The sequence below is a fragment of the Phyllobates terribilis genome, unplaced genomic scaffold (genome assembly GCF_046119375.1).
Source record: "Phyllobates terribilis strain yellow unplaced genomic scaffold, ASM4611937v1 Scaffold_13__5_contigs__length_258822181, whole genome shotgun sequence".
Taxonomy (NCBI): domain Eukaryota; kingdom Metazoa; phylum Chordata; class Amphibia; order Anura; family Dendrobatidae; genus Phyllobates; species Phyllobates terribilis.
Window position 1 is genome coordinate 154,841,353 of NW_027362773.1, and position 71,324 is coordinate 154,912,676.

General features: G+C 48.5%; 3 protein-coding genes across 3 annotated transcripts in view; all 3 read left to right on the forward strand.

Moving 5' to 3' along the window:
• Positions 1 to 628: 628 nt before the first annotated feature.
• On the forward strand, positions 629 to 13,588 carry FBXO3 (F-box protein 3). Its single transcript, XM_073658786.1, has 11 exons — positions 629 to 800; positions 2,843 to 2,932; positions 3,720 to 3,883; positions 4,321 to 4,435; positions 4,514 to 4,718; positions 5,289 to 5,334; positions 5,948 to 6,032; positions 6,815 to 6,937; positions 7,622 to 7,737; positions 8,715 to 8,905; positions 11,906 to 13,588. Exons 1-11 carry the CDS (start codon positions 664 to 666, stop codon positions 12,029 to 12,031), a joined length of 1,398 nt encoding a protein of 465 aa, XP_073514887.1. The 5' UTR covers positions 629 to 663; the 3' UTR covers positions 12,032 to 13,588.
• A 5,683-nt stretch (positions 13,589 to 19,271) lies between these two features.
• Positions 19,272 to 44,000, forward strand: LOC141174613 (uncharacterized). The gene is made up of 8 exons (XM_073659549.1): positions 19,272 to 19,776; positions 22,092 to 22,230; positions 23,326 to 23,462; positions 26,668 to 26,806; positions 27,344 to 27,453; positions 29,937 to 29,969; positions 42,221 to 42,299; positions 42,585 to 44,000. Exons 1-8 carry the CDS (start codon positions 19,701 to 19,703, stop codon positions 42,820 to 42,822), a joined length of 951 nt encoding a protein of 316 aa, XP_073515650.1. The 5' UTR covers positions 19,272 to 19,700; the 3' UTR covers positions 42,823 to 44,000.
• A 27,135-nt stretch (positions 44,001 to 71,135) lies between these two features.
• Positions 71,136 to 71,324, forward strand: part of LOC141174119 (CD59 glycoprotein-like) — a 17,772-nt gene continuing 17,583 nt past the window's right edge. Inside the window, exon 1 of the mRNA XM_073658788.1 lies at positions 71,136 to 71,324. This exon is cut by the window's right edge and continues 24 nt beyond it. Within this exon, the coding sequence (XP_073514889.1) occupies positions 71,258 to 71,324 (67 nt within the window). The 5' untranslated portion in view covers positions 71,136 to 71,257.

The window sequence follows — 71,324 nt, forward strand, 5'->3', positions numbered from 1 at the left end:
TTACCAGTCATTGTTATTCGGCCTCTGATGATAATGAACCTGCTGAACACTCTTCCTCAGAGCACAGCACAGAGTCTACATTAGCCTCAGTGGCCGGTGTGAAAACTGATTACTGGACTTTTTCTTTTTATTATACCACAAACATCCATTGGAGGGGTTAAACAGCAGTGATGGTCGCCCCTTCATACACTGCACCGAGGAATACCGGCAGGTGATGGCGCTGACAGCGGCGGAGTGACGGCAGAAAAGCGGAGAATCCCCGGCGCCGTCTCCTCCGCATTATCAAGCTCTCCTGGGTTGGGGCGTGTCCCTGTAGTGTAGGGGCGTGTCTAGTAATCATAAGGGGCGGGGATTAATCTGACAGTAGGATTACAAATGATGGGGCGTGGCCTTACTTGGTAAAGTCGTGGTCTGACATTGAAAAGGGGCGGAGTTACGTGTCGCCCTTCTCGTTTGGACTCGTGGGGAGGCGGGGTCACAGCTTGCAGTGGGCGGTCTCTATCAGGAGGAGGCGTGGCAGATGTTCATTTGTTGCATTTCACCTTATAGAAATCCAGGATGGGGTTTTCAAGGAGGCGTGGTCTGTCAATGACAGGGCGGAGCTTTCGCGCGCCTAATGCAGGATAGGGCGTGGTCTCGTGTTTACGTGGGCGGTGTCTGTCAATGGGAAGGGGAGGAGTCACGCCTGCTCAGCTGGTCGGCTCCAAGATGGCGGGGAGCACGGAGCTGAGTCTGGCGGAGCTGCCGTCCGACCCGCTGCTTCTGATCCTGTCGTACCTGGACTTCCGGGACCTGCTGAGGTATCTGTGGCGGCTGCTCCGCCGTGCGTCATCACTGACCGGACAGCGAATCCCTAAGGACGGCGGAGATCCCTGCACTTATTGCTGTGGATTTATTAATGTCGCCATGACGACGCCTTGTCCGTCACTGTATGCAGGGGGGTTCGCGTCTTTCCGTCACTGTATACGGGGGGCTCTCATATGTCCGTCACTGTATGCAGGGGGGCTCGCGTCTGTCCGTCACCGTGTACGCGGGGGGCTCTCATATGTCCGTCACTGTATGCAGGGGGGCTCGCGTCTGTCCGTCACCGTGTACGCGGGGGGCTCTCATATGTCCGTCACTGTATGCAGGGGGGCTCGCGTCTGTCCGTCACCGTGTACGCGGGGGGGGGCTCTCATATGTCCGTCACTGTATGCAGGGGGGCTCGCGTCTGTCCGTCACCGTGTACGCGGGGGGGGGCTCTCATATGTCTGTCACTGTATGCAGGGGGGCTCTCGTCTGTCCGTCACCGCGTACGCGGGGGGGGCTCTCGTCTGTCCGTCACGGCGTACGCGGGGGGGGGCTCGCATCTGTCCGTCAGTGTGTACGGGGGGGGGGCTCGTGTCTGTCCGTCAGTGTGTATGGGGGGGGGGCTCGCGTCTGTCCGTCACCGTGTACGCGGGGGGGGGGCTCGCGTCTGTCCGTCACCGTGTACGCGGGGGGGGGGCTCTCGTCTGTCCGTCACCGTGTACGCGGGGGGGGGCTCTTGTCTGTCCGTCACCGTGTACGCGGGGGGGGGCTCTTGTCTGTCCGTCACCGTGTACGCGGGGGGGGGGGGCTCTTGTCTGTCCGTCACCGTGTACGCGGGGGGGGGCTCTCGTCTGTCCGTCACCGTGTACGCGGGGGGGGGGGGGCTCTCGTCTGTCCGTCACCGTGTACGCGGGGGGGGGGGGCTCTCCTCTGTCCGTCACCGTGTACGCGGGGGGGCTCTCATCTGTCGTCACCGTGTACGGGGGGGGCAGCTCGCGTCTGTCCGTCAGTGTGTACGGGGGGGCTCGCGTCTGTCTGTCACCGTGTATGCGGGGGGGGGGCTCTCGTCTGTTCGTCACCGTGTACGCGGGGGGGGGGCTCTCGTCTGTTCGTCACCGTGTACGCGGGGGGGGGGGCTCTCGTCTGTCCGTCACCGTGTACGCGGGGGGGGGGGGCTCTCGTCTGTCCGTCACCGTGTACGGGGGGGGGGGGGGCAGCTCGCGTCTGTCCGTCAGTGTGTACGGGGGGGGGGCTCGCGTCTGTCTGGTTGGTGCTGCGGGATAATGATCGGAATGACAGCAACTCGTCCGTGGACAAAACGGGGTACGTGGGGGCAGTTTTATCATGACTGTGTGCACTTCACAAGTTGTTTATCTGCGGAACCACATACTACACCTCAGCTGCTGCGGCGCGTCGCGATAACCCTGCTCTGCCATCTTGTTGCAGATTTAATGCCCAGCTTGCAAAGAATAAAAGCTGTGAATTTTCCTATCGCAACTCCCCTCCCCCTACATGTCCAGGGCCTGACCATTTGATTCCGGACGTTGCCTGTGCACCTGGGTGGCGCTATTCTGGTAGATGGAGGCTCGCTCTCCCTCCTGATCTTTGCCTCTCGCTGTCGTTCTGCATCGTCTGTATTTGCACATGGAGCCGAGAGATAAGCCACCGTTATCAGAGCGGTCCCCCGCAGGGATCGGTATCTCTTGGGGACAGATCCTTGGAGCTGTAAACAGCCCCCCCCCCCTCCATTTGTCGGGCTCTTCGGTGGTTCCTGACGCTGTGGTATTATTGGGGGTGACGGTGCCCCCTCTCTGGGCTGACGTAGGGAGCCCCTCTGTGTTACCACCACCTATACGCCATGGTTAATATTGACTGTGGCACCTAGGGGGTTAAAACAGGAGGGGTTGGAGCAGATTGCAGGAGGCAGTGACCACCTGATCATGATGGATCTCTCCATTAATAATCTGATTGGGGTCCCTCCTTATTAACCCTGCGACTGCCGTTGGGTTTCCCCGTAATCATTTCCTATTTTTTTTTTTATATATTCTTACAGCTGCAGCCTCCTGAACAGAAGATTTAACCAACTGTGCAACCACGATCCCCTGTGGAAATGGCCGTGTCGGAGGTACTGGCTGGTGTCAGAGTAAGTGGGCACAGCAGCGGTTTTAAGGATTTGGGGGTTCAGCAAAAGGAGTCCACAGCGGACGACGTAAATCCTCAGGGAGATCCAGCGGCAAAATCCACCCGGAGTTACATGCAGATGTGTCACATATATGCCGCGGATTTAACGCCACGACATATCGGGTTCTGTTTTGCAGCTTTTTTTTTTATTTTTTTAAAGGGGTTGTCCACCTATGGGTCATAAATTTTTATATTTTTTTTATGCATGGATGTGGGTCTTAAAATAATTTTTGTAATTCGATTGCATTAAAGATTTGGCTTTTACAGGTTCTTTATTTCTCTTGACCTTAAACTTTGATGAAAGGAGCTCAGGAAAAGAAAAGTTTCAAACTCTCCTCTCAGACATCAGCAGGCGCTCACTGATGGATTCTCAGTTGACTCATTCTGCAGTGAGCAATAGACAAAGCAACATAGAGGCTGTTGCAGGGAAAATGAACAAAATGTTTAAAATAATGCAACTTCAAAAATCTTTTTTTTTTTCGCCACAAGTACATGCATTTAAATAAAAGAAGTCTCCCTTTAATGGCCGCATGGTGATCGCTAGTTCTCTGTACATCCATTAGTAAGAAAAGTGCTTTTAGCTGCTGTCCGTTGAGCGTGGCTGCTCCTTGTGCGAACGCAGCCCTAAAGGGGTTTACGAAATTGGGGGTGTTTTATTAAACTTTCCTGTTGCAGCTTTTATTTTATGAAGCGCCTCTGAAAAATTCAGATTATATTGATGTCCAATAAAGTCTAGTTTCTTCTTCCAGGGACAAGAAGGCGCAGAAGAACTGCAGCTGGAAGGCAACTTTTTTGGAATATTATAATGATTTGGGACGATATATGCATCATTACGCCAAGCTGAAGGCGGCCTGGGACACCCTGAAGGCCTATCTGGGAGAACACTGCCCCAGAATGATCAATTCCCTGAAAGGTATCGTATACAGGAGAAGTATTTGTTATATTATACCTCCCAGAGCTGCATTCATACTTCTGCTGGTCACTGCACACATGCACTGTGCTGAGGATGTTGCCGACTGTTGGGTACAAGCCCGATGCGCTCACTACATCCTGACAATGCAGCGCAGCAGAAAATGCTCCTTCCAGACTGATGTCATACTGCAGAATCGTGAATGCAGCTCTGGATTGGAGCAAATGGTAAAACAGGCTAGAAGCCAAGACAATCGGGCATTTAAGATAATCAATAGTCTGCACGGTTTGGGTTTTGTGACTGTTGCAGCCACGTTATATTGCTTCTATTTATGAGTGATGTTTGCACGGTCATTTTTGCAATGTTTGACGCTGTGACTAAATGTCACCTGAGCCTGATTCCGTTTCCCACGGCCTCCGCTCCCATCGTCTTCCTCGCAGACGGCGTGCAGGAGGAGGATCTTGACACCATCGAGGAAAGAATCGGCTCCAGACTTCCTGACGATTATCGCTGTTCTCTGCGGATTCACAACGGGCAGAAGCTCGTGGTACCCGGGTAAGAGCCGGCACCCGATGGCGCAGCTGCTGCTTTACTTCTTGCTGTCGTACGTCTCTTACCGTCATCTCCCCGCAGCTTGATGGGCAGCATGGCCTTATCCAACCACTACCGGTCTGAGGACTTGTTGGACGTAGACACGGCGGCGGGCGGCTACCAGCGCAGGATCGGCCTCAATCAGTGCCTTCCCATCACCTTCTGCATCCACACCGGCCTCAGTCAGTACTTGTCTCTGGCCGACACGGAGGGCAGGTGTCGCAATGAGATCTTCTATCAGTGTCCGGTAAGAGACTACAAGTCCCAGCTATGCCGCTATACCACTCCTGCCATATGTAACAACCTGCTGATGGTTTCCCTTTGGGGTTCATTCTTACTGCGTCCTACAATTTTGAGATCCATAAGCAATTCCCTATTATACTACCATTTGCGCAACTGACACGTCCATAGTACGGTGTGATCTCTGATTGCTCCAGCGTGTAAGTGGTTAATTCTAGGGTGTACAGACCATTGCATAACTGCCTATAGCGGGGGCACTGATTAATGATTGGCTGCCCCCTTTATTTCCCTATGGTCAGCCCCCTGTTTCCCCCTAAGGGAAATCAGAACCACTGATTTTTATGGGTGTTTATTTTTATTAAAAGGGGTCCCCGCAGCCCCCGTCTCCACTAATGGCTCATCAGGTGGTGGACGACAGCTCATTATCGGGGTCCGCAGTATACAGGACCAAGTTGTGTACCCTTTTAAATGAAGACCTTTTACATAATACAGGGCTGCCATCAATGTTCCGGGTTTTATTCCTTACCATGATATTTATTAGGACGCTTGTAATGAAAGATGTGAAATTCTGTTTTAGGACCAGACGACACATAATCCCGCAGCCCTGGACATGTTTATTACAGGTAGGATCTGCGACGGCCAGAAAAGGCCTTTAAATCCCATAAAAATATATATATATTAAAGGGGTTGTGCACTATTGGACTACCCCTTCTGAATATGCCCAATAAAATGTTTTAAAAAAATAAAAAAGAAAATTACCTTCTGGACCGGCCATGCTCCTGCAATGTGACCAGCAGCGATCCTATGACTTCCATTTGACACTGAATTGTGGAGGCTGCAGACAATCAGTGGCTGGTTGGTTGCAGCGCTCATGTGACATAAGCAATGTCACAAGATCGCCAGAGGTCACAGCACGACTAGCAGTCTCAGTCCAGGAGGATGTGGGGATATTCAATTTGTCTAATGGTAGATAACCCCTGGACCTGCTGATTTGGATCCGAGCATTGATTATGGGGATCTCTCAATGACATGTTGGCGAGAGAAAAGTCAGCAGGTGTGTTTCTTCTCCCTTGATCCTTTTGTTCCCAGGGGAGATGAATCACCACTGGAGACTGACTGCGATTTACTCCCTCATTGGGACGCTGCACGCTCCGCAGAAATGATCCCGCATGTGTGCGGAGGGGTCGGCATGAACCCTGTGATTTCGCGTTCTCACATCTGTTTCCTCTGCCGCAGGTACCTCTTTCACCCAGTGGTTTACGTCGTATGTGAATCATGTCGTCTCGAAGGACTATCCCATCATCCGGGACCAGATTTTCAGGTAACGCGGACTGAGTCCGTCACTATTGCGGGTCTTGTCTGGTTTCACTGTGTACCTAAGATTTTTCCTATATATAAATGTCAATCTCTCCGTTTGCTGTCGGTGAATAAATGCATTCTTTAAATCCAGATCATGTCCAGCTGACACAAGTGTGACCATACATGAAGCCTGTGGTCATTTTTTTTTTTTTTCCTCTACGGGCACCTTTTTTACAAAAACTGTGACGGCCGCTGTGAATACAGGCAGCGTTACACTTGATGCCGGTGCTAGGCTGGATGCGATTTATGACTTTTCAGCCCCCAAAAAAGGTGTCCATCCATTGACAGCAAGCCTGGAATACCAACAATGGTGCAGAATTAACATACAAAATTTTTAGAAAAGTTGCAGAACTATTTACTATTGTGATTGAGCTTTTTCCATACATGGATAGTCCAAACATTTGCTGCGGTCTGGAAATTGCATTGGTTCATTAAGCGAGGGACCATCCGGGTGGCGCTAGACTTAGACTTTAGAATATATCGTCGTTATTGCATGCTGGCGCGGCTGTGACTTAAGCAGAGCCGTACACATAATCCGTCCATTCCTCCTCTCGGACACAGTTGTCTCGCCTAGTAATTTGGGAGTCCAGGACCCCTGTTTAAAATAGAAAGGGGGTTGCAAAAAAATAGAACTACCGATCTATATACATGTGTGGAACATTACGTGGGTGTGGTGTAATCACGGCTGTCTATTATAGACTTCTGCCCTCTTAGTTTTACCTATTCCCCCGTTTTCGCTGCCAGGTACGAGCGGGAAAACGACTGCGTGGCCACTACTGACGACATCACCATATCCGTCTCCACGTCCTTCCTGCCTGAGCTCAGCTCCATCCACCCTCCACACTACTTCTTCACCTACAGAATACGGTGAGTACACAGAGCCGGTCTGTATATGGATGGTATATAGCCATTTTAACTCCTTAATGACCTATGACTGATAAAGGAGCGCAGTTTGCTCCACACAGGGCAGGTGCTTGCTGTGCTATACAGCTAGCACCTGCCTCTAACAGCAGCGACCAGAACTAGCTCCAATCGTTGCTATTTCAGTCCTGTCGATCACCTACGGCGGCATTTAAATGGTAAGAAAGGACGCAGGCGACCATTCATATTTGCCTGCAATACAAGTTCATTACCATAGCACCCCAGGGACCTGACAAAGGCCCCCCGTCACAGCTATCTTGGCGCTCGTAAGGTGGGGGTCATGGGAGATGGTTATTTGTACTGAAGAATTGCAGTATAATAGTATGAATGATCGCAGGGTCAAGTCTCCTGACAAGGACTAAAAAAAATGTAATTAAAAAATGGCCCAGAGCAAATTAAAAACAAAGTTCAGAATTTTTTTTTTAAAGCAGTAAGATAAAAGGAATCAAACTGTATAAATGTATTATCTCCGGTTATTGTTACCATGCAATAAACATAAAAATGCAATAACAAAAAAACGTAGTTGCTTGGGTCTTATCTGCACGGTGCAGCAAGACGTTTAAAAGGAAGTGATGGCGCATCTCGGGTGACTTTTATCTTTTTCTTTTTGTTGCTCCTTTTATTTCCCAGGATGGAGATGGCCAAGAATGCATTGCCAGAGAAAGCGTGCCAGCTGGATAGCCGCTACTGGAGAATCACTGATGCCAAAGGGAATGTGGAGGAGGTGCAGGGACCGGGCGTGGTGGGTGAGTGACGGTCATAGATGGATCCTACAGAGGATGCATCTGTTAGGGGGATGCTGGTCATGGACTCATAGGGGCTGTCCGGGCACAGGTATCATACAGGTGGGAGTCTGGCACCCCGTCCAGTCTGGAGTTTTCTCTTGCAGCGTAGTTTCTTGTTCTTTTTGAAAAGTGTTCAAGGTGTATAAATCCGGCAGACGCCAGAGTAAACGACCAGATCGGAGGGGTAAGACTCCCGCCGCCCCATCAATCTGAACAGGTCATCAATACTTGTGCCAGGACAACCCCTTTTAATCAGATTTTATGTGTATAACTTGTCTTAATGCAGAAACTGAGAAGCCATTGGGTTGTTGTATTTTCTAGTATCGTTTTATCTTAATTGACGCAGGTAAGTTGCACCATAATTAGGACCTCTCTACTGCCCCCCCGCCAATTGCTAAATTTAAAGGGATGCTCCCATCTCGGTAAGTATCGGCTGATTTCTGAGACCCTCTACAATCCCGAGAATGATGAGGCGGAGACTCTGATAGTTTTGGGGCTTCCAGACACTTGGGAACATACTGGTCTACAGGGAAACCTGAACACAGCACTGCCATATTTCTCAATATTGGAGGTCGGACCCCCAGCAATCCATAAGTGCACCCACGCTGCTCCGCTGAGAGTTGTGCTCCATCAGCTCACTTTTCTGAGACTTGAGCCTTGATATCAAACTCTACATTGACTTCATTGAGCTCTGGTGGAGGAGAAAAATGCAAAGCTCCACCATGACAAGCCTCCAAACTGTCAGATGATATCTGGGACACTACAGCGCTCTACACCATGTAGTTGCCGATCTCGGTACTGCTGCTCTAATCTGCAGTACTGAAAACAGCAACTACAGTGTACAAAGCTGTGCTGATCAGGGGGCTCAGACCCCCAATGACATATTGATGACCTTATCCTAAGGACTTCCTTAGCAAGTCTTCATTTTATTCTTTCAGGTGATTACCCCCAACTGAGGCCGGGGCGCGGATACGAGTACACTAGCTGCACGACTTTCTCTACAACCTCAGGGTATATGGAGGGGACGTATACATTTCACCGTATGGACAACAGAGGCGAGGTCTTTAATGTCACCATCCCCCGCTTTCACATGAAATGTCCTACATTTCGAGTGTCTACCATTTCTACAGTAAGTAGCAGCGAGACTGCAGATCATGCACCAATAAAGGCAAACGCCCCCTACTGTCTGTCTGGAGTTTGTGCCCCGGGAACAGTCTTATGTGGAACAGATGAGGGTCTTCCCCAAACTGTTCCCACAAAGCTGAAGCTACAATTGTCCACAATGTTTTGAACTGAAGATTAAGATTTCCCATCACTGGAGCTGAGGGTCCGCGGCCCCCCCCCCCTGATAACAGCCCATAGCGTCATCCTCCTCCACAATCTGTACAGCGGCACAATGCAGTCAGGGGGTAACATCCTCCTGGAATCACCAAACCCAGACTCCTCCATCAGACGCAGATAGAGAAGTGCGATCCATCACTGCACAGAACACGTCTCCTCCAGAGTCCAGTGGTGGCGGCTTTACACCACTCCATCCGACTCTCTGCATTGTGCTTGGTGATATACGGCTGCAGGCAGCTGCTCGGCCATGAAGCTCCCGGCGGGGGCGCAGTGCTTGTCCTAATATCAGAGGAGAAGTAGAAAATGAGGCCACTGGAAAACTGTCTAAATACAATTGTGTATTGGAATCCAGTCTCCAGCATGAAATCCAAAAAGATAATTTGTCAGTTCTTCAGTACAAAAAGTGAAACTCATTATATAGTCATTCCACACAGAGAGATCTATTATATAGAGTCATTACACACAGAGGGATCTATTATATAGAGTCATTACACGCAGAGGGATCTATTATATAGAGTCATTACACGCAGAGGGATCTATTATATAGAGTCATTACACACAGAGGGATCTATTATATAGAGTCATTACAGACAGAGCGATCTATTATATAGAGTCATTACACACAGAGGGATCTATTATATAGAGTCATAACACACAGAGGGATCTATTATATAGAGTCATTACACACAGAGGGGTCTATTTCACATGTTTATTTCTGTTAATGTTGATGATTATGGCTTACAGCCAATGAAAACACAAAAGTTATTATCACAGTAAATTAGAATACTTATAAAAACCGCTTGAAAAATTATTTTAAAATCTGAAATGTCTGTTCAGTAAATGCCTCAATACTTGGTCGGGCTCCTTGTGCATCAATTACTGCATCAATGCAGCAATGTGGCATGGAGGGATCAGCCTGTGGCACTGCTGAGGTGTTATGGAAGCCCAGGTGGCTTTGATAGCCGCCTTCAGCTCGTCTGCATTGTTGGGTCTGGGGTCTCTCATCTTCCTCTTGACAATACCCCATAGACTCTCTATAATAGATCCTCTATGGGGTTAAGGTCAGGCGAGTTTGCTGCCAACCAAGTACAGTGATACTGTTGTGTGTAAACCAGGTATTGGTACTTTTGACAGTGTGGACAGGGGCCAAGTCCGGCTGGAGAATGACATTTCCATCTCCATAAAGCTTGTCGACAGAGGGAAGCATGAAGTGCTGTAAAATGTCCTGGTAGATGGCTGCGCTGACTTTAGTCTTGATAAAACACAGTGGACCTACACCAGCAGATGACATGGCCCCCCAAACCATCACTGATTGTGGAGACTTCACAGTAGACCTCCAGCAGCTTGGATTGTGGCCTCTCCACTCTTCCTCCAGACTCTGGGATCTTGTGGAGCGTCAATGATTGCCTTCTGGACATCTGTCAAGTCAGCAGTCTTCCCCATGATTGTGGAGCCTACTGAAACAGACTAAGGGACCTTTTTAAACGCTTAGGAAGCCTTTGCTCGTGTTTTTTGTTAATCTAATTTACTGAGATAATGACTTTAGTGTTTTCATTGGCTGTAAGCCATAATCAGCATTAACAGAAATAAACACTTGAAATAGATCCCTCTGTGTGTAATGACTCTATATAATAGATCCCTCTGTGTGTAATGACTCTATATAATAGATCCCTCTGTGTGTAATGACTCTATATAATAGATCCCTCTGTGTGTAATGACTCTATATAATAGATCCCTCTGTGTGTAATGACTCTATATAATAGATCCCTCTGTGTGTAATGACTCTATATAATAGATCCCTCTGTGTGTAATGACTCTATATAATAGATCCCTCTGTGTGTAATGACTCTATATAATAGATCCCTCTGTGTGTAATGACTCTATATAATAGATCCCTCTGTGTGTAATGACTCTATATAATAGATCCCTCTGTGTGTAATGACTCTATATAATAGATCCCTCTGTGTGTAATGACTCTATATAATAGATCCCTCTGTGTGTAATGACTCTATATAATAGATCCCTCTGTGTGTAATGACTCTATATAATAGATCCCTCTGTGTGTAATGGCTCTATATAATAGATCCCTCTGTGTGTAATGACTCTATATAATAGATCCCTCTGTGTGTAATGACTCTATATAATAGATCACTCTGTGTGTAATGGCTCTATATAATAGATCCCTCTGTGTGTAATGACTCTATATAATAGATCCCTCTGTGTGTAATAACTCTATATAATAGATCGCTCTGTGTGTGATGACTCTATATAATAGATCCCTCTGTGTGTAACGACTCTATATAATAGATCCCTGTGTGTAATGACTCTATATAATAGATCCCTGTGTGTAATGACTCTATATAATAGATCCCTCTGTGTGTAATGACTCTATATAATAGATCCCTCTGTGTGTAATGACTCTATAATATATATGTTTCACTTTTTGTATTGAAGAACTGAAATAAATTAGCTTTTTGATGATATTCTAATTTAGCGAGAAGCACCTGTACCTCCGGGATGAGGGGAACCTGGGGAGGGTGGTGTGACAACAAGGTTGGCTGTTATACGTTGGTGGGGGAAAGAGGGGAATGGGGCCAGACGAGAAACCGGAATTCGATGATTAAAATGAGTTTCTCAGGAGTTTCCTCACGTTTAGTGTGAACAGACCCCTGAAATTCACTCTCTGCCTCCTTAGTGTTTAACCATTTGTGGTGCACTGTAGATGAGTTTCTGCTCTTCTCCTGATGGGGGCAGCACCTGACGAGTGTTTTGTGTTTCTCTTGTGCAGGAGGAGAGCTGCAATGATTGTTTTCTACATGACGACGACTCCACAGACACAGATGATTACGAGGAGAGAAGGCGAGTACTGAACATGCCCCATCCTCCGGCCCGGTGCACCCGTTACAACACCTGAGAGGCGCCGACTACCTGCAGCCGGTGGAGCCGTCCGGCCGGGATCCTGTTTTGTTCCTTTCTTTTCCTCTGCTTGCGGCGTCTCTACTCTCTGATGTCCCGTTTGCGTATTCTCTCGTGTCATTTACTACGGAGGGAGATCGGTGCGGACATCACAAGACTTCATCGCTCGGCTGAGTCCTGGTCTGGGGGTCCCGGCTGCGGACCCTCCATTATTTTTCTAATTTATGTACAAATCTTATTCTAACAACAGAGCTGCGGATATTCAGCTGCAAGAGACAAAGCAATGAACATTTTCGCTTTTCTAAGACTTTTAATTTTGGGGGATTTATCTTGTGCGCAGAACGCTTGGCGATGAAGATGATGATCGGACATACATTTTATATATATATGCATCAGGTGGTTTCATGCAGACCTTGCCAATAATCTTTAAGGAGATGTCCATCAAAGGCAACCCCCCATTCAAATGTAGCCAGAGATCTGCTGGTATTGCCAGGGAAATCTGCCAGCATCTACACGGTGGGATACCACAATAGTGAGACCCCCCCCACTGTGAATGTATCCTGTGGTGGTCCTGAGCATGCAAACACTATAATCTATAGGTTCTTCAAAATGCCCATTCACTAAAAGTTTAACCAGGATTAAAAAAAATAACATGGCTGTCTTTTGCCACAGACGGCACCACCCCTCTCTGCAGGTTGTACGCGGTATTGCAGCTTAGCTCCATTCTCTTCAATAGAGCCGGGCTGTAGACGGGTGAATGGTACTGTTTGTGGAAGACGGCACCATCTTCTTTTTTTTTTTTTTTCTTTTTTTTTTTTTTTATTCTGGACAACCCCTTTAATTAAATATGTTTGTGGGGCAGCTGGGTGACTACTTTTTCTATAAACTTGGGAAAACAGAAATGCAGCAGTATTTAAAATCCTGCACCGCGGGGAAATTTAATCTGCAGATTTTCTGCTTCGAGGAATCTGATGTGAATCAGCCCCACTTGGACTTATCCTTAATTCTTAGGGAAAAGTCGCCCGGCCATATAACTAGGAGGAAGATCGCAACGCAGTGCTCTCCTCAGCCGGCCAGTCCAGGCATTGAGATTTTCGTCCAAGTTATACGACAGTCTGACTCTTTCCATATAGTATCAGCTTTTTATGCAAACAGCGCCACCCCTGTTTAAAGGTTGCTTCTTGGTATTGCACCCTTCCGTATTCGCGTAATTGGGGCAGGGGTGACCGAGGGTGGCGCTGTTTCTGGAAGAAGGCAGCCATGTTTTTCTAATCCTCTACAGTCTATCAGCTGTTTGAGCTTTTGCAATGAGCCCACGGTGTCTGCCGTCGCTGGTGTGCGAAGACCTGACTGCAGCGCAAACACTTTCCTCCCTATTGTTGGTAATCATGTCTTGGATCAGTTCGTGCAGCTTCCGTCAGGTCAGACCCGCTTACAGAAACGCTTTTGGGTTTGTTTTTCCTCTTCTGCATAATTTATATAATTTTACTTTTATGATACGTACGGCATAAGAATTTTTGGTAAATGAAAAAAATAAACTTTTGGGGTTATGAAATGTGGTGTCAGTGTGAACTGTGCTGAGGGTCTAATGGGGACAGTGAAATGTTTCCTAAAAGATGCTTAAGTGTCATCGCCCATACGTTGCAATGGTTCAGGGTCACCGGCGGAAGCTTCTGTCTTCTGCTCCTTATACAATGTGCGGCCGGGGTCTATCGCTCATGCTCAATTGTTTCCGTCTACAGACAGATCACTCGGTCTCCATTGTGGTCTATAGAACGGATCCTATTACAAAGTTGTGCTGGTTGATCCCGGCGCTGCAAAGATTGTCATTCTGCCTTATACAGCTACGTCAGGAGCCACTTTCACCCTGGCGGCACAAGACTGCTGCCGATATGAACTGTCAGTCATGCAGGAGCGGCCGCTTGGGATAGTTAGGAATAACTCTTAAAACAAATGTGAAGATGCAGAATTTAGTGTGCGCTTAGTGTGCGCTTAGTGTGCGCTTAGTGTGCGCTTAGTGTGCGCTTAGTGTGCGCTTAGTGACTGGGGCTGGGCTGAATCCAATGCAGCCAGAGATCGCTGAGAGAACAGTCGTGGATGAATCTCGTGATCGCTGCCACATGCATCCAATGGATCCAGATACTGTGGATATCAAGTGATTACATAGCCTATATATGGGTTTGTTGTTTTATTTTTTTTAAAAGCGGCTCTCTAGTTTAGAAAACAATACTTTGCAAAATGAGTTAAAGGGATTGTCTGCAGATGGACAACTATTGTCACCCCCACGTAAAAAAAAAAAAGAAAAATGAACTGTCCCCTTGGACCATTTTTAGTGATGTTGGTGCCATCTCTAGTTGTGTGACATAACAATGAGTAGCTGCTGATGGGCTGCAGCGGTCACATGACAAAATGTCACATGACCACTGGGAGAAGTAATGCCATTCCAGAAGATGAATGTGTTTTTTTTTTTTTTTTTTTTATTAAACAGGGAGCTGTATAATTTAAGGAGGAGTTGTCTATAAATCTTTTTAATAGAAGGGAAACAATATAATCCATTAAAGGGTTTGTGACATGTTCTGTCTGCAGGAGCGCCTGCCTCCTCTCCCCCCACCCCCCCTTCTGCAGGAGCACCCACCTCCTCTCCCCCCACCCCCCCTTCTGCAGGAGCACCCGCCTCCTCTCCCCCCACCCCCCCTTCTGCAGGAGCACCTGGTTCCCCCCTGTCCTGCAGGAGCACCCAGCTCCCCATCTGCGGGAGCGTCCGGCTCTCCCCCGTCTGCAGGAGCGCCCGGGCGATATCAGAACTGCTCTATAGAAAGCTTGTAAGCATTGTGCTCCTTGCCTAGGAGACCTGCCACCGCTGATCGTCTGCAGCCCTCCTCACTGTCACTCACTATGCGAGATGAAGTCTGGATTGCACAAGGCCTGGCCTCAGCTTACTGAGTGTGTGCTCACCCCAAATGTTCTTACCCCTCTATCCTGGTGCAATGTAATCTGACACGTTCTGCTGCTGCTGCTGCATCGGGCACAATGTGGTAGAGCAAAGGCTTCATCATGGAAATATAACACCGCGTTACCCTTCAGGCTGAATTCACACGCGCCTTTTTCATTGCAGTCGGGCACTGAAGTCAACTGGAAATTGCTACATGGCTCCAAACACTAAAAATGTCTTTCCTTTGCATTTTTATGCTCAATTCCAGCTTTTTCTATACTAAAGAAAAATAATTGCTCCAATTTTTCAATAATCAGAGCAGATAGCATATGTCAGTGCAGACACCGACAGAGCAAAAAAAATGCGGATTTGCACATGTGAACGTGGCCTTAGGAGCCTCTATTCAGCCCACTGGGCTTTGATCAATTTTCCCAACGTCACGCTGCCCACTGTACAAATTTTGCTCATGTGTACTGCCGCTCGCCTCCCCGGGCATCCGCAGTGAAGGTGGGTTCACGTCTGCGCATGCTTAGAAAGCTGCAGTGAGGGACAGGCTTCCCACCATGAACTAAACAAGTGGTGGTCCTCCATACGTAAGGTTAGTACATTGCACAGCGTGACATTGGGAAAAGTTCAACCCATCAATCAGACCCCAGTGGGCTTGATTTAGATGATCAGCAGCGCCTCCCATTTGACTGAAAAACGGTGTCAAGGATAACAGCAGGGGGAGTCGCGCAGATCCCGTCACTGCCACCAGTTTGTCAGGGGGCGCAACTCTGCTGCCTCCAATCGGCAGGACAATTAGGGAATTGAGTGACGGACGAGGCCACGGCTGCTTCCACTACTAGGCCGGTTATTAGGTAACTCACAGTGAGCGTATGGTATATACACCTCCAGTTCCAATGCATGGAATATATACAGGTGCTTCTCACTAAATTAGAATATCATCAAAAAGTTAATTTATTTCAGTTCTTCAATACAAAAAGTGAATCTCCTATATTATATGAAGTCATTACAGACAGTGATCTATTTCAAGTGTTTATTTCTGTTAACGTTGATGATTATGGCTTACAGTCAATGAAAACACAAATGTCATTATCTCAGTAAATTAGAATACTTTATAACAGCTTGAAAAATTATTTTAAAATCTGAAATGTGGTCTTAGTGAAATGTATGGTCAGTAAATGCCCTCAATACTTGGTCGGGGCTCCTTGTGCATCAATTACTGCATCAATGCGGCAATGTGGCATGGAGGGATCAGCCTGTGGCATGGAGGGATCAGCCTGTGGCACTGCTGAGGTGTTATGGAAGCCCCGGTGGCTTTGATAGCAGCCTTCAGCTCGTCTGCATTGTTGGGTCTGGGGTCTCTCATCTTCCTCTTGACAATACCCCATAGATTCTCTATAATAGATTCTCTATGGGGTTAAGGTCAGGCGAGTTTGCTGACAATCAAGCACAGTGATACTGTTGTGTGTAAACCAGGTATTGGTACTTTTGACAGTGTGGACAGGGGCCAAGTCCGGCTGGAGAATGACATTTCCATCTCCATAAAGCTTGTCGGCAGAGGGAAGCATGAAGTGCTGTAACATGTCCTGGTAGATGGCGGCGCTGACTTTGGTCTTGATAAAGCACAGTGGACCTCCACCAGCAGATGACATGGCCCCCCAAACCATCACTGATTGTGGAGACTTCACACTAGACCTCCAGCAGCTTGGATTGTGGCCTCTCCACTCTTTCTCCAGACTTTGGCACCTTGATTTCCAAATGAAATGCAAAATTTACTTTGCATTTACTTAGTGTGTCAATGACTGCCTTCTGGACATCTGTCAAGTCAGCAGTCTTCCCCATGATTGTGGAGCCTACTGAAACAGACTAAGGGACCTTTGTAAACACGTAGGAAGCCTTTGCAGGTGTTTTTTATTAGTTATTCAAATTTGCTGTGATAATGACTTTTATGTTTTTATTGGCTGTAAGCCATAATCATCAACATTACCAGAAATAAACACTTGAAATAGATCACTCTTTGTGTAATGACTCTATATAATATGAGTTTCACTTTTTGTAGTGAAGAACTGAAATAAATTAACTTTTTGATGATATTCTAATTTAGTGAGAAGCACTCCACAATAACTAAAGGAACCACTACTAGCTGCCACCACCAATCGTTTATACGGGCCGATTGGGCATCTGTTACAGATAGCCTATGGCTTTAGGGGTGCAGTTTACAGAGCAAAAGGAACATGGCTATTAAATTTCATATATTTTATCCGGAAAAGTAAGCAGTGTTTATAAAAATATATAAATATTATAGAAAATGGGAACAAAACAATCCGGTATACACAATTACATACAATAAAAAGGGATAACAAAAGAAAAAGTACTAAACCTGTGTCATGGAAATGGCTCAGAGCTTAGCAGAGGGAGGTATCCCTTAGGAAAACAGACAGAACTACAGCAAGCTTTACCTTCCAGGACCGACAAAATACAAAAACCCAAATTCTTCTTTTTATTAGATCAAGGTTACGCCTATATACCTCCCCTTGGTGAGCTAATATGGGGGCTGGTCATGGGATGTGCTGGGACTTTTAGAAGATTATGAGATCCCCAACTTTCAGGCTATCTTTGCCCCTGGAGGTCCCAGGTGGTAGATATTGATGTCATGTTTCCTCCAGCGATTTTACCTTTCTATAGAAACATGGCATGGATAGCATCATCCATCAGATCCAATATTAAGTTAGAGGGGTTAGAATGGCCCTACGATGATGTGAGTGAATGCATTATGTTTGTTCCTTCGCTACAATGCTGAAAATATATCTCCCAGAAATATTGGATTGATGCAAACCTCAATATTCATACTGACCACTGGCTGCAAACAGTCTAGGGACCAGTGGTTTGAACTTGCCTTGGAAGTGTACCTCTCTGCCTCTGTTTAAAGGAGTCCTGGGTTTAGGGTCTGGTTCTCAGAGCAGATCTCCCATTGTAATTACCTGGTCACTGCAGGAGGTCCCTGCTTCAACGGATGTTGAAGTGTCCGCTCTTTCTCACTTCTCCTGTTATAATTAGTTTCTTACTTCCCCAGGTATAATTAATCCCATATTTAATATGTCCCCACGCCGGAGAAGTCTTTATGGATTTTAATATTTTTCTATGAGAACCGGTAATTAGCAAAGGAGGCAGGAACCCAATAAAATGTGGGGGGGTTTTTTTGCGGAGGGGGGGGATTAAGCATTGCCCTATGGTGGTTTAGGGGCCAAGGTAGAGTGCTACCTATGCCACAGATGATTGGGGTTGTCACATTTCCATCATGGCAGGAATAGAGCTGCCTAGTATTCTCATCGTGAAACGCCAGAAGCCGTCAAAAAGTGATGGAAACTTGTCTACTGTCAAAATGCTGGGAGTTGTAGTTCAAAACAACTGAACAGCCAGAGATGGAAGAGCACGGCTTTACATGACGATGTCGCTGGAGGCTAGATCTAGAAACTACAGAACTTGTTCCACCAGATTCCAGATGTCTGATGGAAGCCCGTCCTCCAGGGCCGCGCCGAATCTGGGTGTTGGTGGGACACGTTACAGAATGTGACCTCTGCCCGGGTGTCTAACCACCGTGTGCGTCAGGAGGAAGGCTTCACACAAGCACCCGGTACAACACGACTGAACCTTAAATACCTTATGGCTGATGAATCCATGTCTTCAGATATACAAGTGTTACATAATCCATCCATATACAGTAAAATGACTGCGGTGAAACCATGCAATTTATTTTTTTTTTTTGTAAAAATCCAAGTTTTTTTTCTCTGAAATTGCAAAAATTGCAGCAAAAGAAGGTAAAAAAAAATTCCGCCCTGGTGCTCCGTTCCCGATCTCCTGCAGCATAGATGAACTTACCGCTGCCAAGAAGTGGCAGAGCCGCGCATTTCGTGCTTTGCGTTACATTTGAGTTGGCGTGCCCCGCATCTTACGCCCGCAGCTCTTGTGGATTTTTCACAGCATTTCTTTAAAGTCTCGCGCTTTGCTGGCGCTGTAAAACGCAGCGGATTTTCCATAATGAATGGGCAGCGGAAAATCCGTTGTGCATGATCACCGTAGAGAGAAGTGATCTTGCGGTGCCTGAAATCACTGGGGATGGGATCTTCTGGCAAGGGGGGAGATGGGCGGCTCTTTTTTTGCAATAGACTGCAATTTTTTCATTTTAAAGAGACATGCATCATTTTTTGGAACAATACATCAGTATGTAAGTGTGCGATTTCCCTACAGCGCTTCCGCTGGAGAAATGAGACATTACACTGTGCCTATTCACATCAGTAGGTTGTCTGTAGTATAGGACAGGTTGTCTCCTCCAGGGTGAGAGACGCTCTTTGTAATTACTCCATCCAATGGATGAGGTCTGAGAAGCGAGGGCCAGACTAGGGTGTATTTAAGGGGGTTTTCTAAACGAAACAACCCCTTTAAACTGATCTCAGGGTCCAGCTGCTGTGTAAGGGTGTAGGGTATAATCCAGTGATATTATCTTAGATAGCTGCAGTCACAAATCCCACTTGGTGACTTATCAGGTACAGAATGACGCTGATGACACAGCTGCAGGTGCGTTCTCACGTCACAGCCCTGTATTCAGCCCTGGGGATGTGGGCCGGTTTGTGTCAGACAAGATTTGGCTCCAGATCCTCCGTGTAGTGTCAGAAGAAGCACGATCCCTCCAGACAGCAGATCTCCGGGACGAGGAGTGGAGACTGTCAACATGATTCACCAAACCTTACACCTCTGCCTTCTCATCTCCGTCATCGGAATCTCATCTGCTGCAGACCCCATACAAGGTGAGCCGATTGCCCATGTCTTGTCCGTAGCCCTCTGTCTTGAACATTCCTGCTGTCTTCTACCCTATTTAGGCAACTGTGTCTGTAACCGAGGGACTATGCTATGTTGGGTGCAGAGGTAACAATCAAGCAAGAGGGGTCCCAAAAGCCCCTCTATTATCTTGGGTGCAGAGGTAACAATTAAACCAGAGGGGACCCAAAAGCCCTTCTATTATCTTGGGTGCAGAGGTAACAAACCAGAGGGGACCCAAAAGCCCTTCTACTAGCTTGGGTGCAGAGATAACAATTAAAGCAGAGGGGACCCAAAAGCTCCTCTACTAGCTTGGGTGCAGAGATAACAAACCAGAGGGACCCAAAAGTCCCTCTACTAGCTTGGGTGCAGAGGTAACAATTAAACCAGAGATGACCCAAAAGTCCCTCTACTAGCTTGGGTGCAGAGGTAACAATTAAACCAGAGGGGACCCAAAAGTCCTTCTACTAGCTTGGTTGCAGAGGTAACAATTAAACCAGAGGGAACCCAAAAGTCCCTCTACCAGCTTGGGTGCAGAGGTAACAAACCAGAGGAGACCCAAAAGTCCCTCTACTAGCTTGGGTGCAGAGGTAACAATTAAACCAGAGGGGACCCAAAAGCCCCTCTATTAGCTTGGGTGCAGAGGCAACAATTAAACCAGAGAGGACCCAAAAGTCCCTCTACTAGCTTGGGTGCAGAGGTAACAATTAAACCAGAGGGGACCCAAAAGTCCTTCTACTAGCTTGGGTGCAGAGGTAACAATTAAACCAGAGGGAACCCAAAAGTCCCTCTACCAGCTTGGGTGCAGAGGTAACAAACCAGAGGGGACCCAAAAGTCCCTCTACTAGCTTGGGTGCAGAGGTAACAATTAAACCAGAGGGGACCCAAAAGCCCCTCTATTAGCTTGGGTGCAGAGGTAACAATTAAACCAGAGGAGACCCAAATGTCCCTCTACTAGCTTGGGTGCAGAGCACTGGTGGACACAGTCAGGAGAGGGCCCCTGGGCACGAACAGAATATGGGCCCTTTGCAGCCTAATAGCCCATCATAATGCACAATTTGAACTGCTTTGGAGATGGGAATGGGTCCCCTTACCTTTTGGGCCCCTGTGCGACCACACAGGTTGCACTAATGATATGTCCGCCCCTGGTGCAGAGGTAACAATTAAACCAGAGGGGACTCAAAAGCCCCTCTACTAGCACTTAAAAAAAATACAGTGTTGTAAGGCACATGGCGGGTGCGGCCCCTGTTATAAATTTTCCATTAGAGCCCAAGGGCATTTGCTTATATTTTTGCAATTTACAAAAACCCTGCCTTCTCTGCCCCACTAATAATACTGCAACCCCACTCAGGATCAGCAAGCTACAAGCCCTTAAAGGGTAACTTTGTAAAGGCGTGCTCCTGTGTTTTATACACTTATTACCTCCTGTCTCGGTCTATCCTATCTATTATATGCCTGTCTAATAACCTTGCATTATATACTTGTGCCTAAAGCAATGGAGACTTTCTAGAAAACGCCAAAATTGGTCATCACAGACCTCCGTCCTGGGACAAAAAGGCCCCAAACTACTAAGCAGTCAGGATCAAAGACTCACTGGTGTCTTAAACCAGCCAAACATGTATGGGAGGGGTGTCTTAAGTTTTTTTGCCCCAGATGGCAGATGATCAGGCTGCTGGATTTTAACATGCCCAATCCTTTCGTGTTCAGAGAAAATAAGCTGCTGCCGGAGGAGACTGTGAGCAGAAAACTTCTGACTTCCCATAGAGAATACATGTATGCTGAGCCAAACCGAGCGTAACAAATGATGGAAATTTGTCAATTTTTCTATGTCTTTTGTTCTCTTTATAGCATTTACCATTCAGCTTAGTTAATTGTATGTTTTTTTAGACCAGACTTTTACGGACGCGGTGATATCAAATAGCTTTAATTTTGAACTGGGAAAAGGGAAGTGATTTACGTTTGTTTATATATTTTAAATACATTTTTACACATTTATACATTTTTTACTTTATTTTTAAATTCCCTGTAGATCAGTTCAGTTCAAGTGACTGCAATACCAAACACAGCCAAGTGTGGCGCTACGCTAACATATGCATTTAAGCATCTCTCCATCAATGTAATAAATCTTACAAGTGCTCATGAACCTTCCTTTCTGTTTCGTCCATGTATTGCACAGGGAGTCCATTGATTTCAATGGGGACTTGTAATGCTTTGTTTCTCCTGTAGGGGCACTGCAGGAAAATTGAACACAATTAACATCTATTAATGAACCAACTATGGAAATCATTTTTTTTCTTCCTACCAGTAATTTCTGGAGTGTTCATGCCAAACAATATCTCAGTAAATTACGATGGAGCCAAAGTGGCCTGTGCCGCGCACTACAGCAGACTGGCGACCCTGCAAGATATCACTGTTGCGTTTGCAAAGGGCTATGAGTTCTGCACGTAAGTATGGCCGACAATATGGGGTACCCCATAATATGTTTATAACCATGGCTGTGTGTCGGATTTGTGCCGCCCCATACACCACTGGTATCTAGAAATGTCAGCAGTGAACTTACCACTTTTCCTGAGATATCTGTATTAGTAAATACTTGTTTATTCCATAAAAAATAATTCTGGGGAATTTTATCGGACCTCCATAAATTATGTGTCACGGGTGTGTCAGAGGTGACAGACAGTCGCCCTGCAGTTGGTTGCAGGAGATCTCTACATATGGCATTACAGACACCTTCTTAGATCTGTCTCACTCTAGGACCCAGTGGCTACCTCCCTGTTGCTGATTGACAGCCTGGCCTGGGTGCTTAAATACTTTGTCTGCAATAGGGAGGTGCCGGTGATATTCACATGTTTCCTTGTGAAAGCTTGGAGCAAGTGCAGTCTGCTTACTTCCTCTCTGGAACAAAGAGGACGTGTGTGTTATCTCTCTGAAGTCGATTCAAGCTAAGCTATTTTCCCCCTTGTTTGTCTACCTTGCTGTCTTTAGTGTTTAGTGGGGACTGACTAGTGCTCATCCCCCCCTTCCCTAGCCAGGGCCAAGCGCTAGGGAAATACAGGGGTAGGTTCCTGTGCGACGATTTGTGGAGAACGAATATATGGACGTTAGTGGAGACAGGGTGTGGGAGCCAAAACCAACGCCTATTTTTCTCAGGTGTGGGAGCCAAAACCAAGTGAGGAACAATCAGGGAAAATGTATAATAGAAACAAGTCACCAATTCTGCATTTATCACCAACTCCTGAGAAAAAAATACGGATAGTGAGGCCGTAACCTATCAGATGATCATCATCAGACTACATAAAGTTAGTTTGTAGTCTGTTACCAAGGAGATGGGAGCTGAATACACAAAATCTTTTTTTCTTTTTTAAATTTTATATATAGATTTTTAGGGGACTTTTTGCATTAAAGAGTAAGTCTATTATTAGGGATGGAAGATCACTAAGTCCCTATCGTTTGCAACAATGAGAGGTGGGAGGTTTTGTGTTTTTTTTGGGGGGGGGATATATAGTAAAACAGATATTTAACTATTTTTTTTTAACCAGATGGGGCTGGATAGAGGAGAAGAGGGTTGCCATGCTCCGTCTGACGCCATTTCAAGCGTGTGCCGATTATAATGTTGGTATTTTGATCAGAGACTGTCCGAACGTTAGGTCCACATTCTGTGTCAATAGCATCTCAGGTGAGTCCGTCCACGGAGAAATCTGAAAAACTATTATCTTCTCACCCGTCAGCTTTCTGGGCATGTCAGGTAGAAAAAAAAAAGTTCCTCTATTGTTCCTTTTGGAAAAGTATGACTAGTTGGGTTGTAACACTCCTGTTATTTCTCAATATATCGCCGGACACTGCCCAATCAATGCTGACAGTATCAAAGAGTGCAGGGACACGCCCTATTGTCAATTTACTCATGCATTTCCAGGAGGAATAACAGAGGGACACATTATTTCATGATAAAAACAAGGCATGTCAGGAGAGCGAACAGGTCCAAATACACCATGGATGAAGTAGTGAATTTTGTGGAGACGCAGCGTTTGACGTCTAACCGCTGAACTTTGCTGCGCCGTATTACTGATTCGGGGATAGAATTTTAAGTGACCGGTAGAGAAGAGCGAAATGCAATTTTTTTTGATTTGCACAAATCTAGAAAAATGGCAGCCAGCTGGAAGAAAAGCCCCCAAAAAGAATTATACTCACCTGTCCCAGGTCCGCTCCTCACCTGTCCTGCTGCTGCGTAGATCCACTCCCCGGTCCTCTGACCTTTACTTTGGATTTTCCAGTCTCATAATTTATCCCCATCCCTGGCTTTATTATGTTATGGGGTCCGGAGAGATGTCCTATATGGGCACTTTCTGCAAAAAAATAAAAATAAAAATGGATCACAAATCAAATCAGAACCACATTTTTAAAGATTTGTTCAACCCTAGTGACAGGTGTCAGGGCACAGGGGGTATTAAATTCTTTAGCTTGGTCACTTTCTAGTGATGCCCCTGGATTGGGTGGGATCCATAGTGGAGCCCATATAGTAGACAACACTTTACACCTATGTATCAGGACCCGTAGGACGCAGACCAGTTCACCAGTTTGAGCGCAGCCGGCCAGTTTGAGCGCAGCCGACCAGTTTGCAGACAGCAGGCCAGTTTGACCTCAGCCCACAAGTTTGAGGACAGCCGGCCAGTTTGAGGACAGCCGGCCAGTTTGAGGACAGAAGGCCAGTTTGAGGACAGCAGGCCAGTTTGAGCGCAGCCGGCCAGTTTGAGCTCAGCAGATCAGTTTGACTACAGCAGGCCAGTTTGAGCTCAGCAGGCCAGTTTGAGCTCAGCCGACCAGTTTGAGGACAACAGGCCAGTTTGAACTCAGCCCACCAGTTTGAGCTCAGCAGGCCAATTTGAGCTCAGCAGGCCAGTTTGAGCTCTGGAGGCCAGTTTGAGCTCAGCAGACCAGTTTGAGCACAGCAGGCCAGTTTGAGCACAGCGGGCCAGTTTGAGCACAGTGAGCCAGTTTGAGCTCAGTGGGCCAGTTTGAGCTCAGCCGGCCAGTTTGAGCGCAGCCGGCCAGTTTGAGCTCAGCGGGCCAGTTTGAGCGCAGCCGACCAGTTTGCAGACAGCAGGCCAGTTTGCAGACAGCAGGCCAGTTTGAACTCAGCCCACCAGTTTGAGGACAGCCGGCCAGTTTGAGGACAGCCGGCCAGTTTGAGGACAGAAGGCCAGTTTGAGGACAGAAGGCCAGTTTGAGGACAGTCGGCCAGTTTGAGGACAGCAGGCCAGTTTGAGCGCAGCCGGCCAGTTTGAGCTCAACAGATCAGTTTGAGCTCAGCAGGCCAGTTTGAGCGCAGCCGACCAGTTTGCAGACAGCAGGCCAGTTTGAACTCAGCCCACCAGTTTGAGGACAGCCGGCCAGTTTGAGGACAGAAGGCCAGTTTGAGGACAGCAGGCCAGTCTGAGCGCAGTCGGCCAGTTTGAGCTCAACAGATCAGTTTGACGACAGCAGGCCAGTTTGAACTCAGCAGGCCAGTTTGAACTCAGCAGGCCAGTTTGAGCTCAGCAGACCAGTTTGAGCACAGCGGGCCAGTTTGAGCACAGCGGGCCAGTTTGAGCACAGTGAGCCAGTTTGAGCTCAGTGGGCCAGTTTGAGCTCAGCCGGCCAGTTTGAGCGCAGCCGGCCAGTTTGAGCGCAGCCGGCCAGTTTGAGCTCAGCGGTCCAGTTTGAGCGCAGCCGACCAGTTTGCAGACAGCAGGCCAGTTTGCAGACAGCAGGCCAGTTTGAACTCAGCCCACCAGTTTGAGGACAGCCGGCCAGTTTGAGGACAGCTGGCCAGTTTGAGGACAGAAGGCCAGTTTGAGGACAGAAGGCCAGTTTGAGGACAGTCGGCCAGTTTGAGGACAGCAGGCCAGTTTGACCGCAGCCGGCCAGTTTGAGCTCAACAGATCAGTTTGAGCTCAGCAGGCCAGTTTGAGCTCAGCAGGCCAGTTTGAGCTCAGCCCACCAGTTTGAGCTCAGCAGGCCAGTTTGAGCTCAGCCCACCAGTTTGAGCTCAGCAGGCCAATTTGAGCTCAGCAGGCCAGTTTGAGCTCAGCAGGCCAATTTGAGCGCAGCGGACCAGTTTGAGCACAGCGGGCCAGTTTGAGCACAGCGGGCCAGTTTGAGCACAGCAAGCCAGTTTGAGCTCAGCCGGGCAGTTTGAGCACAGCCGGGCAGTTTGAGCGCAGCCGGCCAGTTTGAGCTCAGCCGGGCAGTTTGAGCACAGCCGGGCAGTTTGAGCGCAGCCGGCCAGTTTGAGCTCAGCCGGCCAGTTTGAGCTCAGCGGGCCAGTTTGAGCACAGCGGGCCAGTTTGAGCTCAGCCGGTCAGTTTGAGCGCAGCCGGCCAGTTTGAGCTCAGCCCGCCAGTTTGAGCTCAGCTGGCCAGTTTGAGCGCAGCGGGCCAGTTTGAGCACAGCGGGCCAGTTTGAGCTCAGCCGGTCAGTTTGAGCTCAGCGGGCCAGTTTGAGCTCAGCGGGCCAGTTTGAGCGCAGCCGGCCAGTTTGAGCGCAGCCGGCCAGTTTGAGCTCAGTGGGCCAGTTTGAGCGCAGCCGGTCAGTTTGAGCTCAGCGGGCCAGTTTGAGCGCAGCCGGCCAGTTTGAGCTCAGCGGGCCAGTTTGAGCTCAGCAGGCCAGTTTGTGCTCAGCGGGTCAGTTTGAGCGCAGCAGATTAATTTGAGTACAGCAGACCAGTTTGAGCGCAGCGGACCAGTTTGAGCGCAGCGGACCAGTTAGTGCTCAGCGGGTCAGTTTCAGCGCAGCAGATTAATTTGAGTACAGTAGACCAGTTTGAGGGCAGTGGATCAGTTTGAGCACAGCAGACCAGTTCATGTATGACTTAATGATGAAATGTGGTCTTTCCATACATTCAGGGACGATTCAGATACTTCCTATACCTACCAGTCTTGTCCCGTCCTATGAAAACGCCAGCAAGACCTGCACAGGCAGCGGACTCGCCATAGCCACCAAGGAGGAGATAGAGCAGAAAAAAAGCCTCATAACAGACAGTCGGTAAGATGTGATCCATTGTGTGCGAATGGGAGGTATTCTGTGCTGTTCATCCTGATCCTCCTGGTTCACGACTGCCAGTACTACCGAGACCCTCAGCATATATCTCAGATAGATGTATAGTAAGAAGTCACAGCCGTGAACCTGACAATCGGTATGGCCGGACTTCTTGTTTTCAACAAACTGTCGTATCTTGTCTCCAAGTGTCTGAATAAAACATTGATTTATCCTAAAAATGCAATAAACTTTTGCTCCTGTCCAAACTTTTCAATTATTCTTTTCAAAAGTAACATTAGCAAAAAACATGGCTGCTCTCGTCCAGAAATAGCACCACCTCTGTCCACAGGTTGTATCCGGTATTGCAGGCTGTCTCTATTGTAGTGAATGCTGCACACAACCTGTGGACGGCTGTAGCACTGTGGGTTTTTTTTTTTAGAAAGCTGCCATGTTTCTCTACCCCTGCACAATGTTATATGTGTTATATAGTAACACTGTGCGATATACGATGTGTGACCGTGTCGGTGCTTTTGCTTCCATTAGTCTTGCCTGGTATAACTGGGGAGTGGGGAAGGTGAGCGGCGGGAGTTTTGAACAGAATTCCTGTGATGAGACGTTAAATTACGCTTCAGCCTTCTGCTATAATCCGGCCTGTAAGTATTCACCAATCAATGTACTATAAGTACAAGAATAAAAGTATGTATCATCAGGAAATGACCTGATAATACCTATAGTATATATAGATAACACAGGATCCACCAGTCACAATAGGTGATGTCACAGCTCACCTCCTACTCCTCCTGTACAATGCCTGATAACACCTCCTATCTACAGTAGATATCACAGGATCCACCATTCACAATAGGTGATGTCACAGCTCACCTCCTCCTCCTGTACAATGACTGATAACACCTCTATATACAGTAGATAACACAGGATCCACCATTCACAATAGATGATGTCACAGCTCACCTCCTCCTCCTCCTGTACAATGCCTGATAACACCTCCTATCTACAGTAGATATCACAGGATCCACCATTCGCAATAGGTGATCTCACAGCTCACCTCCTCCTCCTGTACAATGACTGATAACACCTCTATATACAGTAGATAACACAGGATCCACCATTCAAAATAGATGATGTCACAGCTCACCTCCTCCTCCTGCACAATGACTGATAACACCTCTATATACAGTAGATATCACAGGATCCACCATTCACAATAGGTGATGTCACAGCTCACCTCCTCCTCCTGTACAATGACTGATAACACCTTTATATACAGTAGATAACACAGGATCCACCATTCACAATAGGTGATGTCACAGCTCACCTCCTCCTTCTCCTGTACAGTGACTGATAACACCTCTATATACAGTAGATAACACAGGATTCAACATTCACAATAGGTGATGTCACAGCTCACTTCCTCCCCCTCCTGTACAATGACTGATAACACCTCTATATACAGTAGATAACACAGGATCCACCGTTCACAATAGGTGATGTCACAGCTCACCTCCTCCTTCTCCTGTACAGTGACTGATAACACCTCTATATACAGTAGATAACACAGGATCCACCATTCACAGTAGGTGATGTCACAGCTCACCTCCTCCTGTACAATGACTGATAACACCTCTATATACAGTAGTTAACACAGGATCCACCATTCACAATAGGTGATGTCACAGCTCACCCCCTCCTCCTGTACAATGACTGATAACACCTCTATATACAGTAGATAGCACAGGATCCACCATTCACAATAGGTGAGGTCACAGCTCACCTCCTCCTTCTGTACAATGACTGATAACACCTCTATATACAGTAGATAACACAGGATCCACCATTCACAATAGGTGATGTCACAGCTCACCTCCTCCTCCTGTACAATGACTGATAACACCTCTATATACAGTAGATAGCACAGGATCCACCATTCACAATAGGTGAGGTCACAGCTCACCACCTCCTCCTGTACAATGACTGATAACACCTCTATATACAGTAGATAACACAGGATCCACCATTCACAATAGGTGATATCACAGCTCACCTCCACCTGTACAATGACTGATAACACCTCTATATACAGTAGATAACACAGGATTCACCATTCACAATAGGAGATATCACAGCTCACCTCCTCCTTCTGTACAATGACTGATAACACCTCTATATACAGTAGATAACACGGGATTCACATTCACAATAGGTGATGTTACAGCTCACCTCCTCCTCCTGTGCAATGACTGATAACACCTCTATATACAGTAGATAACTCAGGATTCACCATTCACAATAGGAGATATCACAGCTCACCTCCTCCTTCTGTACAATGAATGATAACACCTCTATATACAGTAGATAACACAGGGTCCACCATTCACAATATATGAAAATAGATTTTCTAAACTCTTTTGGACCCTCCCCAAAAATGATGTATGTGTATTTAGCCCCTGACCTCATGCTTAGGCAATGGTATGGGTCTGTAATACTGATCCCTCAATCTAGGGCTAATTTATACCCTTTAGGTGTATGTTCACATGATGCATTTTTTTTTTGGTTCACTATTTTTATCTCAAATTTTGGAAAAAAAAAAAAATGGATTGTTTTTGCCCTGTTCACACATAGGATATTTATTTTTTGCATGTGGCAAGAAAACCGCAGATGCATTTTGATCCATTTTTTTTTTTTTGCACTATCCCACTTTGATCTCAATGGAGAAAAACTTTAGTAAAAATGATGAAAGAATTGATAAACTGCAGATTTGTAAAAGCAGAAAATGCACCAAAGGTAAAAAAAAAAACAACAAAAAAAAAACAGCAGCAAGGGAAAAAAAATGAAATGTGTGAATGAGATTTTAGATCACAACGTGTGAATGCAGTCAAAGAAATCTTATAAAAAAAAAAAAAAAATCATGTGAATAAGACTTTTTTATGCAATTTTGCAAAATCGTGATAAAAATTCATAGTTTTTGCATCAATTTCAGAAAATTATGGTAAAACCGTGAACGCATCATGTGAACATGGCCTTAGTATGTTTGTGCTGCTTATGAGGAAACCGTATTGTAAAGATGTCATGTGCTCTATGCAAGGAACGACATGTAATGTATTTTGTTCTCTTACAGTATCTGATGTCCTCATAACAAAAGATAATCGAAGTAAGTTCCTGTTATTATTTTTATGCGATTATAGACTGCCCAAAAAAATACAGGGAGCACTCAGATAACACATCCTAGATCTGAATGAATGAAATATTCTCATTGAATACTTTGCTCTGTACAAAGCTGAATGTGCTGACAACAAAATCACATAAAAATCATCAATGGAAATCACATTTATTAACCAATGGAGGCCTGGATTTGGAGTCACCCCCAAAATTAAAGTGGAAAAACACACTACAGGCTGATCCAACTTTGATGTAATGTCCTTAAAACAAGTCAAAATGAGGCTGAGTATTGTGTGTGGCCTCCACGTGCCTGTATGACCTCCCTACAACGCCTGGGCATGCTCCTGATGAGGCTGAGTATTGTGTGTGGCCTCCACGTGCCTGTATGACCTCCCTACAACGCCTTGGCATGCTCCTGATGAGGCTGAGTATTGTGTGTGGCCTACACGTGCCTGTATGACCTCCCTACAACGCCTGGGCATGCTCCTGATGAGGCTGAGTATTGTGTGTGGCCTCCACGTGCCTGTATGACCTCCCTACAACGCCTGGGCATGCTCCTGATGAGGCTGAGTATTGTGTGTGGCCTACACGTGCCTGTATGACCTCCCTACAACGCCTGGGCATGCTCCTGATGAGGCTGAGTATTGTGTGTGGCCTCCACGTGCCTGTATGACCTCTCTACAACGCCTGGGCATGCTCCTGATGAGGCTGAGTATTGTGTGTGGCCTCCACGTGCCTGTATGACCTCCCTACAACGCCTGGGCATGCTCCTGATGAGGCTGAGTATTGTGTGTGGCCTCCACGTGCCTGTATGACCTCTCTACAACGCCTGGGCATGCTCCTGATGAGGCTGAGTATTGTGTGTGGCCTCCACGTGCCTGTATGACCTCCCTACAACGCCTGGGCATGCTCCTGATGAGGCTGAGTATTGTGTGTGGCCTCCACGTGCCTGTATGACCTCCCTACAACGCCTGGGCATGCTCCTGATGAGGCTGAGTATTGTGTGTGGCCTCCACGTGCCTGTATGACCTCCCTACAACGCCTGGGCATGCTCCTGATGAGGTTGCGGATGGTCCCCTGTGGGATCTCCTCCCAGACCTGGACTAAAGCATCCGCCAACTCCTGGACAGTCTGTGGTGCAATGTGACGTTGGTGGATGGAGCGAGACATGATGTCCCAGATGTGCTCAATGGGATTCAGGTCTGGGGAAAGGGCGGGCCAGTCCATAGCTTCAATGCCTTCATCTTGCAGGAACTGCTGACACACTCCAGCCACATGAGGTCTGGCATTGTCCTGCATTAGGAGGAGCCCAGGGCCAACCGCACCAGCATGTGGTCTCACAAGGGGTCTGAGGATCTCATCTCGGTACCTAATGGCAGTCAGGCTACCTCTGGCGAGCACATGAAGGGCTGTGCGGCCCCCCAAAGAAATGCCACCCCACACCATTACTGACCCACTGCCAAACCGGTCATGCTGAAGGATGTTGCAGGCAGCAGATCGCTCTCCACGGCGTCTCCAGACTCTGTCACGTCTGTCACATGTGCTCAGTGTGAACCTGCTTTCATCTGTGAAGAGCACAGGGCGCCAGTGGCGGCTTTGCCAATCCTGGTGTTCTGTGGCATTTCTTTGGAGGACCGCACAGCCCTCCATGTGCTCGCCAGAGGTAGTCTTGCTGCCTCAGTCTGACTTGTTTTTAGGACTGTAATGCAGTGGCTTGCGGCATTACTGTAATGGTCCAGGGTGTGTTTTGGCTGACCATGTACCTGTAATGCAGGTGCCGGAATGCAACGCACAGAGACACAAGGCGAGGACAGTCAGAAATGTTTGTAAACAGTTTTATACAACAGGTATACTGAAACAAGGGATTAGCAACAAGGGTAATGAACAGTGGTTTGAAATATCAGAAAAATACGAAATTTCTCAAAATAAGGCGCAGTCTCTTAAAATAAGGCGCAGTCTCTTAAAGTAAGGCGCAGTCTCTTAAAGTAAGGTGCAGTCTCTTAAAATAAGGCGCAGTCTCTTAAAGTAAGGTGATGCCCTCAAGCATGAGAAGCACCACACAAGTTCTTTAACCGTGAATTTGGCCCTAGCGGGGGTCACCGGTTATTCCCGCTAGGCCGTGAGTCTCTTTCCGGATGAATTCAATTAAATCACGTTGTGCTACTTTAGCCCCAACCGTCCCCCTCCCAACCTGAGTACTTAAACCCAATTGTCCCCGGTACCGTGGGTGAGCAGTGGAAGTGACGGCCCTGCTCACGTATGCAGCTCCTCTCTGCTTGGCTGTTGGGGGCAGTCTCTCGAGCCTTGGATAGGGGGGTCCAGGCCTCGTCTGTCGGTGGCCGACGTCGGGTTCCGCGAACTCACTCAGCACAGCGATCAGGTTCCTAGTATCCTCAGCAGGCACAGCACTCGAGTCACAACTGTGAGGGATCCGGAGCTCTTTTACCGGTGCCCGGCTGGAGCACCTCTCAGGCCTCTGGATTTGGCCTGTCACACGGGGTTTCTCAGGACGCAGGGAGCACGTCTGCTCCTCTCTGCTGCTTGGCGCCAAAGACCCCTCAGGTTTGGCGCGCTGGCCTCTTATCTCTCTGAACTCCTTCCTGGAAGTCACCTGATCGGGTCCAGCCTCTGAATCTCCCCTGCCTGCAACTTCCTTTGTGTGTTTTGGTTCCGCTTGACTGTCTCTGGCCAGTAGATGGCAGTCTCGCTCCATCCTTGAAACGTCATGTTGAAGTTCTGTTACAAGCTTTTTAGCTCGTTCTACATTCCTCCCTCCTTTTTGCTCGCCAGTCCTCGGGCGAGTGGACTCCTCGCAGAATTGATGTCTCCTTCCAGGCAGTGCAAGCTCAGACAGGAGTTGGGCACACTCCTGCGTTTTCTGTTGGATTCGAGACCAGATAAACTCTTCCTGAGCATACCGGTTAGGAGGAATTCCGGCATTAGCCCGCTCAGTTCTGCGGGGCTCTTCTTGCGGAGGAGACTCCGGGAGATCCGAGGAATCAACTACTGGGGATTGCAAATCATTTCCTGACTCATTCTGACTTCCACTCGGGAGTGGCACCAACGGTTCTGACGGGCCCAACTGCATTGTGGCCCACCCTTCTTCATCCCCCAAGGTTCCTGTATGTGGCACTTCAGCCAACACGTCTGAGGGCCCAGCCCTGTTACAGACTTCTGCTTCAGAGGAGCAAGGTCGCAACATATTACGGTGCAACACCCTGGATGTCGCAGTGTCATCCCCTTCGGGCCTAACCTCGTAGACGGGGTTGTCTGGGTGAACCTTCTTCACCACCCGATATGGTATTGCCTCCCAACGATGGTCCAGCTTACTCCCAAATCGTTTAGCCCTCACCAGCACTCGGTCTCCTGGCTGAAGCGATCCACCTGTGGTCGGGGGCCGAACTGCATGCTCTACTTCCTGAAACTTCTGAGCAACCAGTCTTCTCACGGTATGGAGTCGACGCTGGTGTTCTCGAATCCAGGTACTTGGGCTACTGCCCGGACCGGGGTCTTCTGAGTCTAGCTCCAGTTCGGTGATTTCTCGGCCACTTCTTCCAAACAGCAACATGTAGGGGGTGTAGCCGGTGGTTGCATGAACTCGATTATTATACACCCACACCAGCTCGGACACGAATTCGGGCCACTTCATCTTTTTGTCCGCTTCCAGTGTTCGCAACATTTGCAATAGGGTTCGGTTAAAGCGCTCGCAAGCCCCGTTCCCTTGCGGGTGGTAGGGCGTTGTCCGGGAACGGTCGATCCCATAGATGCGGTATAGCTCATCCATCACTCGTCCTTGGAAGCAGGCCCCCTGGTCAGAATGTATTCGCTTCGGGCACCCATAAATCCGGATGAAATCTTGACAGATGGCCTTGGCTGCGGCTTCTGCCGTCTGATCTTTAGTGGGCGTCACTACTGCAAACTTGGTGAAGTGATCAGTCATGACTAAACAGTGTCCATAACCGTTGTATGAAGTTCCTACCATCAAGTAGTCAATCATCAAGACTTCCAAGGGGGCAGAAGTTCGGATGGTCTGAATGGGAGCTCTTTGCTCCGGGGGCTTGTTCAACTCACACTGGCGACATGTTCGGCAGACCCCCTCGACTTCTTGTCGCAGTTGAGGCCAATACACCAGCCGTTGCAACCACCGGAAGGTCTTTTCTACTCCGAAGTGAGCACCTCTTCTATGAGCTTCTTGGGCTAGCTGTGTTACTAGTGCTCCTGGAACTACCACTTGCCAGGTAACATCAAACTCTCGAGGCAGCTGGATTCTTCGGCATAGCAAGCCATCCTTCAGGAGGAGCCTCTCCCACTGGCCTAGGATTTGTAGGGTAGTTGGAAGTGAAGCGGCTCTGGTTTCCTGGTCGGGTCTCTGATTAAGGGCGACCCATTCTCTCAACTTTGCTAGCTCCGGGTCGGATTGCTGCAGATGTATCCATTCGTCTCTTGAACGTCCCAGAATCTGAGTGGGCCTCGGCTCCCCTCTGGTCTCTTGGGCGTCGACCACAGCAGCGGCGAACTGGCTGAAATCCGGGATCTCGTCGCCTTCGAGCTCCTCATCTCTGTCCTTCTTCGGCCCCGCCTGAGTGACCCGGGACAGGGCATCTGCATGTGTGTTCAGGGCCTTGGACCGATAGGCGATTTTATACTGGAATTTGGACATCCTTGCGACCCACCGCTGTTCTAACGCGCCCAGTTTGGCGTTCTCCAAGTGGGCCAAAGGGTTGTTATCTGTCCGCACTTGCACTTCTGACCCTGACAGGTACTCAGCAAACTTCTCGGTCATGGCCCACACCAGTGCTAGTAGCTCCAGCTTAAACGAACTGTAGTTGTCCGGATTCTTCTCCGTATCTCGGAGTGACCTGCTGGCATACGCGATCACTCGCTCTTTCCCTCCTTGTACTTGAGCCAGCACTGCTCCCAGCCCATGCAAGCTTCCATCAGTGTACAACATGAACGGCTGCGAAAAGTCAGCGTAGGCCAGAATCGGGGCATCTGTTAGCGCCATTTTCAATGCTCGGAATGCCTCTTCTTGTCGTGGGCCCCACTGAATGGGCTGCCGCTTGGCTCCCCCGGCTGTTCCTCTCAGCAATTCATTGAGCGGGTTCGCAATCTTAGCGAAGTCTTTAATGAATCTGCGGTAGTATCCAGTGAGCCCCAGGAATGCCCTTAGTTCCCTTAGATTGGCGGGCGTGGGCCACTTCTGCACGGCAGCTACTTTCTCCGCAGTGGGGTGCACCCCTGCACTGGACACAGTGTGCCCCAGATATTCAATTTCTCGTTTGAAGAGACGACACTTACGAGGCTTAATTTTCAGGCCGTGCCTTTGTAGCCGTTCTAACACTTGTTCCAATCGGCGGAGATGATCCTCAAACGTTGCGGAATAGATAATTATATCGTCCAGATATATTAAAGTGGCTTCAAAGTTGAGGTCCCCCAAGCATCTCTCCATCAGCCGTTGGAAGGTTCCTGGCGCATTTGTTAGTCCGAACGGCATTCGATTGAACTCAAACAGGCCCATAGGGAGAACAAAAGCTGTCTTCGGACGATCCTTCTCAGCTACTGGGACCTGCCAATAGCCACTGGCCAGGTCGAGGGAGGAGAAGAATTTGGCGCTCCCTAGTGCAGATAGAGACTCTTCGATTCGGGGGAGTGGATAGGAGTCCCGTACTGTACAGGCATTCAGCTTCCGATAGTCTACGCAGAATCTCAGGGTACCGTCCTTCTTTCGGACCAGCACGATCGGAGCCGCCCAGGGGCTCTGGCTTTCACGGATCACACCGTTCTGCAACATGTGGGCCAATAGCTCTTTCACCTCCTGGTACATTTGAGGCGGGATCTGCCGATATCTCTCTCGGATGGGAGCAGTATTTCCGGTGGGTATTTCGTGCTGAATGTCCCGAGTGCACCCGAAATCATCTTCATGCTGTGCAAACACTCCCTGATATCGCTGTAGAAGTTGTTCGATCTGCCTCACTTGTCCAGCAGAAAACTCAGTCAGGTTAGCTTCCATTTCTTCCAGGAGGTGGCGTCCAGCCAACGGTTCTCTTCCATGTTCCTGGCTATTGAGGGACACCTCTAGGGTCCATGGTTTTCCTTCCACAGGTGCCAGCCCTATAGCGTCAGCTCTAGTAAGGGCCTCCGGCATTACGCACACTCGCGCCACCTCTTGTCGGGGCAACAACTGTAAACTGGTGCCACTTAAATTGATGCAGCGCACGGGTACTCGACCGTGCCGCACGGTGGCCAGAGTTCGAGCAATCAGGAGTCCAGAGGGCGCTTCTTCTCCCTCCATTGGTTCAACTTGAATGTCCACGCCCTCTAAGGACACATGTGCCAGCACCGGCAAAGTGAGTACAGTCTGTCCCACCGGCAGTGTTATTGTGGCTTCGGGCGGTATCGATACCTTACCAAGGTACTGGGAGGTAGTGGGCAACTTTTGAATCTGACTGACCCGCACGAGGTGCTGGAACACTCTCTTGTTAGCTGGGTCTCGAGTGGCGCGGGTCCAGTTGTTTTTGCTACAGCCCTCAGCCAGGAACTGTCCGACTTCTTTCAGCACATTCATGCCCAGGGTTACAATGGGCCCATCGCCTCCGGGCCCGGTGGTCAGTACAATCCCTTTTCGACCGAGGTCCTTTCCACATGCCCGCACAGACATCCATACTACTCCCGCTACTGGGATAGGTTGATTAGCCGCCACCAGTTTGACAGTGGGTTCCCGGCAGGAACGAGCGACTTCAGGAAATTGACTTTGGAAGTACGTCTCAGGCATAGTGGTCACTTGAGACCCGGTGTCCATCAAACAACGGATCCGCTGCCCATTGAATTCAGCCCAGATAATGGGCCTCTCGGAGACAATGTCTTCAGAGCTCCCTCTTCTACTCTCTGAAGCTCGAGACCCCACGGTATGCTCCACAACCGTGGGGCATTTTAGTTTAACGGCTGTCCCCTCCTCCTCCTTTCTCGGTTGGGACAGTCTTTGGAGATATGCCCCCTACCTCCGCAGGTCCAGCACTCCGGTCCTCGTTCTGCCGATAGGTCGGGTACATGTCGTGCTGGGGCCGGATAGGAACGTCTTTCTCGTTCTGGTCTCCGTCCGCGTTGAGCAGTACGGTCCGTCGGCAAGGGGGCAGTAGGAGTCTTCCTAATAGAATTCAGCTCACCCCGAATGTCTCGAATTTCCTGACGTATTTCCCGTACCCAATCAGGCTCTTGGTTGGTGAATCCAGGAGCAATTGCCTCATGACTTCTAACTGTGGCTTTGAGAACAGGAACTTCTCTCTCCAGGACTCTAGCTTCAGCCCCTACCTCCAGGAAGCCCAGATCAGGGCTCAGTCGCAGCCGCTCCTTCAGGATCTGCCTCAGGGAAGGGTCTTTCAAGCCAGCAATCAGTTGGTCACGCAACACCTCATCCAATGGTCCCAGTCCTCGGTTCCCATCTCGAGTTTTCTTAGTGATATGGGCCGTCACTTCCTGTAATGCATTAACATACTGATTTACTGTCTCATTTTCCTCTTGGACTCGCTGAAACAACCGTAAGCGCAAGTGTCCCAAATCTGTAGTGTCACCGTGCATGTCCTCTAGAATTTTTATCACTTTATCCACGGTGTCACGGTCCCCAGGTGGGCGGTACATCACAGTCTGTCGGGCCTCTCCATCAAGGGTTAGGAGGGTCAACTCCGCCTGGGCTAGAGGGTCAAGGGGATACATACGTAGCATACTTCTCAGTCTTTCTGCCCAGTCCCAAAGTGACATGCCATCCCCTGTAAACTTGGGAAGATGGCTGAGCATAGCCCCCAGGGGTATATGGCTCCGGCCGGACCCAGCCATAGACTGATCCGCCATCTCTGCGTCTGAATGTTGCATCCTGCCGACTAGGCCAAATGTAATGCAGGTGCCGGAATGCAACGCACAGAGACACAAGGCGAGGACAGTCAGAAATGTTTGTAAACAGTTTTATACAACAGGTATACTGAAACAAGGGATTAGCAACAAGGGTAATGAACAGTGGTTTGAAATATCAGAAAAATACGAAATTTCTCAAAATAAGGCGCAGTCTCTTAAAATAAGGCGCAGTCTCTTAAAGTAAGGCGCAGTCTCTTAAAGTAAGGCGCAGTCTCTTAAAGTAAGGCGCAGTCTCTTAAAATAAGGCGCAGTCTCTTAAAGTAAGGTGATGCCCTCAAGCATGAGAAGCACCACACAAGTTCTTTAACCGTGAATTTGGCCCTAGCGGGGGTCACCGGTTATTCCCGCTAGGCCGTGAGTCTCTTTCCGGATGAATTCAATTAAATCACGTTGTGCTACTTTAGCCCAACCGTCCCCCTCCCAACCTGAGTACTTAAACCCAATTGTCCCCGGTACCGTGGGTGAGCAGTGGAAGTGACGGCCCTGCTCACGTATGCAGCTCCTCTCTGCTTGGCTGTTGGGGGCAGTCTCTCGAGCCTTGGATAGGGGGGTCCAGGCCTCGTCTGTCGGCGGCCGACGTCGGGTTCCGCGAACTCACTCAGCACAGCGATCAGGTTCCTAGTATCCTCAGCAGGCACAGCACTCGAGTCACAACTGTGAGGGATCCGGAGCTCTTTTACCGGTGCCCGGCTGGAGCACCTCTCAGGCCTCTGGATTTGGCCTGTCACACGGGGTTTCTCAGGACGCAGGGAGCACGTCTGCTCCTCTCTGCTGCTTGGCGCCAAAGACCCCTCAGGTTTGGCGCGCTGGCCTCTTATCTCTCTGAACTCCTTCCTGGAAGTCACCTGATCGGGTCCAGCCTCTGAATCTCCCCTGCCTGCAACTTCCTTTGTGTGTTTTGGTTCCGCTTGACTGTCTCTGGCCAGTAGATGGCAGTCTCGCTCCATCCTTGAAACGTCATGTTGAAGTTCTGTTACAAGCTTTTTAGCTCGTTCTACATACCTTCCCCCCAGGTGACTGGTCACATGACTGTGACATCGCACAGGTCCTCTGCACACAGAAGGTCTGATCTCATGACTGTGACATCAGCACAGGTCCTGTGTGTGCACTGGAGGATATATAAACCCTGGTAGATTTGAGACAGGGTGTGAAAGGCGTGAGGCCTGTTCCCGTGTGTGGGACACCGTTAGCCTGGAGAGGCTTAGTGAGGCCTAGAGAGGCCTGGTGAAGCCTGGTGAAGCCTGAAAGGCAGAGGCTGGATCCTTGTGTGTAAGAGATGCCAGTAGCCTTGGAGGGCAAGAGGCTTGGAAGGCAAGAGTCCTGAAAGGCAGAGGCTGGATCCTTGTGTGTAAGAGATGCCAGTAGCCTTGGAGGGCAAAAGGGCTGGAGACCACGTTTGGTAAGCCTTAGAGCCACAGCTGTGGCAGAACAAAGCTGACTGAAGCAGCTACGACCCGGCAAAGATAAAAGCGCTGCGTTATATGGACATTGATATAAGTGACTTTGCTGAACGCTGTAACTGGAGCCAAGTGGGCCTGTCTGCCACTTGAAAGGCACTTGGATGTTATGTGTGTAAACATGCCGGTGAGCCACTGAGATGGACTGTGTGATAAGCAGTTATGAAGTGTTAAAAACTGCTGGATTGTGAAATACTGTAAAACGTGGCTGGTGTGCTTTAATTGACCCGAGGCAGCGAGTGTCCCCCAGCATGATGACTAGCGCTGCCTTACAGGACATTACATCAAAGTTGGATCAGCCTGTAGTGTGTTTTTCCACTTTAATTTTGGGGGTGACTTCAAATCCAGGCCTCCATTGGTTAATAAATGTGATTTCCATTGGTGATTTTTGTGTGATTTTGTTGTCAGCACATTCAACTTTGTACAGAGCAAAGTATTCAATGAGAATATTTCATTCATTCATTCAGATCTAGGATGTGTTATCTGAGTGCTCCCTTTATTTTTTTGAGCAGTGTATATGTTATATTATTCCACTTTAAATATTACAACAAGTACATGGCTATAGGCTTGAGCCGTATACAGTATATAGGACTGGCACTAAATCTATGACAAATGCCTCGCGCCGTAATTCAGCCATGTACATCAGCTTCAATGTATTATCCTACTTTAGTGTTTTTGTACCGATTTTGATCTATTTTATGTTTTTTTTCTCTATTTGTATCAATAAAATATTTTGAAATTCTGTGGGAAACACTGCTGACGAGTGATAGACATGTAACATCTGGGTTTCTAGGCTACGTTCCGGCTGCATTTGCTGTGTCTATTCAGCGTATGAGCCTCTAAATCTTCTGTAGACACTGAATATACCCGTGGAACGCAACTGAGTGCATGTGGCGGTAAAAGTTATTTTTTTTAATAAAAGAGAACCTGTCGGCAGCGTTTTAAAGGATCAACGAAAGGTAGCAATGTATTGGTCACTTTTCGACAATTAAAATGACACCTATATCGTCCCGATCTGTTGTTCTATTACAGAGAAATCCTTACTTTTATCCATATGTAAATTTGACTGCAAGTGTACTGGACGTTTCATGTGCACTTGCAGTCCACAGATTCACTGCAGTTGTTCGATTGGCTGCAGAGACAGAGGCTGTTGTTTGTAAATAATGTCATTTACAACCCCTGTCAATCGAGTAGACGGGGGCGACGCTGGGCAGGGAGGACTGAAGAGGAGTCGTGGACTGCAAGTGCATTATCATCGTCAGGTGCACTTGCAGTCTCATTTACATATAATACTAATCTTTATTTATGTAGTGCCAACATATTCTGCAGCGCTTTACAATTCAGAGGTTCATATACAACAGTCATAAGTAACATAGTGAAAGATAATACAATAATTAAAGCAAAAATAATGACGACCCTGCTCGTAAGAGCTTACAATCTACAATTAGGTGGGGGTGACACAAAGTACAAGGGCTTATTTACAATCACCAGCCAGTATCTGTAGTGCTTTTGGGTGCGATGGAGTTTGGTGGAGACTTATGTATGGAGAAATAATGAATGGGCTATACGTAAAAAGGACTTTGATTAGGGAACGTGATAGGCCGCCCTAAACAGGTGTGCTTTTAGGGAGCGTCTAAAACTGTGTAAGTTGTGGTTCGTCCTAATTTCTTGGGGTAGAGCATTCCAAAGAATAGGTGCAACTCGGGAGAAGTCTTGGAGCCGGGAGTGGGAGGTACGGATTAGTGCGGATGTTAGTCGAAAGTCGCTTGCGGAGCGTAGAGAACAGGTAGGCCGATAAACAGAAATGAGGGAAGAGATGTAGGGGGGCGCCGCACTGTGCAGAGCTTTGTGGGTGGGAACAAGCAATTTAAATTGGATCCTATAATTCATGGGCAGCCGGTGCAATGACTGGCATAGAGCGGAGGAGTCTGAATAACGATTAGCCAGATAGATGACCCTGGATGCAGCATTAAGGATGGACTGGAGGAGGGAAAGTCGAGTGAGGGGGAGGCCAATTAATAGAGAGTTACAGTAGTCAAGGCGGGAGTGGATCAGTGAGGGGTTTTGTTGTTTCCAATGGGAGAAAGGGGCAGATTTTAGAGATGTTCTTCAGGTGCAAGCGACAAGAGCGGGCAAGAGATTGTATATGGATGGTGAAGAAAAGATTGGTGTCAAACACAACGCCCAGACAGTGCTCCTGCTGGCGGAGGTGAGTAGACGGCGGGAGCAGAAGACGTTCAGTTTTGGACAGGTTGATTCTCAGAAAGAGAACAGACATGAAGTTGGAAACTACGGCCAGACAGTCACTGGTGTTCTGTAGTACAGCGGGGGTGAGGTCAGGGGATGAGGTGTATAGTTGTGTGTCATCAACATAAAGATGGTACTGAAAGCTGAATTTGCTGATGGTCTGTCCAATTGGGGCTGTGTAGAGAGAGAAGAGAAGAGAAAAGAAGAGGGCCAAGGACTGACCCCTGAGGGACCCCAATATGGATGAAAGTACTGATTTCTCTGCAATGAAACAACGGATGGGGACGATATACAGTAGATATTGTTTTAATTGTTGAACAGTGACCAGTTCATCACTCTTTCGTATTTCCACCCCCATTATAACATTATTGACAGGTTGCCCCTGTGTACAACAGGAGCCTATGGGCAACATATGGCATTATATGCCTATAAAGTGGCACAGGTTATACACTTTCATTGAAGAAAGTACTCCCTTCATATATCTCCAATGGAAGGGTCCACTACAATGTGAACAGAGCCCTGTCCTCAGGTTTCCCACAATGCATTGCTCCCTGGGAACCGGAAACCTGCAGAATTCTGAATTTCCGTGTAATTGATGGCTCCTTCTCACCTTTCTGTTTCTTTTTATTTACAGCCTGGAAGAAAATCGCCATCGGGTGCATCATTGCCTTCATATTTGTGGTATTACTTCTAACAGCTGCCTTCATGAGAGGGTGAGTAGCAGGAAAAACCCATACGGCTCTGTCCGGTGGTCGGAGCTACTCCTTGCTTAGGTTAATAGAGTGGACTAGATTAGAAAATGCTCCTTTATTAAGTGTTGGAGTTGTTTTGTTTTTTTTCCAGAAAGAGCGCCACCACTATCGATAGGTTTTGCCTGGTATTGCAATCACATGAGAAGAGCTAATCTGCATTACCAGATATAACCTGTGCACAAGGATGGCACTGTTTCTCATCTTTCTGGTCGTCCTGACCATAACATATATATTTTTATTCCCCAGGAATAAATGTATATGCTGCATGGGAGAGAAGAAAACTCACGCACCGGAGCCCACACAAGCCCCTGTACCCACGTGGAACACCACCAGCGTTTACCGACGAATTAGTCACGCAAACAAGGACGTCGTTTATGACAACATGGTCAACCCGGCCAAGCGTCTCCCGGTGATCCAACCGGATATGAGCTTCTATAAGACCCACTACAGTAACATGGGGTTTGACACCATCGGGGAAGAGTGAGGGCGACATATGGGAAGATGGGGAAGAGTCGGGACCTGGATTCATTCAAGGCCTTTAATTAAAAATCCTATTTAAAGGGGGCGTCAAAATGCGAATCCCAGCGCCATCAATGGGGGCCGATTTATCCCTTGCAACAGATAAATGGATATCCAAAGGGTTCCGGAGCTGCTTGTAGAGGGCGTCTCTCCTTTATGGCTCCTAGGAGCCCCCTTCTATGATGTCTTTATACCCCAATAAGACATAGAAACCCTGATGATTGACAGTTCAGATCAGCAACATGGTGGCGCCACTGCCCCTAACTGTGAGCTCTCTGATGTTGCTATATTTGTGGAGCACAGGGGCAGTGACGCTGGCCGGATCCAGCTTCAGAGCAGCGCTTACAAGCTCTATTGGAAAGAGCTTATAAGTGCTGTGCTCCTTGCTTAGGAAATCGGCCACTACTCATAGACACAGTGACTGGTAACCTAAACAGTAAACCATAAAGTTAAAACTTCCTCAATTTTTGAGACTGTGAATCGCAAAGTTCCTTGTTTTACAAGCTCTTGGCAATTTTAACCATTTATGATGTTGTGAAACCCCTTTAAGCGATGTCACCGCTTTGACATGTTGCTTCATTCGTTGCCTCCTTTGCAATATATTTTACTTGCATAATCCAGTGAAAACAGAACGATTAAACGGTAACAGGACAGGATGTAAATTATTATGTTTTTAATGTGTTGTACATAAAATGGCCTGTAGGTGTCACTATTTCTACTGCTGCAATAAAAGTTTTATAAAATAGTCAGCGCCATTCAGTTTGTATTTTCCATTTTTTATAATTTGCAAATTATGTGTCAATTTTTTTAAAAAAATTACTGAAAAAAAAAATTGCTTAATGTGAATGGCGTGCAAAATTTATAGCTGCAACGGACCCCTAATCCTGGATAGTGGCAGTATATTCAGAGCATGAATAGGTAATACAAGGGCACTTTGTCTACCTACACATTTCACATGTACAAATCAATGATAAATAATAATTATTAATAATAGGGGTAGTAGTCATAATAGAGGGAATTCATTTTGCTCCAATTAGATCCATTGTCCTTGTTATCACTGTATCCATGTAGATAAGCTTACATTACTGTCCCTTTAAATATTTGGTTATCTGCCTGCATGAGTGGAGGAGGGTATTGATAACTGTAAACCCAATTTAAAGTCCCGTTGTCTATTTTAATTATTATGTGCTAATAAAAAAATATTTTTATAGGATTTATAGTGTTTGGTGCATTTTATACCTTTTTTTGGATTTTTTTTTTACATTTTTATTATGAGCCTGGAATTAGTCATTGATTGGATTGCATTGATTTTGTATAGAAAGGATGAAATCGGTCAATGAAGCACAGAAGGGAAATTTTGGACCAACCTGGTGATAGAAACATATCAATATAATATTAGAAATACACTGTAATAAACAGGATTACAAAAGGGGTCGGCCACCGTTTATTTAATATTTTTTTTGCAATTAGGTTTCATTAAAAATTTTGCACCGTTTGGCTTTTACAGGCTCTTTGTTTCCCTGCACATTCAACTTTGATGTGCTCTGTGGTCATAAATAGTGTTGAGCCACCCCCGTAGTGTTCGAGTTCGGTTCGGTTCGTCGAACACCCGTGTGTTCGTCGAACTGTTCGTCGAACACCTTCGAACACCGTTAAAACCAATGGCAGGCAAACAAAAACACATAGAAACACATAGAAAACACCTTCAAAGGTGTCCAAAAGCTGACAAACTGCTCAGAAGACACAACTAACACATGGAAAAGTGACAAGTACATATAGTCATGCGAAAAGAAAAGAGGTGGAGGAGTAAAAGGAGGGGGAGACACAGATATAGGCATGTCATGGCCTTCTAAAATCCAAAAAGTGAGAAGCCGAGACGGCCAGTCCGCTCCTGCCCGTGCCACCTCCGTGTCGCCGGGTTTGTGCCAGAGCCGCGGTGAACCCTGACGGCCAGCCCCCCTCTCCCAATACTGGTGACTGTCCGCTGGTGGGTCGAGAGAGCCCCCCTGTGGTGGAGGCAGCTCTAAGCTTTTTAATTTAAATTGTCTCTCTAATTTGAATGAATACACTTTAAATCCATTTACAAGGATCTATTGGAGGGCAAGTCTCATGCCAGCAGCCGCGTAATTCCAGCTCCAGTAGCGTCCACTAAAGCTGCTGCAGTTAAAAAGCTTTTATAAGGATCGAGCTCGGCTGTCCACCGCAAGGCATCCTAGTGCCAGTCCCAGCCCCTATGCCTTGGGGTGCCTCCTGATGCTCTTCACTAAGTATCCCGTGGTCCCGAAGCATTTCCTTTGAAAAAATTAAGTGTCCAAACTACAGGTGGTGTAGCTTGCGTAACAGCCGGGATAATCCGCTGACTAGCAGACACTGCTACTAGGCACAAAGTATTTCCTGGGCTAGATGCAGTTAAAAATTTGTAAGTAGATACTCTCGTTGGATGCTGAGAAAGCATTCCATAGAGTCTCCTGGCACGCCATATATGATTCTCTTAAAAAGCTTGGGGTAGGGGTCTAGGGGACCCTTTTATAGCCAAAATCACGGCCCTGTATCACAATACGTCACCTAGGCTGAAGATAAATGGAACTGTAGCACCGAGGGCTCGGTTGCTACAGACGTATTGCACCTCACCCAGAGGTGTGATATCTCACTCTCAGATAAGGATGGAGTGTGGATCAGGACCCGACACCTGCATGCATTACACCACATTGCCGTGGGGCAGGGCGACCAATATGCCCCTGAGATGGGCACGACAGTCCCTGTCCCTGGCTGGAGTGGGGGGAGGGAACACTGAGGAAGGGGAACCCTGCAGTGCAGGAGCAGGGAGGAAGCAGTTCCTGGGTGCATTGAGAAGGGAGTATAAAAGGTGGGCACCATCTTAGTTCAGTGCAGAGAAGTCTGAGCAGAAGTGGCAGGGAGCAGGGGCTCTGCATGAGCTCTGCTCCGGAGGCGGGCCTAGTAACAGAGGCCCAGGCCTGCAAGAGGGAGAAGGAAGGAAGAGGAGCGGAGAAGGCTCCAGGAACGAGGAATGAAGGGATCCCAGGGGTGCGGACGGGCGAGTCGCCACCGCACGCCCGAATCCACCTGCGTGGAGGGGTCAGGCCAAAGGGGGAGACCGGTCCCCGAACTAGTGGAGGCAGGAAACGACTCTCAGCTAGAAACCGGAGGCTCTGACATTTTATGTGGCGCAGCCCCTTGCTCCACCCGCTAGGAAGGCACCACATAGGGTCAGGGAAACTGGCGCCAAGTTTACCAAGAGGAGGCCCGAGGCAGCCGGACAGAAGTGTTGGTAAGAAAGGCCAGACAAAGGACACACAAAGGGGGTCCTGTGAAGTGCTCCAAAGTTATCTGGGAGTTGTCTGAGCCCCTCACCTGGTGAGCACAGTACGACGTGGGCAGCCGTTACCTGCAGACGTGGTCTGGATAATAAGAACTGTGAGTAAAGGCCCTGAACTGCATCACTGACTCCGTGTCGTTACTGCTGCTGCCCTGCACCATCACCCCCATCCTCCGCATACACTGCCCTGAGGCTATACTCCTCCCGTGGGGAGTTATGCTACGCTCTGCTGCACCCACAACACCAGCCTTAGCGGTCTGCCCTGTAGCGGCGGTTCACTCTGACCGCAATCCACGGGTGGCGTAGTCGGACATTTAAACATCAAAACCACATAAATAGTTCCGCCACTGGTTTGACCGCCCTGAGCCACGGAACCGGATCGCCGCCACGAAGACTACAACCACCAGCATCCACCAAAAAGGGTCCGGCTCCGGGTGTCCCAAGGCCCAGGGGGTGCGTCAGAACATTTTCATCACCTTTCACAATCACCAATGGGACAAGGCAGGGATGTCCTCTGTCCCCTCTCTTATACATCCTAGTGACGGAGCACCTGCTCTCATCAATTCGCCATAACCCCAATATTAGGTGGATTGAGGTGGGAGGCACCGAGTACAAGTGCTCTCTATTTGCTGATGATGTCCTAGTATATATCACTCAATCACATATATCCATCCATGCTGTTATGGCTGAAATAGATCACTTTGTTACATGGTAAAATTTTAAAATCAATGCAGCGAAGTCTGAGGCCCTCGATGTCTCCCTCCCCAAATCCATATAGGATTCCATCCAGTCCAACTTTCCCTTTGCCTGGCCCTCACAGGGTATCAAATACTTAGGAATTCCTATTCATAGAGACCTCTCCCATCTATGTTATCTTAATTTTGGGCCCTTTATTGAACAATTCCATACAGACCACGGTTGGCAAGTTAGAACTGTAAGATTCACTACGTGAACCACTGGTGTTTTGTGGAAAAGCACATGTACACCGCGTTCCAAATTATTATACAAAAAGTGTTTAGGAGTGATAAGGGAAGAATTTGTTTGTTTGTCAGTTAAACTCATTGATGGTGATGTGTGTCAGGGCTCTTTAGATCACTGTAAGCAATTGCAGACACCAGTGCTAATTAGTTTGGCAGGTGTGTCCAATGAAAGGCAAGACTACTTAAGAAGGCTCTCTCACATTATTAAGCAGCCTACATTTTCTGCCAAAATGGGAAAGAAAAAGGATGTGTCGGCTGCTGAGAAGCAACAAATTGTGGAGTGTTTAGGTCAAGGCATGACTACAATCAACATTGTGCGATGATCAGGATGAAGTGTCTTGGCAATCAAGAAGTATGTAGCTGATTCACAGTACACACGTGTGCGTGCTGATAAGGGCAAATTGAGGACTCTTTCCTACAGGCAATTACGTCAGGTTGAAAGAGCAGCGGCAAAAAAGCCTTGTCATAGCAGCAGACAAGTTTTTGAAGCTGCTTGTGCCCCCAACGTCCCCCGAACAACAAGATGCAGGGTCCTTCAGAGGTTTGCAGCTGTGCATGCGCCATCCTGTCGACCTCCTCTATCCACTTCACACAAGCAGAAACGGCTCCAGTGGGCCAAACATTACATGAAGACTGATTTCAAAACTGTTTTGTTCACGGATGAGTGCCGTGCAGCGCTCGATGGTCCAGATGAATGGAGTGGAGGATGGCTGGTTGATGGCACCCCACGCAAACACGGCTACAGCGCCAACAAGGAGGAGGTGGAGTAATGTTTTGGGCTGGAATCATGGGGAGAGAGATTGTCGGCCCCTTTAGGATCCCTGAAGGCGCTAAAGATGAACTCCATAATGTATGTGGATTTTCTCAAACAGCACTTCCTGCCATGGTTCAAGAAGAAGAACCGTGTATTTCACAGCAAGATCATTTTTCTGCATGATAATGCACCATCTCATGCTGCACATAAAACATCTGCATCTCTGGGTGATATGGGCATAAAATGGGACAAACTTATGGTGTGACCCCCATGCTCCCCTGACCTCTACCCCATTCAGAACCTTTGGAGCATCATTAAAAGGAGTGTCTATGATGGCGGGAGGCAGTTCACATCTAAGCAACAGCTCTGGGAGGGTATTCTGTCCTCATGCAAAACAATTGAAGCAGAAACCATCCAAAACCTGACAAATTCAATGGGCGAGAGAGTTCAGAAGCTCCTTTCGAACAAGGGGTCCTATGTGAAAATGTAACATCACCTAGAATAAAGTTTTGAGTTGAAAACTGTTTGATTTCAGTTTCTAACAACCTGCTAATGCTTATAATTTCAAAAATGACCATTTTTTTGGTCTTTATTAAAATGAAAAGGTTGATCGAAAAGTTTGGGGGATCTAAGAGTGTGGCAACCCAGTAGTCATGATTACTTCGAATTCTGACAATATGAGGGTCATGCTGCAGGTAGTGCAGCAAGAAGGCACTTATGTGTCTTGCGCATCTCGGAGCCCCAAAATTATTTTCCGGGCTAGATGCAGCTAAAAATTATTTTTAATTTTAAATCTGGTGAAGCTTATTATAGATGGCCTAATAGGATCAGTGCTGCACACTGCTACAAAGCCCAAATTATTTTCCAGTCAAGATACAGATAAACATGATTAGTAATTTGAAAGCTTAAAACGGTTGGTAGGGTGATTTTAACCAATCATCAAGCTTTTACTCTCCCCAGGATGACACAGGGGTAGAAAAGTCGTTTCGGATCCATGATTTGTTCATCTTTATGAACGTGAGTCTGTCTACATTATCAGTGGAGAGCCGCGTGCGCTTATCTGTCAGCACACCACCAGCAGCGCTGAACACACGTTCAGACAGAACGCTGGCTGCGGGGCATGACAAGATCTCCAAGGCGTAAGTGGCTAGCTCCGGCCATTTATCCAGATTGGAAGCCCAAAAAGAGCAAGGGTCCAGTGACACCGTCGTGGCTTCAATGTTTACTTGGAGATACTCCTGTACCATCGTCTCTAGGCGTTGACTATGTGTCAGACTTCTTGTCTCCTGTGGCCTTGCAAAGGATGGGCTAAAAAAGTGGTGAAATGATTCCGCAAAATTGATGTTACCAGCAGATACTGTGGTTCTGTTACGGTTTGAGTGCTGAACACTTGACGGTCCCACAGTTGGCAAGTTGGAACTGTGAGATTCACTACGTGCACCACTGGTATTTTGTGGAAAAGCACATGTAAGATTCTGCAACAGTCTCTGCTGATACTCCTGCATGCGTGCATCCCTTTCTATGGCAGGAATAATTTCTGCAAATTTACTTTTGTACCGGGGATCTAACAGTGTGGCAACCCAGTAGTCAGGATTATTTCTAATTCTCACAATTCGAGGGTCATGTTGCAGGTAGTGCAGCAAGAAGGCACTCATGTGTGTTGCGCATCCAGGAGCACCAAGTCCCTGTTGTGTTGGTGGCGAGGTAACAATCATGCTTCCTTCCTCTGTCCTCTCCCCCCAACCTCGCACAACAGAAATGTGATCAAGGTCTCCCTCATCTGATGAGTCTTCCATCAGTTCGTCCTCCACTTCTTCCTGGGCTCCTGCACCTTCCTCACTAGTTTGGCTGCTACCATGCGCCCTGGTAAAATCATCTCCCCCACCCTCACATGCCTGCCGCCTTGGTGCTGCCGACCGTCTGGACCTTGCAGATGTTAGCCCTTCCGCATACAACTCCTCCTCCTCTACTTCCTCCACCTCCTCTTGTGCCACCACCTGACTCCGAATTCTGTTTAACATGTGCTCCAGCATGTAAATCACCGGAATAGTCATGCTGATAATGGCATCGTCAGCACTAAACATCTTCGTCGCCATTTCAAAACTGTGCAGAAGGGTGCATAGGTCCCTGATCTGAGACCACTCCTCCAGCGTGATTTGCCCCACCTCTGAATCTCGTTGGCCCAGGCTATACGTCAGAACGTATTGCACCAGGGCTTGTCGGTGCTGCCACAGTCGCTGCAACATGTGCAGAGTTGAATTCCACCGGGTAGGCACATCGCATTTTAGCCGGTGAAGTGGCAGGCCCAACGACTTCTGTAGAGATGTAAGTCGCTGAGCTGCGGGATGCGAACGGCGGAAGTGAGCACACAGCGACCGTGCCCTCTGCAGAAGGCCATCTAGTCTGGGATAGTGGGCTAGAAATTGCTGGACAACCAGGTTCAACACGTGAGCCATACAAGGCACGTGTGTGACATTGCCCCGGCGAAGGGCCGCACCCAGGTTTGCAGCATTGTCGCACACGGCCTTCCCTGGTTTCAGGTCCAGTGGAGACAACCATTCATGAAATTGGTTCTCCAGAGCTGACCACAACTCCTCAGCTGTGTGACTCACATTTCCCAGACATTTCAATGTAAAAACCGCCTGATGACGTTGAGCCCTACTGCCAGCATAGTAAGGAGGTGTGCAGGATCCCTTCTGCGCAGTTAGAAAGCTTGTGGCATGACCAGACAGGCTTTGGGTGCAGGTGGAAGACCGAGAGGAGGTTGAGGAGGCAGAAGCAGTGGAGGAAAAATGACATAAAGAGGATTGACGCACAACTCGTGGGGACGGCAAGACTTGGACAGCAGCCCCTTGTCCTGCTGTCACCATAGTTACCCAGTGCCCAGTCAGCGACATGTAACGCCCCTGTCCATGCCTACTCGTCCAAGTGTCTGTGGTGAAATGCACCCTGTCACACACAGAGTTTCTCAAAGAAGCGGTGATGTTGTGTGCGACATGCTGGTGGAGCGCAGGCACACCTTTCTTTGAGAAGTAGTGCCGACTGGGCATCTGGTACTGGGGCACTGCGACGGACATAAGGTCTCGAAAATCCTCTGTGTCCACCAGGCGGAAAGGCAGCATTTCTGTAGCCAAGAGCTTGCAGATGGTGAAATTCAACCTCTTAGCTTTCTCATGGCTAGGAGGAAATGGTCATTTACTTGTCCACATCTGAGGGACCGAGGGCTGGCTATTGTGCTTAGACGGGGTTGATAAGGGTGTCCCCGGCAAACTGCCGGTCTGTGAGGAAGATGCAGGCGGACATGTTAGGTTGCCTTGATCCAAAGGTGGTGCTATCGATGTCGGACAGCGCTCAACACCAGCTGGTGTTACCACCTCCAAAGAAAATGATGACCTGCCAATCACGCTGGCTGTTGCGGGTAAAGAGGTGGCAGGTCTGCGCCCCAAAACAGGTGTGACTGCTGTCCCCCCAGTCACAGAGGATGAAGAGGCCGCGGATGCACAAGATATGGCAGACGGTGGTTGGCCCGGCCGGCTAGACCGCATTGTAGCACACTGAGCTTCCCACTGCAACTTATGCTTCATGTCCATGTGCCGGTTCATGCATGAAGTACTCAAACTATGTATTTTTTGGCCTCTACTTAGCTTTTGCTGACAAATGTTACAGATAACACGAGTTGGGTCATCTTTATCGATCTGAAAAAATGCCCAGGCTATGCAAGGCTTAGCACCCATGCGACCTGAAGAGCCACCACGACTTGTGGTGAGAGGCAGAGTTGTGTTTGAGGATGCAGTTGTTGACGTGCTTCCAGTACTACGTCTCTGTCCAGGAAGGCGCAACCTGACCTCGTCGTCACTAGCATCTTCCTCCACCTCCTCTGCTGACCTCATCTCTTGGCTGACTGTGGGTTGACAATAAGTGGGATCTCCGACCTCATCATCATCACCCTGTGCGTTATCACACCCGTCGTCCTCAGAGCCAACCTGTTCCTGCCCTGACAAAAAACTAAAGTTGTCGCTCCAATCAGGTATTTGAGTCTTATCATCGTCTTCCTCATTGTCTCCACCAACAGGAGTTACAGTTTGGGAATGAGGGTCTACATTATGGTCAGAACCTTCTGCGTCTGGTCCTGGATCCGACTCATAAAGATTCTGGGCATCAGTGCAGATCATTTCCTCGTCTGGATTCACAGAAGCGCTGGAGTCGACCTCTGATTCCCAGGCTATAGTATGAGTAAACAGCTCTGCAGACTCAACCATCTGTTCTACCTCATACTCAGACGGGCAGCTGGAGATTTGGGAGCTGTGAGGAAGCAAGTGCGATTTGGGTGACACCTTTGAGGACTGGAGTATTTGTGATGTTGAAGTTGATGTGGAGGAGAGCCCACTTAAAGGAGCACTTGATATCCATTGAAGCACCTGCTGTTTTTGTGCCTCATCTGGAATTTGTAGCGATTGGCGTGGCCGTAAGAAAGGGATCTTATCACATTGTCCGCTAAAAGAAGTAGACATTTTAGTTTGGCTGGAAGATGGTCTTTCTTCTGCACCTACCCCACGGACACAACCTTTTTTCCCCTTCCCAACACGCCTATTCCCCTTTCCACCAGCAGCAGGCCTTTTTCCACTCATTTTGGTGGTTAACTAATTCACAACTCTGGAGTTGTTTGCACAAAAAAACAATGGATGGTAACCGAGCAGAGCTGAGTGGCCAAACTGTGGTATTAGGCCAAAACTATTGGCTGGGTTAGATGCAGAAAAAAATTATTTTTAATTTGCAACCTGATGGAGGTCAGTATAGATGGACTAATAGACCAAGTCCCACACACTGCTAGAAGCCCAAATATTTTTTCAGAGCTAGATGCAGAAAAAAATTATTTTTAATTTGCAACCTGATGGAGGTCAGTATAGATGGACTAATAGACCAAGTCCCACACACTGCTAGAAGCCCAAATATTTTTTCAGAGCTAAATGAAGAAAAAAATTATTTTTAATTTGCAACCTGATGGAGGTCAGTATAGATAGACTAATAGACCAAGTCCCACACACTGCTAGAAGCCCAAATATTTTTTGAGAGCTAGATGCAGAAAAAAATTATTTTTAATTTGCAACCTGATGGAGGTCAGTATAGATGGACTAATAGACCAAGTCCCACACACTGCTAGAAGCCCAAATATTTTTTCAGAGCTAGATGCAGAAAAAAATTATTTTTAATTTGCAACCTGATGGAGGTCAGTATAGATGGACTAATAGAACAAGTCCCACACGCTGCTAGAAGCCCAAATATTTTTTCAGAGATAAATGAAGAAAAAAATTATTTTTAATTTGCAACCTGATGGAGGTCAGTATAGATGGACTAATAGACCAAGTCCCACACACTGCTAGAAGCCCAAATATTTTTTCAGAGCTAGATGCAGAAAAAAATTATTTTTAATTTGCAACCTGATGGAGGTCAGTATAGATGGACTAATAGAACAAGTCCCACACGCTGCTAGAAGCCCAAATATTTTTTCAGAGATAAATGAAGAAAAAAATTATTTTTAATTTGCAACCTGATGGAGGTCAGTATAGATGGACTAATAGAACAAGTCCCACACACTGCTAGAAGCCCAAATATTTTTTCAGAGCTAGATGCAGAAAAAAATTATATTCAGTTTGCAACCTGATGGAGGTCAGTATAGATGGACTAATAGAATGATGCTATGCCCAAAAGGTTTTACTTCACTAGGTGCAGTAAAAAAATTGGTATTCTATACACAGGTGGTATATCTTGCAACACAGATAGGCTACTCCACTGACTAACACACTCTGCAATAGGCCAAAAAGGATTAGCTTTGCTAGATTCAGCCAAATGCTGTGAAAAAAACTTGCACAGCACTGGCACAGACCTGCCTGGCAAAAACTGATAGGAACTGATGTAACCTAGTCCTGAAAAGGACTCCAATTACAATTAGTCTTTACTCCCACAATCTATCTATTTAAGAGCACAGACCTGCCTGATAAAAGTCGTAGGAAATGCTGTAACCTAGTCCTTAAAAGGACTGCAATCACAACTATTCCCTACTCCCAAGCTATCTGTATATTTGTGCGAAAATTGGCTTGAAATTAACAAGGTATAGCGCACACAGCAACAGCGGTGCCGTCTAACACGCAGCTGCAGCAGTGAGAAAATGGTGGCGACGGGGAAAATGGCTTGGTCTTATAGGGCAAGGACATGTGACATACACTGCCAATGACACATGCCCTTGCTTGTGTGAAAAAAAGCACTTCGCTCCGTGTGTGCGCTGCTGATAGGCTGACAGATTGCACCTCCCCACTGCAAATGCGGGAAAGAGAAAAAAAAATGGAGATCTTCATTGTTCCTGCAGAGATCCATCCCCTGCCCCTCCCCCCGCCCCGCTGTACACTCAAACTGCGTATTAACATTAATTTTCATCATTACTGAGAAAAAATCCAGTTATGATTTTGGTGCACGAACAGTTATCAAACATAACCTCGAACAGCCGAATTTTTCTCAAATTGTTCGTGTTCGCCGACCGGCTCGAACACCGCCCAAAACAGCTCGAATTTGAGATTGGCGAACAGTTCGAGTAGAACAACGCTCATCTCTAGTCATAAATCAGCAGAGAGGACCTAAGAAAAAGACAAAATAAAGGGTTAGAAATAGAACTGTGCTCACTGTTGGTTCTCAGTTAACTCACTCTGTAGCAAGCAAAACGGACCATTTTTTTACACTTGTTTGGACTCGACCAAAAGGACAGAAGTATCATCATTTTTTTATTACGTTGTCTCATATGGGGGTAAAAAGTACTGCAACTTTAAGTAAGTTTTTTTTTATTATTATTTTTTATATTTTTAATTGTATCTTTATTTAATTAACTTAATTTATTTTGTTTTTGTGTTTTTGTTGTAATTTGTCTTCAAAAAGCTTTTCTTTTTTTCTTTATATATTGTATTTTGTTTTTATTTAATTAACAAATTTATTGCAACTGGTCTGCAAAAAAAAGGAGTCTTTTTTTTCTATTTGTATGTCTAATTGTATTTTTATTCAATTAACTTTTTTATTTTTTTTATTGTAGTTTATCTCTAAAAAGAACAGGGAAGTAATCAGACTGTGTTCACACTACCATTTTTAGGTTGCCGTCATAAGTACTTGTATTTTTTACAGCAAAAATTAACAAACCAGAGCACGTACCGATGTAAATTTTGGAAATATGTAGTACCATAAAACATGAAAAATATGGTTTGGGGTTTTTTAGGATGCAAAATACCGTATTAATTTTTTACACTTGTTTAAATTCAGACAAAAGTGTCAGCATTTTTTATTTTTTCTCATATGGGGTAAAAATTACTGCAACTTTTGAAGTAGTTTTTTTCTCATTTTTGTTTTATTTGTATTTTAAATTGTATCTTCTTTATTTAACTTATTTATTTTGTATTTTATTGCTATTTATCTCCAAAAAGCTTTTCTTTTTTTTCTTTGTATTTTTTTTTTTTGCTTTTACTTAATTAACTAATTTGTTTTATTACAACTAGTCTGCAAAAAAAAAAGTATTTCCTTTTTTCTATTTGTATTTTTATTTAACTATTTTTTTTTTTTTTTTTAGTGTAATTTATCTCTAAAAAGATCAGGGAAGTAATTAGACTATGTTCACACTACCATTGTTAGGACTTTTTCATGAGTCTGGATATTTCCGGTATTGGAAAAATGAGTACCGGAGATATCAATGTATGTGTGTCCGTGTGTATGATACGTGTGGCAACTGTGTACCACCCGTGTGCCGCATCAGTATCACACGTACCGGCGCCTGGGAATCAGCGGTACAGTTAGTGCTGTCCCTAAGGGCCCAGAGTAAACGCTGCCCTCATCATTGTCCCCTGCTTGTGCTGTGATTAACGCCAGCAGGGAACAATGTTGAGAGTATTAGTCTGCTCCCGCTGTCTCCTAGTGTAAAATTATGAATGAAATAAAAAAATCATTATACTCACCTGTCCGAAGATTAAATAAGTGTCCCACGCTGTAATCCATCTGACCGCACACACTGAGGAGCAAACAATGACTTGCTGCAGCGAGCAGGCCCCTGACCTGTGCTGAACTTAGTTAGTGACAGCACACCACTCAGTGAGCTCAGCGCAGTTCAGGGGCCCACTCACTGGAGTGAGTCATTCTCTGCTCCTCAGCGTGTGTGGTCGCCTCAAGCCACCACAGACGCTGATGCAGAATTATCGGTCAGATGGATTACAGCGTGGGACAGTATGTTGGACAGGTGAGTATTCTGGTTGCTTTTTTTATTTGTTTTTGTTTTTTTTACAGTGGACAATGGCTTCAGGGAATTAGGTGTAAAGGTGAGTATAATGTTTTTTTTAAATTTTATTCTTATTTCACTCTTGCTGGACACAGCGGGGACAGAATACTACTGTCAACATTGTCCCCTGCTGTCACTGATTGCAGCGCAAGCAGGGGACAATGATGACAGATGCCTGCAGCACCCAGTGGTTGGGAACAGCACAAACTGTACAGCTGATTCCCAGGCGCCGGTACATGTCACACTGATGACACACGGATGTCATCAGTGTGCACATGTGGGGGACGTTTTGCAGCCCGTGCTGTGGGTAAAAAACTGACACGTCAGAGTGTTTTGCCCACGGACACACGGTCCATGGAAACACACTGACATGTGTGCAGACCCATAGATTTGAATGGGTCTACGTGTGTCAGTGTCTCCAGTACGTGTGGAAATGGACACCACATGTACTCAAAACACGGACGTGTGAAAGAGCCCTTAGGTTGCTGTCATAAGTGGAAAACCAAATCTTACATTTTTTTTTACGGATACATTTTTTTTCTTCTTTTTTAGGGGGGGGGATGGAGTTAAAGCCTTTTTTTAGGTGGCGTTTTTCTCAATTTTTGACAACTTTTTTTAAGCAATGAACAAAATGCAAGCATTTTCTGATCCTTTTTTTTTTTTAGGTGACTTGTGGAGCGGACATGCTCCAGAATAACACCTGGAAATAAAAAAAAACACAGTGTGAACATTGTCTTAAATGCTTCAATACCGCTTCAGGAAACTCCCCAAAGAAGGAGCGTTTCCTGAAGAGGCTTGCACTAGAAAAATGGTCATTTTTAACAGTCTCAAAAAATAATAATAAAAATAATAATTTCAATGTTGAAGCAAATCCCTCCTTGGGGAATTAGATGGTAGAAAAAAAGGAAATCACCAAAGCAAAGTGGTTGCCAATAGCAACCAATCAGAGTGCTTCTTTCATTTTTTAGAGACCCTTTGTAGAATGGTAGCAGCGACCTGATTGGTTGTTACAGTCAATGGCTTCTCTTCCTCTTTCCTCGGTGTCAACAAACAACCGGAGTCTAATCTGATCTGAGGAAAGTGAACTGAAAAAATGTATCCCGAAATATCATCAGATAACAACATTTTTCCTTCATTTACATCGCTCCTTCACTAATCATTACGTCCTGCACATATTTTATTCATGTAGATGACCGAATACTGATAGTGGGGCCGTGGCCTAAGAGTGGTAGTAGCCATGGATACCTAAGCTACTGCAATGGGGTAAATGACGTAGCGAATCAGAAGAACTATACTATATTTCTAATTGGAGGTATTTGCTATTATTATTACACCTACTACATATTGGGATAGGATCTTGGAGATGAAAATACCCCTTTAAAGAATTTTTCCAACCAAAAAAAAGAAACATTTATCACTTAGTCTCTGTTCTTATCGGCCCAATTTTTGCTTTTGAAAGGTTTTCTTTCTCCTCTTCTTGTTTTTTTCTTTCGGGATGAGGTGACAGGAAAAAATTCCAAGTGAGATAAAATGATTAAAAAAACGCAATTTCAAGTTTTTTTTATTTATTTATTTTTTTGGGGGAGGGGAGGGTGATTTTTACTGCCAGTACTGTGCAGTAAAAAATAACCTGATAACCTGATTCTCTGGGTTCACGGAAATACCAAATTTGTATAGCTTTAGTGGCTTAAAAAAAATTCAGAAAAAAATAGGTTGCGTCAACATTTTTCAGTGTTCAGTAAGTTTTTTATTTTTACATCATCGAAGATGTGCAATTTTTTTTGTGTGCTGAGCTGAAGTTTTGAATGATACAATTTCAGGATACATACAAGGCTTGTATTGCTTTTTATTGAGGTTTTTCTTAAGGACAGAGCGGCAAACCCCCCCCAAAAAAACGGCAATTCTGGCATTTTAATTTTTTTTTTATATTTTGCGTTTATCGTATAAGTTAAATAACTTTTTTTTTGTGTTTAGATTGGACTTTTATTCACACTGCAATGCCGAAAATGCTTATGTATTTTTTTGTATTTTTTTTACTTTATTTTTAACTAGGGAAAAGTGGAGTGATCTGAATTTGTGTGTGTGTGTTTGTGCATATATATGAATCCCACCTTTTCCATATTTTTTTTTCTTCTAAAATTAAAAAAAAATAAATTAATCCATTAAAAAGTAAATGCAAAACGACACATTTTTTAATGTTGAGGGAGAGGAGCTTTACCTCCGCTAGACTGACATTGGCATTCATGATAGATCCAGATATATTCTTATTATCATGGTTGTCATGGGAGGGTGTGACGCCTCGCAAGCCCTGCCCTGGGAAGATGGGGTACTCGGAGCCGGGTCAGATGTTGAGAAGGGGGGATGCAGTCGTGGCCTTGACCCGTTCCATGCCCAGGGCCGTCACATTGAAAATGATGTTAGGGCTATCCGGGTTGAGTGGTAATTGTCGACTATGCCACCTGTGGTGTCTGGTGAAGAGCCACCAGCGCCGCTACAGTCCGCTGAGGCCCGGTGTTTTGGCGGCTAAAGTTCTCGCTGCTCCCCACAGGCGGAGAGCGGCCTCAGGGCAGGCAAACAGGATGAAGGGGGGTAGTAGTGTGGGAGTACGGGCACCGTGTCGCGTGGTATGGCGCGTAATGAACAGTCCGGAGGCCAAAGGGATGAATTTCCAAGGCTTTACTCACAGTTCTCATAAGCAGCGCAAGGCTTCTCCCTGCTCCTCGCGGAGTCCTGCGGCCACCAGGGACGAGCGTCCGACTACCTCCGAGGAAGTCCAGTGCTTGGTAGCGTCCCTACACCAGAGTGTTCCTGCACTACAGACTTTACCCCTTCCCGTCTGTGCGTGTGTAAATAGGCCGGGTCTCCCTCTGAGCTCCTCTCAGGTGCATGGCTCGGGTGGCAATTCCTCTCCATCCTAAACCCGGCGGGATCCTCAGGGCCTAACCAGGCTTTCCTGTCCAGGACGTAGAGTACGAGGTCGGGTGTCGGTACCCCTCTTGCAGCCGGAATCCCTCTGAATAGATCAGGTAGGAGAGGACAGGTGGCGTACTCCGCTCCGTCTGCATCCTCCGCGGGACCCATTTGCTAGGGAGCCACACTCTAAAGCTCCCGGGCCTTCTTGATCCTGGTCCTTGGTCGGGTTGAGACATTCCTTGTCTGCAACCTCCCTCTCGTCCCATAAATCGGGGTATGAGGGCTGTGTCCCATGCCGGTGCAGGCCCACACAGGATCTGCGCTCCCGGAGGGAAGTCACATCACACACAGTTCATGACAGCACAGTACGACCACTTGACAGACACACTGTCAGAGACCACACAGGTCTGATGATCCAACAGAAGACCGGACAGAAGGACCAAAAAAGAACCAAGATCAAAGATGGCATTCTATTAAATATGAAATTAGAAGTGTCACTGACTAACTGTTCCCCCACCCACACCCACTAACTGGTTCCTACCACTTTGTGTTCCCAAGTCTCCCTGTAACCAGGGGAGCAGCACCTAGTGCCTACTAGCTCCCTCTGGTGGAGAAATGTGGTGTTGGATGCAAAGCTAGGTAACTACCATCGCACCGGACTTACCTCAGAGGAGGAACACCACACTCCATTAAAGAAGTGCAGCATTCCTGTGGCGGCCGAACCCTCAGGGGCGCCACATTCCCCCCTGGTAAAACACAGCACGTCCGCGGGCTGCAAAGGAATAGCACCCAGGAAAATTTCTTTTTATATATAAACAAGTAGAACTATCATCCCTTTATGGGAGGCACATTTCTTGTAACGTTGCATAACAGATATAAAAGTACAAAAGTGCAGAAGTATAAAATTATAAAAGTACAAATATATATAGAAGTGTAAAATTATAAATAAAGACAAGAGACTTCCTGATTAAGACAGCGGACTGCTTAAAAGTGGCGACGGTCAGTTCAGTAGCAAGAGGGACCTGCCCTAAACCCTCTACGTGGGCCCTGGGGTGGCTGCAGGGCATGAAGATCCGGTGTTGGACCCCCACACAAGCCACTCCAGACAGGTTTTGCTTCTGAGGTCTGAGGTAGAAAGAAGGCACGGTTTTATATAAAACCAATAGGGAGCACCTAAATAGGTGCATAACTATTTACAATACAGTCCGCCGCCTGCCATAGTCCGCAGGGACCAAAGTCTCTATAAGAAAAGGAAAACACACGAAAAATAGCAGCAATAGTCAAACTTCAAACAATAACAACAGCAGCCGGGGTTGCTCTAGACTTGAGGCTCGCGAGGAGGGAAGGGCTCATTCCTCCCGACAGAGGCTAGCCGGTCACCTGAGGTTGAGGGCGTGGTGGCGTCACTGCCAGACACTTTGTGAACGTCCAGGGCGTACCACCCACGCTCCCCCTGGTGGCGAGCGAATGTCACAGTATCGCCCGGGAAGAGGTTCCGGCCTGGGTGTCCCTTCTTAAGGTGCGGCTCGACGTCCCACCTGCTGACAAACACATCGTCTCTGAAGAGGGGACACCTGATAAACCCCCACCCCTCCTCGTGGTGAAACCGAACGACCTTGCCTTCATATCGGGGGCTGGGACGGGTGGCCTCCTCCAGTCGCGCCCAAGTCTTTGTAGCCTTGGTCCTAACTTGAAGGCGCTCGCAGCGTTGCTCCCGCTGACGTTGCTCCCGAGCTAGCTGGGAGACTTGTGTGACACCCCAGGGGTCTGGTTGCCACAGTGATAGAGATATTACGTCTGAGAGCAGGTGGGAGGTCCTTTGGTCAGGGATCCTGTGCATGCCACACCTCCTGCCCAGTCTTGGGAGGGGAAGGACTTCCCCTATATAAACCCGGGGCTGAGGCAGAGTGAGTGAGAAAGAAGACAGAACAAGAGTAGAGAAGAGAAGCAGCATAGCAAGAAACATCAGGAGCTCTGTGGGGAGCAGTGTTACAAGGAGTCAGGGGCTGGCAGCTGCAGAGCTCGCCCTGACTGAGAAGATTTCTAACCGGACCCGGAGTCCGAGGCTGTGGGGACTAACTCCTACCCAGCAGCAGAAACCGTCCGGCAGAGGATTTCAGGTCCTCTGGCCCAGAAGCCCGAAGGCACGGTCACACGCGTGGGACCAGCACCGCCATCGTGGAGCGGAAGCCATTAGAAGGCCCCGAGTCACCGGCCATACGGGTGAGCACCACACGGTACACTCAGGGACGTGGGCTACTTATTCCCGCCTCTAGCAAGGTAGCCAGAAGAGTACAGTTAGTTGGGAAGGCCTACAACTCCGCCTGGCCAGGGGAAATCCCATCTGCTCAAGGACTGACCAGGCCCCTATCACTAGCAAGTACTCCGGGAGGGTCTATCTTTGTCACCAGTAAAGACCCTGAACTACACCGCACCGTCTCTGAGTGGTTCCTGCTACCCCCATCATCCACGTCGGCTGCCCTGAGGCCATACCCCTCCCGTTGGGGGTTATACCATCCACGCTGCACCATCCTTCCACCGGCCTCAGCGGTCTGCCCTGCAGCGGCAGCTCCATAGCTGCATTCAACGGGTGGCGTAGTCACCAACCATCTACTGCTAGTACATCGCCGCTCAGTTTGACTCCCTGGGCACGGACCGGGTCGCCGCCACGAGACTACAACCCTCAAGAGATCCGGCTCCGGGTAAGCTCCCGCGTGCGCATCGCAGCGCGACACAGGCCCAGGGGCGCGTCAAGTTTGGCGTAGTCGGCAGGATCTCGTGCCCGCAACCACCGGGTACTGCGTGCCTGAAAAGCAAAGACTGTTCAAACTTACCAGTGGTGAAGATTCCCGCTATCCGTGGAGGTTTCCCGCCATCCGGCGCCATCTTCGACCTTCTTCCCGCCATCCGTGGAGTTTTCCTGCCATTGGACGCCATCTTGAGGACGCCGCGCGGGAAGAAGAGGGGCGTGGACTCCGAAAGCGCGCGAGAACTGAAGCCCCGCCTCACGTCCGGACGTTGCGTAAGGTCCTGGAAGGAGCCCAGCAGACGCCGACGTCACCGGAGCGCGACGGAAGGTCCTCAACCCTGACGATCCACTGCGGAGCCGCGGCCTACGGAACAGGATCATCGCAAGGTAGGCCACGGTCCACTAGGGGGGAGGAAGATGTCGGATACGGAGGAGAGCTTCACTGCCTCAACCCCCGCCAGCGCCACCGCTGCTGCAGTTATGCCCTTCACCATGCCCTATATCCCGGGAGCAGCTTGGCTACCCCAGTACTCAGGGGAGTCACATACCCTGCATGACTTTAGAGAAAAGCTGGATAGCCTCTTCCAGGTGTACCCCCTCACAGAAGAGCAAAAAGTGAGCATCCTGGTGGCCCAACTAACTGGGGCAGCCAAAAGGGAAGTAAAATCCTGGCCACCTGGGAGGAAGACTGTCGCAGGGATACTAACCCGGCTGAAGGACACCTTTGATACCCGCACCTCAGCTGAGATTAAGCTTAGATTCTACGGGTGCAAGCAGCGAGCGCATGAGAGTATAAGGGACTATGCACTAAACCTACAAGAGGCCCTGAGGGCCATAAAGCAGACCGACCCTGATGGGGTGGGAAACGAGGACAGGCTGTTGACTGAACAATTTATAGAGGGTTTATATTGCAATGCCCACCGAACCCAGTTGCGGGCAATGGCCTTACAGGATCCCCATCTAGACTTTGCACAGTTCAAGGACAGAGCCATCCGGGTGCTCCGAGAACCGGCACCGGGTGGCGTTGTGACCCACAGGCGCCCAGCTATCACTTACCACCAGGAGGCGGCGCCCTTGTCGGCAGGGCCTGTGGGAGCTGATGCGCAGGCTTTGGACAATGACCCGGCTCCAGACCTACGCCATCAGGTCCAAGAGCTAGCTAAGAGCGTTGCTGCGCTAACCCGAACTGTGCAGTCTTTACAGGTTTCCACCCCAGGGAAGATCCAGTTGGCATCCGGACCGGAGGACATCCCGTGGCGTCGACCAAGGAGGACCCCACCGGCCAGAGGAAGACCCAGTGACCGATACAGCGAGGACGGACGACCCATCTGCCGCCGCTGCAATCAACCCGGACATATGGAAAGGTACTGTTCTTTAAACGGGCACAACCTGGGGTAGAGGGCCAACCCCCAGGAAAAAGATCACCAGGCCCATCGAACTGGCGCGACAGATATGTGGGAGGACGTCCAGTCTTGCCTGTGGTACTGGATGGCATTCCCATGAGTGCCCTACTGGACACCGGGTCACAGGTCACCACCATCCCGTACGTGCTCTTTAAGCAGTACTGGAATGACTCGGATATTACCCGCTACCCTGACGACGACTTGAGTATCATCGCCAGCAATGGCCAGCCCGTGCCACAAATCGGATTTAAAGAGGTGACCATCAAAATCGGTAGAGTCGAACTGGCAGCACAGGGACTGATCATTGTAGACATTGACAAACATGAGAGCCACCCAAAAATAACTCTAGGAACTAATGTAATTGAGAATTGTCTTGCAGAAGTGATTTTCCTTCTACAGCAGGTTGCCAAGAACGCCAGCTCTGGCAAGCAGCGAGTGCTCCAGAGAGAGATCCGGGCACTGATGCGGCGGCAACAGGTGGAACTCTCCGGCGGTGAGATTGGTAGCGTAAGAATGTGTGACCCTTTCCCTATTGCCATGCCCCCAAAAAGTGAAATGATGATTTGGTGCCGGGCAGCTATTGGTCTGAGAGGTAGAGATTACCAGGCAATGGTAGAACCAGTTTACTCAGACAGTAGGCCCACCATTTTGACAGCACGGGGGGTGGTCAATGTACGCCATGGGAGGGTGCCCGTTCGCATAATCAATATCGGGGAGAGGGAAGTGTACCTGCCCCGGTATGCCACGCTAGCAAAATTATATACCATCAACCAAAACTCTATACAGTCTGTGGAACCCTTGCCTCCATCTCACCCGGAGGAAGGTAACGGCTCTAAGAAAGTAATGGAGGATTGGTGTCAGCAACTACACTTGGGAACTGACTCCACTCCCTCCCACCAGAAACAGGGAGTCTACCGGGTGGTTCAAGAGTATGAGAGAGTGTTTAGTAAACACCCGTTAGACTTCGGGCGAGTCAAGGGGGTAGAACACCGCATCCCCACGGGAGATCATCCTCCCATAAAAGAGAGGTATCGACCCGTACCCCCTGCACATTACCAACACGCCAAGGGGATGCTTAGAGACATGAAGGAGGCTGGGGTAATCCGGGATAGCTGTAGCCCCTGGGCAGCCCCGCTAGTTTTAGTCAAAAAGAAAGACAACACCATGAGGATGTGTGTAGATTACCGGAAAATCAACCGTATCACACACAAGGATGCGTACCCCTTACCAAGGATAGAGGAGTCATTGGCTGCTTTAAGGTCTGCTAACTTCTTCTCTACCTTGGATCTCACTAGCGGGTACTGGCAGGTTCCTGTAGCAGAGGCGGACCGGGAGAAGACCGCATTCACCACCCCGATGGGACTTAGCGAGTTCACCTGCATGCCGTTCGGACTCTGCAACGCCCCAGGAACCTTCCAACGATTAATGGAGTGCTGTCTGGGCCACAGAAACTTCGAGACGGTCCTGTTGTACCTGGATGATGTCATTGTATACTCCAAAACTTATGAGGACCACCTGAAACACCTGGCGGAGGTGTTCGAAGCTCTGGCGAGTTACGGCCTAAAGGTGAAACCCTCCAAGTGTCACCTCCTGAAACCAAAGGTGCAGTACCTGGGACACGTGGTGAGCGCTGACGGAGTGGCTCCCGACCCCGATAAGATCACCGCAATTAAGGGATGGCCAAGCCCCTCCAGCGTAAAAGAAGTGCGGCAGTTCCTCGGGTTGGTAGGCTACTACCGAAGGTTTATTCCCGGTTTCACCAAAAAGGCAGCGCCTATGCAGGACCTCCTGATAGGCCAGTCCCGGAAGGCCAAGAACCAGAAGCCGCCCTTCAAATGGGAAGAGCTAGAAGAAGAGTCCTTCCGCCAGCTGAAGATGGCCCTCACGGGGGATGAAATCTTGGCGTACCCGGATTATAGCCAGCCCTTCATCCTCTACACCGACGCCAGTAACATCGGGCTAGGAGCCGTACTGTCCCAGATCCAGCAGGGGAAAGAACGAGTAATCGCCTACGCCAGCCGAAAACTGCGACCCACTGAAAGGAACCCCGAGAATTATAGCTCATTCAAGCTAGAGTTCCTGGCCGTGGTATGGGCAGTCACTGAGCGCTTTAAGCATTACCTTGCTTCTTCCCGGTTCACCGTGTACACGGATAACAACCCGTTGACACACCTGGACACGGCAAGACTCGGTGCCCTGGAGCAGAGGTGGATGGCCCGTCTGTCCAACTACGAGTTCATAATCAAATACCGGGCAGGGCGCTCCAATACTAACGCGGACGCCCTGTCCAGGATGCCCAACCTGCCGGACGAAGGAGAAGATCCGGAGGGACTGGAAGAGATTGAACTCCCTGCGTTCCACCGTCATGGGACTATCCAGTATTCCCACCGGGTAAGGAGTAAGCAGGCTGCTACGTTGAACCCCTTACCTCACTACAACTGGGCGGAAACGCAAGACAGCGACCCTGCCGTCCGACTGGTGAAGGAGATGCTGACTCGGCCGGAGGCTCGCCTTGAACCAGACGCTCCGGAGGAAGCCAAACAACTATGGGCAGAGAAGAGTCGACTGTTCCTTTACAAAGGGAAGTTGTGCCGCAGAATGGTTAACTCCCGGACGCATGAATTACTCTGGCAAGTAGTGGTGCCACGAAGAGACGCAGCCATGGTGATGGAGGCATACCACGACGGAGCTGGACACTTCGGGTGGAAGAAGCTGGAGTTCCTGCTGCGCGAGCGATTCCACTGGGTAGGCATGAGGGGAACCATTGAGAAGTGGTGCAGAGACTGTGGCCCGTGCAACCTGAGAAGGAAGGACCGCGCCAGCCAGAAGACTCCCCTGCAGTCCATCGTCACCCGGCAACCGTTGGAACTGGTAGCCTTGGATCATGTAAAACTGACCCCAAGCAGAAGTGGCTACGTCTACGCGTTAACCATCGTGGATCATTACTCCCGGTTTCTGGTTGTCGTCCCCGTCAAGGACTTAACGGCTCAAACAGCAGCTAGAGCCTTCCAGCAGCACTTTTGCCGTCCACACGGGTACCCGGACCAAGTGCTGACGGACCAGGGACCTGCCTTTGAAGCGGAGGTCTTCCAGGAATTCTGCAATCTGTATGGCTGCCGGAAGATAAGGACGACACCCTACCATCCGCAGACTAATGGACTTTGTGAAAAAAATGAACCAGGTGGTAATGGATCTTCTAAAAACGTTGCCCCTGGAAGAACGCAGTCTGTGGCCTGAAAAGTTGCCCGATCTGGTGGACCTATACAACCACATCCCGGTAGGTTCCACCAACTGTACCCCGGCTTACCTAATGAGGGCAAGACCTGGTAAGTTACCTGTTGACCTGGAAATGGGAGTCCTGACACCCGAGGACACTTCACCAGAAACAGACTGGGACACAGAGAGGCAGCAGCAGTACCGGAGAGTACAGGAGAGCGTGGAGCGAAGTCTCTGTCAGGCTAGGGAAAGACAAGAGAAAACTTACAACCAGTATGCTCCCGCTGTTCCCCTGGTACCCGGAGAGCAGGTCTTGAAGAGGAAGAGACGGCTCCACAAGTTGGACGACCAGTGGGAGAAGGACCCGTACACCGTACTGCCCTCAAGCCACGAAAACCCGAAGGTCTGTACCATCAGTAAAGACGGAGGGGAAACCACAGCCATTGTATCCCGGGACCACCTGAAGAAGTGTCCCGAACAACTGAGGAACCCTGAAGAGGAACAAGAAGACCATCGACCCGTAGAGGAAAGGGAAGATATGGTTAGTACCGTGCTCGGGGACTTCCCTCGGTCTTGGACTCAAGTCAATGGTGCAGTTGTGGTACCCGTACTCACCTTCCTCCAACCATCATCCCAAGAACCTACGGAGCAACCGGTGGAGCTGGAAGAACAGCCGGTCCAGGAGGCAGAGGACTCTACACAAGCAGACCCGGAGAATCAACCCTCTGCTTATAGTGAGCCTGCCATACCCCTAGTGAGCCAGAGGGCCCGTAGACAGCTGCCCAGTTTGCCCTTGACAGCTCCTACACCCTGTAGTTCAGGGCCAGACAGTCAGCTCCGTAGGTCCACTAGGGCCACTAGAGGCCAGCTACCCGCACGTTGGAGGATCTAAATGTTTAAGCTATCTTATAATGTTTACTTGTTTATAGTTGCTTGTGTATAATTTTGTGTTTCTAGTTCTTTTTAGGAGTCCTTGGTGGATTTACCGGGAATCCTTGTACATAGTTGGAGCGTAACCCAGGATGGACTAAAGACTGTTAAGGACTCGGGGCAGGACAGGCCCCTACCTGGTTACGTCTCCCTGTTTTGGTGAAATGGACACCTTGCTTTTCAAAACTGCACCCGGTTGCGGACACGCCGTAACCATCTTATGTGTTTTTCTTATTGTATTGTTATTGCTATACCTTGTTATGTTTTTCTAAAAAATATGTTTAGTCCCGGAGTACTAAATTTCACTAGGGGGGAATGTGACACCCCAGGGGTCTGGTTGCCACAGTGATAGAGATATTACGTCTGAGAGCAGGTGGGAGGTCCTTTGGTCAGGGATCCTGTGCATGCCACACCTCCTGCCCAGTCTTGGGAGGGGAAGGACTTCCCCTATATAAACCCGGGGCTGAGGCAGAGTGAGTGAGAAAGAAGACAGAACAAGAGTAGAGAAGAGAAGCAGCATAGCAAGAAACATCAGGAGCTCTGTGGGGAGCAGTGTTACAAGGAGTCAGGGGCTGGCAGCTGCAGAGCTCGCCCTGACTGAGAAGATTTCTAACCGGACCCGGAGTCCGAGGCTGTGGGGACTAACTCCTACCCAGCAGCAGAAACCGTCCGGCAGAGGATTTCAGGTCCTCTGGCCCAGAAGCCCGAAGGCACGGTCACACGCGTGGGACCAGCACCGCCATCGTGGAGCGGAAGCCATTAGAAGGCCCCGAGTCACCGGCCATACGGGTGAGCACCACACGGTACACTCAGGGACGTGGGCTACTTATTCCCGCCTCTAGCAAGGTAGCCAGAAGAGTACAGTTAGTTGGGAAGGCCTACAACTCCGCCTGGCCAGGGGAAATCCCATCTGCTCAAGGACTGACCAGGCCCCTATCACTAGCAAGTACTCCGGGAGGGTCTATCTTTGTCACCAGTAAAGACCCTGAACTACACCGCACCGTCTCTGAGTGGTTCCTGCTACCCCCATCATCCACGTCGGCTGCCCTGAGGCCATACCCCTCCCGTTGGGGGTTATACCATCCACGCTGCACCATCCTTCCACCGGCCTCAGCGGTCTGCCCTGCAGCGGCAGCTCCATAGCTGCATTCAACGGGTGGCGTAGTCACCAACCATCTACTGCTAGTACATCGCCGCTCAGTTTGACTCCCTGGGCACGGACCGGGTCGCCGCCACGAGACTACAACCCTCAAGAGATCCGGCTCCGGGTAAGCTCCCGCGTGCGCATCGCAGCGCGACACAGGCCCAGGGGCGCGTCACTTGCTCACTGCACCATTGGCTCCTCCTCTGCGCTTCAGATCTGGTCTCCTGCGGGAAGCCCATAAGGTCGCCCCCCTGGTTTTCCCAGGCCCACTCCTCGGCCTCGGGCCAGGTTACCGCCGGTGCAGGTAGCGTGGTCAGGACGGGTTGCTGTAAGTCCTCCAGTAGTGCGGACCAGTCCGGGTTGGAGCCGGTAGCCTCCTCCGCAGCTCCAGGCACCTTCGTTTCAGAGGTCTCGTGGCAGCGCAAGTCCCCACCTATAGCTGCCGCTTGCAGCTCGGGAGCTAGCGCCTGCTCCCAGGTGACGGCTTGGGGATGTATATACTCCGTCATGAGGTCCAAGATTAACTCCGATGGCTCCGCAGCCGGGGCAGGGGTTGCACTCTCTCCTGCCGTTAGGTCAGTCTCTACTTGGACCTCCAGGCCGACTGCTTCCGGAGCCTCCACTCCTTGGCGGCGGTCTTGTATGCGCTGCAGCATTTCAGCTTTCCACGCTGCCGTTGCCGCCTCCTGGGCCTCCTTCTGTCTCCTTGCAAGTTCTGGAGCTTCCTGCTGGAGAAACTCAAAGTCTCTCGGAGTCAATGCGCTGCCGCTAGGTTCTCCGCCGGGTGAAGGGCCTGAACCGGGTTCAGTGGTCGCGTGGTCCCGTTCCCCAGAGGCCTCCATGTCTGCCTCCGTTCACTGCCAAGCTCCGACTGACATGGCCGCACCTTGTTGCTTTCCTTCTTCTTCCTCCTCTTTCGGGGCGGTTCCTGGGCGGCATGCTGACAGGCCCGCCTTCGTTCAGCCCATCCTGTTTGATGGGCATTACCCCGCGGACAGTCTCTGATGGAAGGGGCAGTCCACGTTTTTGGCGCCAAGCGGGAGCCCAGCCCACGATGGGAGGTGTACAAAGTCAGTCTTTTCACAACATTATGGTGCCTGTTCTTCTTGGGCGGGCGCTATTTTAAGTGTAAAACAACAGTTCAAGGTGTAAGGCACACAGTACCCGATAGCAATGGGCACTCTTCTCCGTTGCTGCGGGCACGATATCCTGCCGACTATGTCAGTGATGTGACGCCTCGCAAGCCCTGCCCTGGGAAGATGGGGTACTCGGAGCCGGGTCAGATGTTGAGAAAGGGGGATGCAGTCGTGGCCTTGACCCGTTCCGTGCCCAGGGCCGTCACATTGAAAATGATGTTAGGGCTATCCGGGTTGTGTCTTAATTGTCGACTACGCCACCTGTGGTGTCTGGTGAAGAGCCACCAGCGCCGCTACAGTCCGCTGAGGCCCGGTGTCTTGGCGGCTAAAGTTCTCGCTGCTCCCCACAGGCGGAGCGCGGCCTCAGGGCAGGCAAGGCGGGATGAAGGGAGGTAGTAGTGTGGGAGTGTAGGCACCGTGTCGCGTGGTATGGCGCGTAATTAACAGTCCGGAGGCCAAAGGGATGAATTTCCAAGGCTTTACTCACAGTTCTCATAAGCAGCGCAAGGCTTCTCCCTGCTCCTCGTGGAGTCCTGTGGCCACCAGGGACGGGGGTCCGACTACCTCCGAGGAAGTCCAGTGCTTGGTAGCGTCCCTACACCAGAGTGTTCCTGCACTACAGACTTTACCCCTTCCCGTCTGTGCGTGTGTAGATAGGCCGGGTCTCCCTCTGAGCTCCTCTCAGGTGTATGGCTCGGGTGGCAATTCCTCTCCATCCCAAGCCCGGCGGGATCCTCAGGGCCTAACCGGGCTTTCCTGTCCTGGACGTAGAGTACGAGGTCGGGTGTCGGGGGCCGGTACCTCTCTTGCAGCCGGAATCCCTCTGAATAGATCAGGTAGGAGAGGACAGGTGGCGTGCTCCGCTCCGTCTGCATCCTCCCCGGGACCCATTTGCTAGGGAGCCACACTCTAAAGCTCCCGGGCCTTCTTGATCCTGGTCCTTGGTCGGGTTGAGACATTCCTTGTCTGCAACCTCCCTCTCGTCCCATAAATCGGGGTACGAGGGCTGTGTCCCATGCCGGTGCAGGCCCAGACAGGATCTGCGCTCCCGGAGGGAAGTCACATTACACACAGTTCATGACAGCACAGTACGACCACTTGACAGACACACTGTCAGAGACCACACAGGTCTGACGATCCAATAGAAGACCGGACAGAAGGACCAAAAAAGAACCAAGAGCAAAGATGGCATTCTATTAAATATGAAATTAGAAGTGTCACTAACTAACTGTTCCTCCACCCACACCCACTAACTGGTTCCTACCACTTTGTGTTCCCCAGTCTCCCTGTAACCAGGGGAGCAGCACCTAGTGCCTACTAGCTCCCTCTAGTGTTGGATGCAAAGCTAGGTAACTACCATCGCACCGGACTTACCTCAGAGGAGGAACACCATACTCCATTAAAGAAGTGCAGCATTCCTGTGCTGGCCGAACCCTCAGGGGCGCCACAGGGGTATAATTTTTTCCTTCCTCTCGATGAACACTATAATAACATGTTTAGTAGGTTGGGTTGTGCTCTCAAACTTCCTCCGAAACTATGTCTTTGTGTTCACAAGAATTAGGTGTGCTTGAGATCATAAGCTTCCCTTCATACTTCGGGAAGA

What these genes read in the sequence shown, in the direction of transcription:
- FBXO3 (XM_073658786.1), top strand. Translation starts at nt 664, where the DNA reads ATGGGAAGGGGAGGAGTCACGCCTGCTCAGCTGGTCGGCTCCAAGATG. An exon ending in AATGATCAATTCCCTGAAAG is followed by an intron (nt 3,884 to 4,320) that starts GTATCGTATACA and finishes TCTTCCTCGCAG; the next exon opens with ACGGCGTGCAGGAGGAGGAT. An exon ending in CCTGGACATGTTTATTACAG is followed by an intron (nt 5,335 to 5,947) that starts GTAGGATCTGCG and finishes CCTCTGCCGCAG; the next exon opens with GTACCTCTTTCACCCAGTGG.
- LOC141174613 (XM_073659549.1), top strand. Translation starts at nt 19,701, where the DNA reads ATGATTCACCAAACCTTACACCTCTGCCTTCTCATCTCCGTCATCGGA. An exon ending in TGCTGCAGACCCCATACAAG is followed by an intron (nt 19,777 to 22,091) that starts GTGAGCCGATTG and finishes TCTTCCTACCAG; the next exon opens with TAATTTCTGGAGTGTTCATG. An exon ending in CTTCTGCTATAATCCGGCCT is followed by an intron (nt 27,454 to 29,936) that starts GTAAGTATTCAC and finishes GTTCTCTTACAG; the next exon opens with TATCTGATGTCCTCATAACA.